Source organism: Xyrauchen texanus, chromosome 39 (assembly GCF_025860055.1).
Source record: "Xyrauchen texanus isolate HMW12.3.18 chromosome 39, RBS_HiC_50CHRs, whole genome shotgun sequence".
Taxonomy (NCBI): Eukaryota; Metazoa; Chordata; class Actinopteri; order Cypriniformes; family Catostomidae; genus Xyrauchen; species Xyrauchen texanus.
Window position 1 is genome coordinate 13,104,928 of NC_068314.1, and position 72,089 is coordinate 13,177,016.

Genomic DNA, 72,089 nt, shown 5'->3' on the forward strand with positions numbered 1-72,089 from the left:
CACAAGCTCACAGATCTCTTTCAGTGTGTCTGATACCAACATCAGTAACACAGTTGAGAAGCACACACATCTGAAGTTCAGTTTATACCATTGCTCAGGGTTGGTTCTAAGGGCAAGAGTCATCTAGGGCTTTGCCCAGAGACATCCATATATGCATCATAATACATGAAATACACTTTAAAATATGTTTAAAAGTTAGATCGACAAAGAGTCCATTTTTAAATGAAGAAAATCTTTCAATGTTGTTTGTTAAAAAAAAAAAGGTAACACTTTCTATGTATTTATTATGTCCATTATAACACATTAAGATTCGACTTTATTGTCATTGTGCAGAGTACAGGTACAGAGCCAATGAAATGCAGTTGTTTTTGCATATCCCAACTAAGCTGGGGTCAGCCATGGAGCAGATAGGGTCAAGGGCCTTGCTCAGGGGCCCAACAGTGGTATCTTGGCGGTATCTTGGGGCTTGAACCCCTGACCTTTTGGTCAGTAACCCAGAGCCTTAACCGCTGAGCCACCACTGGCTCCATCATTATAATATATGCATAATGCTTTATAATAAACCATATAATATGTTGTATTATCTCATAAATAATTGTAACAGCAGTTATAATATGATATAATACTTACATATTTATGGTTATAACTTTTAAGAGTATAATGCATTATAATCAATCAATACCATGTTTTATCCACATTCATTTTAAGTTATAATATATTATATGTCTCATAGTTATAATGTATTATCATTTTCATATTTTGACATTGTTCATTTAAGATCAAAACCTGGACAATATCTTCCTACAACTTATGAGTGGTCTTTTACCACTTTAAGTCAAATGACAAATGCAGTTTCTTCTTGTAAACATCCAAAAGGCTTTATGATGTGGTCATAATCATTTATAAGTGGTCTTTAACTGCTTTAAATAAAGTAATAAATGCTACAGTAGGTATTTTTTTAAACAGCCATAAGATATTATGAAGTGGCTATAAGACACATTTACTTAAAATGTTTTTATTGTGATACTTAGAAAATAAAATATGTAATAAAATCAACAAAACCCCATAACTTTCTTTCAAGTCAAGTCAAGTAAATTTTATTTGTATAGCGCCTTTCACAACACACATCGTTTCTAAGCAGCTTTACAGAATATTAGCATTAACAGACGATAAGAACTGTAATGTCTATAAAGTCGATTAATCATCATTGTGTAATTTAGATAAAATACACTTTAATAGTGTTTATAAATAATTAAATGATAATTGTATTAATAACCCCAGTGAGCAAGCTGTAGGCGACTGTGGCAAGGAACACAAAACTCCATAAGATGTAGATTAATGGAGAAAAATAACCTTGGGAGAAACCAGACTCACTGTGGGGGCCAGTTCCCCTCTGGCTAACATTATGAATGTAATGTAAATATTATTTATGTATAGGTAAAATCATGGTTTAAAATTATTAAACTAAGTGATAAGGGTCATTGATTAAACATAGATTGTGTTTGAACTGTAAGATTAATGACCAAAGTCTTCAGATGTAATAGACTTATCAGCTTAAACTTGCTTACGTAAAAATGAACAAAGTAACAACTACAGGCTAGGTACTGGCACTGTAAATCTTAGATTTTTACTCATTTGCGCTTTGAGAATGTACAAAGTCACAAGAATGTTTATTATAAGGCATTAGGCATACATTATAATTGTCTCAAACGCCTACGAAGGCGCCTCCCCGATCGGCCACCGGAGATCCGACTCACCCGAATTCTAATCACCTCCGCACTCACATACCTGGCTTAATTAATCCACAGCTGATTCCCATTTCGGCTCCCTCTACTTAAACCACTCGCAGTGACACACTCACTGCAAAGTTTTGTTTGTTCCGACTACACTACTGAGCGTTCTAGTTACTATCCCATTTTGATTATCTGCTTACCGACCTTGCTTTCCCTTCTGACTACGATTGACTGCTGCCTACATACCTGAACTCTCACCTGCCTCTTCGTCTTGCCACTCGCTGCCTGCCCTGACATTCTGCCTGAATCACTACGCTCTTAGCCTGCCTGCGATTGCCCTGCTTCCCCACTGCTTGACCATTGCCTGTTTATCTCTGTGAGTTCAATAAAGAAACTGCTTATGGATCCCAACTTACCTGAGTCTGTGTTACAGAAGACTTCGCCAAACATCGATCCAGCGGTAATATCACGCATGGCCGAAGAACTCACCGCCCAAGCGAGTCAGCTGTCAGCACAACATCACCAACTCGGGCGCCTCACGTCAGCCATGGAAGAAATGATGCGGTCTGTACAAGCGCTACACCAGCCCGCACCGGCGCTCCACGTGCCCCAAGCCAGCCAAGCGGCCGCCGGCGTCCCTCACTACCAGTCGATCGCCAGTCCACGACTCGCACACCCCTCGAAGTTTGACGATACGCCCTCGAAGTGCAAAGGCTTCTTCATGCAGTGCTCGGTCTTCCTCTCTCAACAGCTGGCGCTGTATCCCACCGACGAGAGCAAGATCCTCTTCGTGTGTTCAGTGCTCACGGGCAGAGCTCTTGATTGGGCTAACGTGATCTGGACCAACCAGGGTTTCGCCCAAACGAACTTTGAATCCTTCATGGGCAGCCTGAACACCGTCTTTGACCACCCCGACAGCGGCAAGAGCCCGGGCGAACAGCTGCTAGCCCTTCGTCAGGGAAATCGCATGGCCGCGGACTACGCACTTTCCTTCCGCACCCTCGCCACACAGACCGGCTGGCCAGAAAGCCCCCTCAAGCTTCACTTCCGACAGGGTCTGAATGCTGATTTGCAGTCCGAACTGGCCTGCCGCGACGAAGGAATCTCCCTCGATCAATTCGTCACTCTGGCGATCCGCATCGACAATCTCATCCGCTCCAGACGCCCAAACTGGTGGTCAGCACCGGCACCTCTGACTCGTCCGTTCCACGAAGAATCCGAACCCATGCAGGTCGGCCGGACTCATCTCTCTCAGGAGGAAAAAGAACGCTGTCTCTCACACAACCTCTGCCTCTACTGCGGTCTAGCGGGGCATCAATGCGTTAACTGTCCACGACGCCCATCACAATCCGGGGTGAGTCAACTAACTACCTCAACTCTCACTGTTTCTTGTCTTGAAGTACCCATCAAGCTCACTCACGTCACTGTTAATCTCACCACCCATGCTGTGATTGATTCGGGAGCGGCGGGCAACTTTATTGATGAGTCACTGTGCAAACGTACTAACATTCCCTTGATATCTTGTGCTCCTCCCTTGGCAGTGGCGGCGTTAGACGGGCGCCCCCTGGGGACCGGTCGCGTGTGCCACACCACCACTGACGTGATCCTGCAGGTGGGGGCGCTGCACACCGAGACCACACGCTTCTTTATCATTCATTCACCACACAACCCAGTTATTCTCGGCCATCCCTGGTTACGCAAACATAACCCACAAATCTCCTGGCAGGATCATCAAATCACACAGTGGGGCGCTGACTGCATGACGAGATGTCTAAAGTCCATCACGCCTACCACGGTAGGTTCCGCCAGAATTTCGGCAGTACCCCACGCTTCATCCCTGGTGCCCTCTGAATACGCTGATCTAAGCGTAGCCTTCAGCAAGACCAAGGCAGCGCAGCTCCCACCTCATCGCGCGCACGACTGCGCCATTGAGCTCATTCCTGGCATGTCACCGCCCAAAGGCCGCATCTTTCCCCTGTCGGAACCTGAATCCCAAGCCATGAAATCATACATAGAGGAGGAATTTGCGAAGGGGTTCATTCGGCCGTCCACTTCTCCAGCCGCGGCCGGTTTCTTCTTTGTGGGTAAGAAAGATGGATCTCTGCTCCCCTGTATCGATTACTGCGGACTCAACGATGTCACCGTGAAGTTATGCTACCCGCTTCCTTTAATCACAGCGGCCCTCGAACAACTACGGTCCGCCAAGATCTATACCAAGCTGGATTTACGCTGCGCCTACAACCTCATCCGCATCCGAGAGGGAGACGAGTGGAAGACTGCCTTCTCCACCACAAACGGCCACTATGAGTACTTGGTGATGCCTTTCGGCCTGTCCAATAGCCCCTCCGTCTTTCAGTCGTACATCAATGACATCTTCCGAGACATGCTCAACCAGTGTGTGATCGTCTACATCGACGACATACTGATCTACTCCAACTCCCTGGAAGAGCACATCATGCAGGTCAGAGCCGTGTTAAGACTCCTGGCAGAACATCAACTTTACGCCAAGGCAGAGAAGTGCGAGTTCCACCTGACCACCGTGGCATTTCTTGGGTACATCATCAGCCCAGAGGGGGTGGCCATGGACGAGAACAAGGTGCGTGCTGTCCAAAACTGGCCACAACCCAACACTGTGAAGGAGCTGCAAAGATTTCTAGGATTTTCTAATTTCTACCGTCGCTTTATCAGGAACATCAGCACTGTCGCCTCGCCTCTCACCGCCATGGTAAAGGGGGGACACATCAAGCTTCACTGGTCCGACGATGCACTCCGGGCATTCAACCAGCTCAAAGAACGCTTCACCTCGGCTCCCATCCTGCACCATCCCAATCCAGACCTCCCGTTCGTAGTGGAAGTGGATGCATCCAGCTCTGGTATTGGTGCCATCCTCTCTCAACGCCAGGGCAATCCACCCAAGCTGTTCCCCTGCGCGTTCTACTCCCGCAAGCTCTCCCCCGCAGAACAGAACTACGATGTAGGTAACCGCGAACTCTTGGCGATGAAAGCCGCACTGGAGGAATGGCGACATTGGTTGGAGGGGGCTCGACACCCTTTCCAAGTTTTTACTGACCACCACAACTTGGAATACTTGCGCTCTGCCAAGAGGCTCAACCCTCGACAGGCTCGCTGGGCGCTGTTCTTCACACGCTTCCTCTTCTCCATCTCCTACCTGCCGGGATCAAAGAACATCAAGGCAGACTCACTTTCCCGTCAACACGATGCCATGCCCCCGAGCTCCAGTATTGAACCCATCATTCTGTCCACCTTGATTCTGGCCCCAATCCAATGGGACATCATGGCCGATATCGCCCAGGCCCAGACGACCGATCCACCTCCGCCCGACTGTCCGCCCAACCGGACATTCGTGCCACACAGCCTCCGAGAAAGGGTAATTCGCTGGGTCCATGACGCCACGAACTCTGGGCACCCCGGCATCTTTACCACCATACGCCTGCTTCAAAACCGTTTCTGGTGGGAAACTCTACAAGAGGACACCGCCGACTTCGTGCGCAGGTGTCCCGCCTGCAACGCGGCCAAAACCCCGAAGCAACCACCCGCAGGGCTCCTTCAACCACTCCCCATACCTCAACGTCCCTGGTCACACATCGCCGTGGATTTCATGTGGTCTCCCGAGGTCACACCACCATATTGACCGTCATAGACAGCTTCTCTAAAGCATGTCGCTTAATCCCAATCTCCAAGCTCCCCACAGCCCTCGAAACCGCTGAACTCCTTCTCCACTGGGTGTTCCGCTACTATGGCCTACCCGAGGATATTGTATCGGACCGTGGACCCCAGTTTACCTCCAGGGTATGGCGAGCGTTCTTCCGACTACTTAATATCAATGTCAGCCTCACCTCGGTGTACCACCCTCAGTCTAACGGTCAGACGGAACGCCTGAACCAGGAGATCACCAAGTTTCTCCGCACCTACTGCCACCACAACCAAGCTGATTGGAGCCGCTTACTCCCTTGGGCCGAGTACGCCCAGAACTCTCTTTTGAAACCCTCAACTAACCTCACCCTTTTCCAGTGTATCCTGGGGTACCAACCTCCTCTGTTCCCCTGGTCCGGCGAGCCATCGGAGGTCCCAGCGGTCAACGACTGGCTCCATCGCAGCGAAGCAGTGTGGGACCAAGCTCACGTCCATCTTCAACGGGCCGTGAACCGAACTAAGAAGCAGGCGGATCGTCGCCGCCGTCCAGGCCCTGCCTACTTTCCGGGTCAGTGGGTTTGGCTCTCCACCAGGGACCTACGCCTACACCTCCCCTGCAAAAAGCTCAGTCCCAGGTATGTGGGTCCCTTCAAAATCATCAAACAAATCAATGCTGTGTCATTCCATCTTCAACTGCCCGCTAACTACCGCATCTCTCCCACCTTCCATGTCTCCCTACTCAAACCCGCCGGTGGTCCGAGGTCGGAGGAGGAGGAGACGAACCCCGGCCCCCCTCCCATCACCGTGGGTGGCGAGGAGGCATTCCTGGTGCGAACCCTGCTGGACTCCAGACGTCTGCGGGGTCGGGTCCAATACCTAGTGGACTGGGAGGGGTACGGTCCGGAGGAGAGGTCCTGGGTCGGAGCCGATGACATCCTCGACCCCAACCTCATCTCAGAATTCCACCGAATCCATCCAGAGAAACCGGCCCTCCGCCCTCGAGGTCGACCCCGACATCGATCGGGTCCTCGCTTCAGGAGCCGCTCACGGGGGGGGCTCTGTCACAAATGCCTACGAAGGCGCCTCCCCGATCGGCCACCGGAGATCCGACTCACCCGAATTCTAATCACCTCCGCACTCACATACCTGGCTTAATTAATCCACAGCTGATTCCCATTTCGGCTCCCTCTACTTAAACCACTCGCAGTGACACACTCACTGCGAAGTCTTGTTTGTTCCGACTACACTACTGGGCGTTCTAGCTACTATCCCATTTTGATTATCTGCTTACCGACCTTGCTTTCCCTTCTGACTATGATTGACTGCTGCCTACCTACCTGAACTTTCGCCTGCCTCTTCGTCTTGCCACTCGCTGCCTGCCCTGACATTCTGCCTGAATCACTGCGCTCTTAGCCTGCCTGCGATTGCCCTGCTTCCCCACTGCTTGACCATTGCCTGTTTATCTCTGTGAGTTCAATAAAGAAACTGCTTATGGATCCCAACTTACCTGAGTCTGTGTTACAATAATGTATTAAGAATACCCTTAAAATGCATTATGAAAACAGGTTTCATCTTGTGTTATAATGCATTGTGATCTTAAAAGTTATAACCAAATATAGGTATTATATTATATTATAACTTGTTACAATTATTTATAAGACAATACAACACGTATAAGGTTTATTATAAGGCATTATGCATACATTATAATGCGTTAAGAACACCCTTAAAATGCATTATATATACAAGCTTCATAGAAAGTTACCAAAAAAAAACAGAATTAAACAAATGAAATTTATGCCTGAGCATTGTTACGATCACACTAGGCTCTCCCTCACACACTCATTCAGCCTTCAAACTCACTAGAATACTAATCATGCCCATCTGACACTCCGACTACTTAACCTGCTACATGCTTCTATTGTATCCTACCAGCATTGTTACCTCGATCCAGTCATTATAGTAATCATCCAGTCATCCCTGTTGTCAACCAGACCATATCCGGCAGGAACTAATCCTAATGATCCTTTTAAAGAGTTTGTTGATGTTTTACTCCAAACTCTCACCTCTTCTGTTTTGTTTTGTTTTGTTTTGTTTTGTTTTGTTTCGGTCAATCCAGCACCCTACTCTGGCTAGACGGAGGACTGCAATGTCTTTCTGCTTCAATGTTTGCGTGCCCTGAAAATGCAGCCACAGTGCTTCGCTACTGATAGAGCCAAAATTGCCTTCATCCTGTCATTACTTACTCACAGAGCTCTACAATGGGCAGAATCCTTATGGATTCAATCTAGTCCCGTCATTCAGTCGCTAGATTCATTCATCGCTCACTTCCATTACATTTTTGGACAACCCACTGTTGACACCACATTGAGTGAAACATTTATTAAAATCTGTCAAGGAAAGGATAATATTCTTGATTACTTCCTCAAGTTCAGAATCCTTGCAGCAGCTAGCAGATGGAATGAACTAGAATTACTAACCACCTACCGTCAAGGGCTGAATCCAGCGATGTGGCTGCAGCTTGCTGCCTACGATAACACCATAGGGCTTGAGCGTTTCATTCACTTATCCATCTGTGTGGCTCATCAAATGAGGGAATGTCTAAAAGACCAGTCAACCTGGCAGTCACTCCCCACTACCTGCCAGCCAGTTCCTTCAGCTCCTCCAGAACCAGTCTCAGGACCTATTTAAATGGAAGCATTTCACCTCTCCCCTGCAGAAAGACCCACAGTCACCACCCTCCTCAACTCTGGGTCAGCCAGTAATTTCATCTTGTGAGCGTTCTGCCAAAGGCTCCAGATCAAACAGGAACCCTGCTCGTCTGAATAATTCATCCAATCCATAATCAAAAAACCCTTGGGGCGAGGCATCATCAAGCATTGTGCCGGTTGGCAGCCAACATGTGGAAACCATCACCCAACTGGTTCTGGAGCACTCAACAGCTGACTTGATCCTAGGGCATCCATGGCTCATCCGGCACAATACACAAATATCTTGGAGTACGTGTGACATCCTGAAGTGGGTCTCCACCTGTCATGCTACCTGCTTTCCATGCCTGCCTGTGACCAAAAGTCTATGTTCACCTGTGTTGCAGATATACTAAACCTCCATTGAGAGCCCTCCAGATCAACTATCTGTGGATATTCCTGAATGTTATGCCCACTTCCAGGATGTCTTCTGCCTGAGACGATCCTCTCAGTTACCTCCACACCGACCATGGGACTGTACTATTGACCTGATTCCTGGTGAACTAGTGCCAAGAGGCTTTCAAGCCGTGCTACATCAGACATTTCACATCCCCTGCTGCTTCCAGCTTCTTCTTTGTGACCAAGAAGGATGGAGGTTTGTGACCAGGCATCGACTATAGATCTCTAAAAAAAATCACAGTCAAGTTCTGATACCCATTTCCCCTCATTCCTGCTGCACTGGAACAGTTGTGTGGAGCTACACTTTTCAGCAAGCTTGACCTGCGCAGTGCCTACAAACTGATCCGGATCTGGAGTGGGAACGAATGGAAGACTTTGTGACCCTCTTCTGGCCACTATGAATACCAGTTCATGCCGTACAACCTGGTCAACGCCATGGGTGCCGTATTCTCACAGCAGCATGGGAATCCAGCCCATCTCCATTCTTGTGCATACTTCTCCAAAAAAAATTAATTATCGGCAACAGAGAACTCCTAGCCATCAAATTAGCTCTGGAAGAGTGGCGGCAATGGTTGGAGGGGACCCATCATCCTTTCCTGGTCCTAACTGATCATCAGAATCTGGAATATCTGAGAGATGACAAGAGACTGAATCCCCAGCAAGCTCGATTGGCCCTCTTCTTCACCCAGATTAACTTCTCTATCACCTATCGTCCAGGGTCAATCTGAATCCATTCTGCCTCCAAGTCTGGTGGTCAGCCCCATCCAATGGACCCTGGATGATAGGGCTGAGCCAGCTCTGAGCCAGCTCTGCTGGGCTGCCCACCCTACAAGACATAAGTTCCGTAATAACAATGTATTCCTCTCATTGAATCCATCCACTCCTCTGTTGGCACTGGTCACCCTGGGGCCAAGCGTACCCTCTCACTCGTCCAGGAATGGTTTTGGTGGCCCAGAATGGCCATGGACATCAGAAGGTTTGTCCAGGATTGTGAAGAATGCACCATAGCAAGAACACCTTGTCACCTTCCGGCTTGAAAACTCCTCCTATTGCCTATTCCAAAAAGACAGTGGTCACACCTAGGAGTGGATTTTATGACAGATTTAGTTGGATCTAATGAGTTTACCTGTATTCTTGTCATTGTAGATCGGTTTTCCAAAGCCTGCTGCCTGATCCCTCTGAAAGGTCAGCCCACAGCTATAGAAACCACAGAATGGCTCTTCAAACATGTATTCAGGTACTTCAGTTTTTCCTGAGGATATCTTTTCTGATAGAGGACCGCAATTTATCTCCAGAGAATGGAAAGCTTTCTTCTCACTTTTGGGTGTGACCATTAGACAGTCTATTGCAGCCCACCACCACGCAGTAGATACCAAGTCCCTAGGTAAGCACGACTTGATTATCAGGTTCCTGAAAGGCACCCGGAGACTGAACCCTCCCCGGCCTAGCCTGTTCCCCTTCTGGGATCTCTCTGTGGTCCTCTCAGACCTTCAGAGACCCCCCTTCGAGCCGCTTTATTCAGTTGAGCTCAAGGCCCTCTCCCTGAAGACGGCCCCCCTGATCGCATTAGCCTCCATCAAGAGGGTTGGGAACCTGCAAGCATTCTCTGTCAGCGACACCTGGAGTTCGGTCCGGCACATTCTCACGTTATCCTGAGGCCGCGACCGGGCTACGTGCCCAAGGTTCCTACGACCCCCTTCAGGTACCAGGTCATGAACCTGCAAGCAAGCTGCCCAGCCTTCTCGTTGCTGTGTCCCTGTTTTAATTCCCTGCCATTACTCGACTGAAATAACTGACCATTTTGCTCAGTTAATGTTTGCGTTGAAATGCAAGTATAATTGGTAGAAATTATGTGCCGCTTTTTCACGCCTTTTTTTGTTCTTATACATTTTTGGTGCTTTGTTATTATGCAGTAACACACTGACATAATGATCGACATATGTAGTCATGAAATCAGAGACCCTCTGAACACAAGTGGTCAAAAGAGATACATATTACCAAAAGTAGGCTAAATGGCTATGGCACCTGTCCACTTATGATCAAATGGGTCAAAGCATACCTTTAATTCCAGGTAGTAAACAGGGCACACATACACAGCGGGAGAGTGTGAGAGAGAGTGAACCTATGCACAAGGTTAAAATGGTTTTCTTGCTTCTTTTTTTATCTGTCAGACAGAAGGACAGTATTTCAAATTATCCATCAATATTTCAAAAAATCTGTAAATGATGGAGAATTTTTGGTTAACAAAACCTCTGGTGGAGACAATTTACAGCAATAGCTAATAATGAAGGATATCTTAAATATTTTGTTTACTTGCTAATTTGTGCATTGAACAAAACTCTGAATATCTTTAAAATAATTGAATGTCAAAAAAATTAAAAATGTATTATTATTTCATCATCTAATTTCATCCAGCTCATAGTATTAACCCAATACCCTGAAATAAGACTTTCATTCCAGGCTCACACATACAAAATTCCTATGTCCCCTTACTCACTGAAGTTATATTATATCAGCCAATAAGATTAGCGCTCACTAGATCTAGAAACTGTTTCCCAGTTCTGAGTGCAAAATGCAACAGATGGTTAGTGAACAGACATTGGGCGGTTCGTTGATGTAGTTTATATCAAAGAAGGTGGATGTAGTATGTCCAGAAATGTATTTATACTACACACTTGCATACCTAAAGAACATATTTCATCAATGCTCAAGAGAATAGTTCAGTATTGAATTCAGTACGTACTCTGAAAGTATGGGAATTCGGATGCAACCTCTAATTAAATCGTTACAGCTATCAGCTGTAGCTGTGTTATGCTATGCAGCTAAAATGTGCTAATGCTATCTTGTAGTATTCAGAGACAAAAGTAACTTCCAAGTCAGCCTAAAGGAACACATAAAGCATTTACCTGTTACAAAAATGTATTTGAATACTGCTGAACTCCAGTAAAATTATGGTGCATTCTATGGAGATTGTCTGAGGTCACATCTCAGAATGATCTGAATAGAGATGACTACCATGGCTGCAGAAATGCTGAATATTGGCCCTCAAAGCATTATGTTATTGTGTTTGTGTTGTTTGGCAACTCAATGCCATTAAGATGAACTGGAGTTGAAATGAACAACACTCTCTATGTATTTTAGACTTCCTTAAACTGACTACTAAAACAAAAAACAGATAATATTTCCAGAGTTGTGTGTACAATCCTCAGATGCTTTCCCTTTATATACAATTACACATTCTTCTTATATTGCAGATAAAGAAATATTGTTTAATTAGTTCAAGGGAGCTTCTTACTATGAAGAGAGCTTGGCAAATCTATTAATTCTCTGAAATTGCATATCTACAGCATGACATCATATCCTGGGTCAGAAGTCATTTCACATTCTGATGCTTAATCATGGGCAGCAGAATTAGCTGTAATAATTAATTGCTGAAGCAATGTTGAGAACTAAAAGCAATTTTCATATTTTTGATGTTCACATAAATTGATGCTTTTATCAAAAGTCTATTATTTTTAACTCAACATATAACCATTCACAGTTAAGAACTAGGATGCACCTGTTTTTGACATGTTTTTGCTTGTCTATTTCATAATGCACCATTTGAATCAACCTCTTATTTCAAAGCTATAAGAGTGTATCGAGGGTACATTCCAAGACAAACAATTTTTTTACTTAGCAGAAAAATCAGACTGGCCCCCTTGTAGAAGGATAGGATGTATGTTTACAAAGTAATTAATTAATGTAATCTGGCCCCAGGCTGGAAGGCATTAATTCTACATTTGAGCAACACATTTCAAATGATCTCTTAAATATTAGATTAATCTCAGCATTCTTTAGTTTATTATTTGTTGAGCTCCAGGGACAAATAACTAGACAACTCAAGACCACAGTGGATATTAAAACAGAAAATAGTTTAATTAAATATTGAATAAAGAATCTGTACAGGAATTTTTGTACATTTGAATGACCTGTATGTTAGGCATGAAAAGAACAGGTAGCAGTGCAGTTCAGCAGTTCACACAATCAGTTTTAGTTAATTGTAGTGTTTATAACTGGAATAACTGGCTTATTTTTGTGAAATAGATACAAATTATACCACATTCTGCTTTAAATAATTTTTGATTAAATATGTAGACTGTATTGTGCAGAATAAATATATACTTTACATATACTCTGAGTCATGATTCATATGTTGTGTAATATGGTGGCACTTAATAGTATATATTATGGTTAGTCATGACAATAATGACTTCTATGCCTGGAAAATGGTTTTCCTTTTGTCTTAAAGTTAATTATCCTTACTGTGGAGAAAACCTGATATGCATGTATCAAATTAGGAAAGACCAGTTTTCAAAATGTTAATTATGAACACATTTCTTTTGAATAATCCAATGTTACAATGTAAAATTAAACTAATGTACAGTTTACTGTATAGCAGTGGTTCTCAACTGGTTTTGCTTCAGGGCCCAGATTTTACATTTTATATTTGGGCATCAAGTGACAAAAGCAACATAGTACTGAAATAATTTGTTAATACAATTTTAAACAAAAATGTCTTTAAAACCAAATATTGGAATGTTTTAATATAACCATGAACTGCATAGGTCCAACAATGAGCAAAATGATTAAATGCATAGGCTAAATAGTACCATTGACAATGTTGGTTTCTAAATGTCTTTTGAATTTCAATAGTTTCAAAGCAGCCAACAATTCACAGCACAAATCATACAGTATATAACACATTGTGGTCGACACCAAATTTGTTTGTTTTGTTTGTGTAGTATTATTTACTTTGTGTAGTTTTGTTCATGGTTTTCAATGATACATTAAACGTAAGCCTGTTTTAAGTTACAGCCAATTTTACAACTTCGTTGCCATGACGATCAGGGCCACCGCTGGCCAAATTGATGTCTTACACAGAGCTCTGTGATCGGGGGTCTGCAACTACTACCAGGTACTTGAATAACATATTAAGCTGGCTCTACACTAGCAGACTCAGAAAAACTCAAATTGGGTTGAGGTGATTGTCTGTTTTTTCTAATCTTGCCCTCCTAGTCAGTGAGCCTGTCACATTTACCGATTAAAACGTCGGGAAGGTGTCACACTTAATGACTGCCTTTGACTTTGTTCTGTGCCTTATCACTACAGCAGTAGTATAAATCTTAATTACAACCTGGCTACTCATAATCATTATTGTACATTTAAAAGGTTCCTTATCATGTACATTGAGTTCGGCAGCGATCGCCAACAATTTTTTTTCTTTTAATAGTCTATCATGATATGGCATACAGTACGTGCTGTCTCCAAAGAGCTTTGTCTGCAGAAAAAATTGCTTCTGCCCTCCAGCAAAAAACACTTTATACATGAACTGCACTGCCTGATGTGTATTTTCAGCATTTCAAGGCATTAACTCATTTGGGAGTATGTCTCCCACTGTCTGGCCAGTGATTATGTTAATGAAACTAACACCTGAAATCATTGGAAAAATCAGCTTGTGCAGAGCCAGCTTTACGTGCAGGTAAGGGCAGCCGGTGGATTTTCTGATGCCTCCCTAGGGTAAGATAGTGCCCCACTAAGGAGTTGGTGCCCTACGCAGACTGCATAATATGCATATGGGGAGTGGCAATACTGATGAAGATGCAATGTCAACAAAGCCTAAAATCCTAAAATTACTGTAAAAATTACAATTTAAACAACTTTTCCACTCAAATACTACATGAGTTTTAACAGAAGAATTAATGTAAGTGTGTGGCAGGGCGGTGGGCGGGGCCGGGTCGTGATCATACACACCCGGTCCCGTATTGGGCTAATCAAGCCGCTGAGGTTTAAAGGTCAACTGCAGAATATCGTGCGGGAGAGTGAGATCGTTAGCCCAATATGGGACCGGGTCCCTGCCACAAAGTGCTTTAATAAAATTATAAGCTTCACATTTATGCCTTTAAATCCTCCAAAAATTGGCCCTATTCACTTCCATTGTAAGTGCCTCACTGTAACCTCGATTTCTGCTTTTTTTTTAAAGAAGAAAAGGAGAGATAAGTCAAATTTTTGTGGTAAATCAGCATTATGCCACAAATGCTGTCGACTGAGCTTAACTTGTATTGAACCCTAAATATTCCTTTAAATAATCACACTACCCATAATTACCTCACAGACTTGCAGAGACAAGGTAATGAAAACATTGATCTCTGGATACGGTAAGTAAAAACTTCACTTAATGGCTCAGTGACCATCAATCAAACCTGACAAGCATGTTTGCATTGGAAGTCAGATTTTAGCGGCCAGTGGCAATAACATTCCCTAATTCAGACCGACACACACATCTCAGATAAGCGTGACTGAGCAAAAATATTCTCTTGAAGATGGCAATCAATGGATTGCTAATCAGTAGAGTTTGGAAAATGTCCCTTATTATAAGCCACATTGAGATTAGTTTGCTTGGATGCTGTTATGTAATACTTTCACGATGTCAGCATAAGTACTCCCCCAAATATGCATTGATCCTCCCTGCTGCTCTCAGTAATGGAATTCCAATGGTCTTCCCTTTGGACAGACATTAACCTTTTCTCTAAGGTGATTATCCAGGTGTTGGGACAGAGGAATAGACAGGCAGTCCAACATATAAGTAAAAAAATGCTGCTGCTGCGGCAGATGGTCATGTTGACTTCTCCCTGCTGAAGGACAACAAAGAAAAACAGACTATTAATGGGAGAAAATACCTAAAAAAAAAAATTTAACTATTGGAGAAATAGTATAATATTGTATTCATGTTGCATCCTGTACTTAAATGTACAGTAATAATTACTGTATTTACAAGATGACAACTCTGAGATTCTACTCAGAGCTGTTCATGTCCTCTGACTCAGAAACTATTAGGTTCTATAGCAACACTTATAACGCTAAAACAGATCCATGTGCAGCTTTGTTGTTGATGACAGTAACATATTAATTAATACAGTAATTAGTTAATTCACTCCTACATGTTCCTGAAAATGTTTAAGAACAAAGAACCACATATAACATTAGCTATAATTAAATTGTTCAAATAGAAATATGTGTGAACCAAAAAAACTGTCAAGGCTGCTGCCTTTGTGGTTCTTTTTGCATGGCATTCACAACTGTCAAGATGAAGTATTAATATTTGTAACTAATTCTAAATACAACAATTACACTGTGGGTGTGGAACTTAATAAGATAAATGTATGCTTGAAAGTTAAAGTGATACATATTGGGTGAAGTTAATATGATTAAGACTAAAAAATGTATGGTAAAAAGTGGCAAATGTGTCTGAACTTTATTTAAAAATATATATAGTACAGTTACTGCATATGCCATTAAATGATATAGGGCTCTATTTATAGGGCATAGTCAGAGGGCATGGCTATGAAGTTTTGGTATGTTTGTGCAAGCATACAGTAAGTCTAGGCGTGACTGGGTTGGCAAAATTGTGCGTGCAAAGCGCAGGCGATAAATGAAGGCAGCCCATAATAAAGTTGGTAGCTAGTGTAAATGGGTTGTATGCATAGGTGTCTATTTATATCATTGAAGCTGTGTGCCCTAAACACTCAAAACCAAGATTTGATACATAGTGACTACTGAAGGATATGGCAACATGGCGAAGTTTAAAGTTCATATTTATGACTGGTAAGAGGAGGATTCATACTGAAATAACAGTGCTTAGATTAGTTTAATTAGAAAAATATGAAGAAAACAGAATGAGTAAAGATGCAGTATGACATCGAGATGCAGCATTTCAGTGTCACTGGAAATGAACATCGACCAATAAAATACAAAATATAGACTTTGGACTATTGAAAAGCTGACTGACTGTCATGCTGTAATAAATGAAAAAATAAATAAAAAAAACATAGTAACCATGTCCTTCTTGAATGTCAATTAAACCTCTATGACACACTCTTCATACACATGGAAAAATGTGGTGCTTGTCAGGACTCATTGGATGTAAGCTCCGTAAAATAAAGAATCTAAGTACACACGAAGGCAAATCAATGCCAATAATCCACCCGCGTTATTGAAGCTCGTACACACGATAGATTAAAGCCACGCGAGGAAAAAGGAAGAACTCCCGCTCGTTTTAAACCCTCGTGTGCATTATTGACGCTCGTGAACGGTAGTTTATTACAGCTTGAGGAAACGGGAAGAACCCACATGCTCGTTTTAAACACTTGCACATGAAATGTCATGCGTAATGCAGTACAAGCTCTTGTGCAAGAAGAAAACGCTACCACACCTTTTAATTTTGTCTCTTGATATTTTGTGTGTAACCTCAAATATAATAGGTTATTCCCTTTGCCAGGAAATCAGTTGTGATTGGCTCCCTTTTATTATGAAGAACCATAACAAACTCACCTGTTATAGACCCTTTTCACACTTACGCTGTGTCTCGTTTCAAAGGCTGCATGTTAGTGTCCCTTGAAGGCTGCAGCATACCGAGTGTCATCCTTTAAATTAGACGGCCTTCGTAGAACAAACGGAAACAGAACGTAACATGGTTGCTATGACAGCATGCCACTCTTTAACAAGCGAGAGCACTTTGAGTGAGAAGGGAACAAAGTCCCTTTGGAAGGGAATGCATGAGGTCCATTTTAGGAGAGTTATAATGATGTAAAGGTAAAATAAAATCGATTTTACAGGTGTACTTTTAGTCTAATACTTTATTTTAATTATATATTAATATAATAATACATATACTCTGCATCTACTGAGGTACTTCAACTTGGGAATTACCATTACTTGCATTTGAACATCATATTTACAGGCAAATTGGCAATTTTTTCTTAACATTTCTGTTGAAGCAAAGAATTGTGGGTTATGATTGCCCACGAAGGATACACCTCATGCATCCACCGAATTCCCGTGAAAGTGTAATGAAGACTCAGGTTGGTTTGGATCCATATGCGGTTTTATTAGGCAGTAAACTCAGGTCGTACAGGCAATGGTCTAGGACAGGCAAACAGAGTGAGGCAGAGAGGCTGAGGCGTAAACAAGAACAGGCTAGAGATCGGGGCAGGCGGATATCAATCGTGGTATGTAAACAGGCTAGAGTAACTGGGCAGGGAGCAAACAAACTGGAACGGGGAACAGCTAGGTCGGTACACAGGGAAACTAGAGAGGTATCTAAGTTGCTTGGAAATGTCACCGGGGCTAAACAAGACTTCGCAAAGGGGGAACAAACAGACGTGGTTAAATAGAGTGGGGTAATAAGCAACAGCTGACCGTGTAATCAGTACTCGGGTGAATGCGATCTCCGGAGGCTCGAGGAGGAGGCGCCTTCACCCGTGTTCGTGACAGAAAGAAGGTCACATTTGAAGGCTGCATTCAAAGTGCACTACTTTCTTTTCTGAAACGAGACAGCCTCGATGATGTATGCGGCCAACAAATCCTTCCAAACGAGACACAGCCTTAGGGTTTTGGAATGCGGAAGTAAATGATTGCAGGGTAAACTTTGACAACGGTGAATAAGAGACCACAACAACTATTATATAAATGATATTAAAACAGAACAAAAACTCTAATGATGGAGAAAAAAAACAGGAACATACAACAACAATACAAACACTGGCTTAGGCAGAACAGGACTATAAAACATGATTGAAAAGGGTTACTAACAAAACGATCCAACACAAGACAGAGAACACGAGGGAACTATAATGAGGAAGAAATCAGTAGGTAACTGAGGAAGGCAGGTGAAACACATTAACAAATAACCAGATGGATAACAAGGCAATGAGTGGGCGGGGTTATCACTGAAGACCACTGAAGGGTCTGGAGGCCTGGCAGGAGGGTCCAGGTTGGGACTGAGTCTGGCGGCTTCGGAGCGGGATAAGGTCAGGAAGCCTCGGAACTGGGATGAGATCAAGCAGGGCAGCGGCAGTTACAGGGAGCTGGACAGGTTTGTCAATGACCACCAGAGACTGGACAGACTGGACGGCTACTGCAGGGAACTGGCTGGTGAATAGCTGGCTGGTGAATAGACTGGCCTGTCAATGGCCACAGGGGACTGTACAGCACTGTTAACAGCAACAGGGGACTGGAAACGCTTGCCAAAGGTCACTGAGGGCTGGACAGAATCGTCGGCGACCACTGGGAACTGGACAGACTTGTCGATAGCCACTGGGAACTGGACAGGTTCGTCGACAGCCTTAGGGAACTGGACAGACTTGTTGACCACAGGGAACAGAACAGGCTCATTGATAGCCACAGGGAACAGGACAGGCTCGTTGATGGCCACAGGGAACAGGACAGGTTCGTCTACAGCCACAGGGAACAGGATAGGTTCATCGATGGCCACATTGATCTGGACAAGCTCGTTGACGGCCACAGGGAACAGGATGGGCTTTTCAACGGCCTCAGGGAAACTCTACAGACTCTATGACCACAGGAAACTGGACAGGCAAGTTGACAGCCTTGGGCCCCACCACATGTTGCCATTCATAAGCCAGCTCCTCCACCTCCTGGCGGTCAACAGCGGGCTCCTCTGCCTCCTGGCGGTCAGCAACAGGCTCCACCTCCTCCTGGCGGTAAGCAGTGGGTCCCTCTGCCTCCTGGCGGTAATCAGCGGGTCCCTCTGCTTCCTGACAGTCAGCAGTGGGCTCCTCTGCATCCTGGCAGTCAGCAGCCAGCTTCGTCTAGTCCTCCTCCTCTTCTAAGTGGCGGGAAGGTCAACCGCGGCTTCCAATGCCGGTGAGAGGGTATTGTTGCCCTCGGGCTGGGGTGAGAAGAGGAGGTCCCCAGAGGTCTATTCTGAGATGGTACCATCCCACTCAATAGCCAAATTGATGACCTCTGACAGACTCTCCCCCTCCTTCCCATTTGGAAAAAATATATTATTTCAGGAGTGCAGGAAGGAGGACCCAAATGCAGGCATGAAATATTGAGTCTTATTTAAATGGAAAATGATAAACAAAAACTCTCATGATGGAGAAAAAATAGGAACATAAACAAAAATACAAACACTGACTGAAGCAGAACTGGACCAGAAAACATGAGTGAACAAGGTTACAAAATGATCCAACATAAGACAGAGTACATGAGGGAATTAAAAAAGGGAGAAATCAAGAGGTAAAGGAAGAAGGCAGGTGAAACACATTAACAATTAACCAGACAGATAACAAGGCAAATGAGCGGGCAGGGTTATCACTGAAGATAGACACGAATGCACAAGGGAATGAGAAAAATACAAACCCAAGTGCATTCACACAGCACGAGACAAAACACAAGTGCCTAGACTTAGCCACTGAGTGAACTGAACCAACCAAAGTGGCAGAATCCAAACACAATACACAAAACAGACAAAGAACACGTACATGTCAGGGCTCTGACACAAAGGGAATAAAAAAACAAACTAAGGGCAGAATTCTGACAGACGTATGCCAAAAAAGAACAAGTACATGTCAGGGCTCTGCCACAAAAGGATAAAAAAAAAACTACGGGCAGATGTAACAGGAGCCAGCTGGTAGATAGCTGTTCAGTGTGTAAACCTCAAGAGGTGCACTAGCGACTGACGCTAGAGGCTGTAGCCTTTAGCCTCCTTGTTAGCACACCCGCCTCCCACGCCGGAGATGCCGGTTCGAGTCCCGTTCGGAATGGGGCAAGCAGGGCCGGTTTCAATGTTGCCGGGGCAAGCAGGGCCGGTTACAATGTTGCCGTGACCCGGATGGTAGTGAGATTTAGGGGGGTGAGTGTAACGGGAGCCAGCTGGTAGATAGCTGTGCAGTGTGTAAACCTCACTCTCCTGACCTCAAGAGGTGTACTAGCAACTGACACTAGAGGCTGTAGCCTTTGGCCTCCTTGTTAGAGCACCCGCCTCCCACGCTGGAGACGTCGGTTCGAATCTCGTTCGGAGCGGGTCGATTAGGACCGGTTACACAGAATCCTGACAGACCTATGCCAAAAAAGACTTGTGAGGGTGCGTCACGCACAGTTGTAAGAGCCAGGCAGCACCGTTTTTTCCAGCTGCGCAAACTGCAAGCATGATAGGAAATAACTTGCTGACGACACAACGCGCTGACAACATGAGCTTAAATGATCAATGGATTAAACGATCGTGATGTTTCATTCTCTTCAAATCAAATTTAAGATTTTTTAATACCTTTTTCAAGACCCGAACAAATAAAATTAATACTGCATCCCCATACCAAAACAAACAAACACAATCTCACAATTAAAGTTGAAAGCAGCGATGAACGGGCCCTCGCACCCTGGTGCATGTTGGCGCTGCTGTGCCAGGGGAATGTCACTCAAATTTTTTAGCATTTTTTAGCAATTAAATGTTGCTGAGAGTGTCACAGTGTAAAACATATAATTTCCTGTTGCCAGTAAGTGGCACTATGACTATAACTGAATATTGGCATATAGAAGTGTTCAGGCCGGGACTCTTATAAAACATGTGAAGTTTGGAGCAGATTGGACATTGTATGTTTGAGTTACAACAACTTCCATTGTTTCATGGTGAAACATCAAACTATGCCAGGCCGCCACAGACATGCCATTCAAAGAAAACTCAAAAGCTTTGCAATTTAGCATCACAAAGGCCTTTAGACTGACTGAATGTGATGTCGATCTGATTTAATCTCTAGGAGGAGTTTGTTAAAGTATGAGGCCTGGAAATGGCAAAAATTTTGCACAAATTTAAGAGAAAAATAAGAATGGCTGACTTCCTGTTGGGTTTAGGATATGGCTCTAAGAGACTTTCTTGTACGTGTTGACACGGTAGCCTACATATGCCTATCAATTTTCTTACATATAGGTGAAAAGTGGCACGAGGGCTGCTTTGTTTAAATTTTGTAGGTGGGCTATTGGGCCATTTTATAACACCTAATTCTAAAACCTGTATCAGATGAACATTTTTGCCACTTTTGAGGTGTGTGCAAAGTTTCATGATCTTTCGAGCATGTCTAGGCCTCAAAAATTGTATTAGTTTCACATCGAACTTTGTCAGGCCGCCATGGACACGCCCTTCAACAAATTTAACATCACCAAGGCCATTGGATTAGACTGACCGTATATGATGTTGATTTTAATAAATCTCTGAGAGGAGTTTGTTACAGTACAAGACCTAGAATTAGCTGTTGTCAGTAGGTGGTGCTATGACTATAACTGAATATTGGCACGTAGATGTGTTCAGGCCAGGACTATTATCAAACGTCTGATGTATCGTGCAGATTGGACATTGTATGTATTAGTTAAAACAACTTCCTATTTCATGGCGAAACATCGAACATATTCAGACGAGCCACAGTCAAAATCAAAATGGCTGACTTCCTACTGAGTTTAGGGCATTTGGTGAAACTTAGTGCGAGGCGCACAATGTTGAAATTTTGTTGGTGCGCTATCGAGCCATTTTGCCACACCTCATTCTGAAACCCATATCAGATGTACATTTTCGGCACTTCTGATCCAAAGTTTTGTGAGTTTTCGAGTATGTTTAGGCCCTCAAAAATGCGATTTACTTTGGAAAAGAATACAGAATAATAATAACAATAAATATAGCTGTCGATGATGGGCCCAAGCACCATGGGTCAATTTCCACTTGGTGGCTTTCTGAAAACAAAGCATGATGGACAGCAACAACTCAAGATTAATGTATATTAACGAATACAGGAATTTACTTTTCCGGCTGTCACAACGTAATCAGTTTATCAAATTATGGTGTAGTTAGGAAGTAGCCATGTAATTTGGCTTGCTGGGATAACAAAATGGTGGAATTTGCTGCTGTTTTCTCAATTTGGTTGTTTTACAGTGAAAACTCACAAATCATCATTATATACCTCTGTAATTGTGCTAATTACATTTTAAATGCAATTACATGTAAATATATTCATAATGACTAAATATGCTGTTAGCAACCAAAAAAGACAAAAACAAAATGCTCACAAAAATAGCATACTTTTAAGTGAAAGCTGTGGGCATTGAAAGATCCTTAATTATTATCTGCCATAGAGAATGCAATAAAGCTTATTTAAGTTTAAAGAATATGTACAATAAATCTAAGTTAAAAACACAAATGAGGATTTGATTATTAGGCCTGTTGCCATTATTACATTATCTTTAGGGTTGGGGGTCATTAGGCATGTTATGCCAGCAGAGAAGGCTTTGCTGGCCCTGAGAAATCACTACGGCAAACAATTACAATTAGAGTTCATATATTTGAGCATTTATGTACATATTTAAATTCCACAATGTTTTAAAAAAACATGATACATATATGAAAAGTGTAATTTGTCATATTGTCATATTCTGTATATTACATATATCTACTCTATATAATTTATATTTTTATATCAGTAAAAACATTTATTAACACTTATTTCAGCATACAACTGTTCAGCATATATTGCCATTTTCAGATTTGTAGCCTAGGGGTTAGTTGTCACATATGTGGTTTAAACATTTCCACACATACTTGTGAGACGAAAATACATTTGTTTACTTGTTGCCATATCAAATCCGCTTCGAAAATGTGCGCGAGAGCACTGGTGACCAAGCTCACAAACACCAATCGCACAACCCAGCCATGAATCACTTGATTTATATAGGAAGAAAACACACTGCTCTCACGTTGCACATTAAAAATCAGATCACCTGAGAGTGATTAAGAGAAAGAGAGAGGAGAGAGAGAGAGAGAGAGAGAGAGAGAGAGAGAGAGAGAGAGAGAGAGAGAGAGAGAGAGAGAGAGAGAGAGAAAGACAAAACACATGCTCTACATACACAAACAATACAGCCGAGAAGTCAATCAAAATTGGGGACATATTTCTCTTTTCTATTTCCTGGAAAAGACGAGAGCTGCAGAAAAAACTGCTGACACTTAACAACATTGATAACTGCCAAAAATAAATTAATTCAAAATAACACATTCCAGTGCCAGATCAGTAATCAAAACATACACAGATCAGAAACTCCAACTCAAGAACTGGAGATGTTTAACACATGAAATTAGAAATATAGTTAACTGAAGAATGCGGTAACACACACTTCATATACATACCGTACAAAACACTTCATATACATACCGTACAAAACTGGGATCCATTCTAGACACGACAACAAAAATCTTCTGTTATTTTGGGAATCATTCATGGAGCTATTGAACATTTCTTGAAATTGCCATTCATTACATATACACATTATGAAATTATTTTCTATTATATAAGATCAAGAATCCCTTCAGAATTTTAAATCTGCATTGTCTTGACATTATTCCAAAATGTTTTAAGCAATTCAGGCTAACATAACAGGGATATTTCAAAGTCTGTTAAAAGTGACACACTTCATTCAGCCAGTTGGTGGCTCTACGACCGTGACCCACAATAGTCATAATAGCCTGCACGGAAAAACATTTGGCTCCATTTTGATGTTTAACATTTTCTGCACGCAGAAGATATGAGACATTTCCTTATTCCATTTTTTTTACGTTAATTTACCACTTCACGATGGCAACACCGGGCGATATATAAAAAATCCCTTTGCAATTTAGCATCGCCAATGTCTTAGCATGATGTTGCCCACATTTGGTACCTGTACCATAAAATCCCTGGGAGGAGTATATCAAATTCCTCAGCATGCATTTTTCAAACAATCCAAAATGGCCAACTTCCTTTGGGCAGAGTTTATGACTGTCAGTGCGAAAGTTGTCCGGCTTGATTAGATCTATATGTGTACAAAGATTGGTGACTGTACCTCAAAAGGGATGTGCTAGATAGCCCCCCGAACATGCCCATATTCTAGGTGGCGCCGAAGAGCCTCTACTGCACCCCCCACCTGTAACTCTGTTGCACCCTAATGGCATGATTCACTCATGTTATGTACCCCAAAAGTACCGAAAACCTTGAAAGTGTAATAATAATACAAATAAATTATTATCCTTAGAAGAACAATTTTCAGTGCTTGGGCCCAAAAATAATAATCCTTAGAAGAAAAATAGGGCCTCTGCACTTTCAGTGCTTGGGCCCTAATAAACAGAGTACATACAAATCATGTATCACAGACTCTTACTTAAACTGGCAGGGGCACACATTCAACATGACATTAACATTACTTATCAGTAAAAGAGGGTAGGCTTTATGCAAGTTTCAAATAATCAAGACACGTTTTCCACATAAATATCACACTAAAATTGGTTTATGTGCCATTATATAAATAGATAGATAAAATTAGAGGTCGGCCGATATTGGATTGTGCTGATTCGATAAAGTGTTGAAATTATAATCTGCCAATAGTTTTTCAAATTTGGTAGCCTATATTAAATGTCCTTAGTCTTTTTTTCCTATGGTGGGGAGGGCCAGACTGAGGCTACAAGAGTCCAAATTTAATTAAATTCCAGATGCAGATTGCAGAGCGGTTGCAGATTTGATTCATAGCATGGAACTTTTAACTTGAAAAGTTCCATGCTATGAATGGAGAAAATACAACAGTACCACATTTTCACTCTGAGGGACACAGTGCATGCATTTATTTAAATCTTATTCTTTTGAAGTTTGATAATCAAATTAGGTCATATCACGAGTCCTGTCTTTACACTCCTAAGAACTCTTTAAATAAAAATTAAGAATTTTGTTGTATAATTTAAGATATTTCAGACATTTTAAGGATCCACGGGAATCCTGATCATGTTTTATGTGTATAAATGATATGTGAATATTCCCCACACTGACAGTTCGATCTCTTTATGGGATAAGTGATTTTTATCATATTTCTGAAATATCTAAAATATGTGTCTTTATTAAACTAAAAATGGATGAAAAGACATGCCTAGTTGGCAATATTAAATAATAGGTAAATTGAATGTCATTTTCATCATATTTATTTAATTTAAAAGCAATTTTAATTATATCCACTTCATCAGCAACAGCACATGAACGTGAATCCTGAAATATCTGACTTTGATCTCTTCTTACAAAACGCAGACAGCTTTGTTATGTCAAAGAGGATGCTTACAGAATATTCTTCTGAATATTTACGATTAATAAATGTTATACCATATACTGTAAATGCTGTGAACTTACCACTTAGTTCCCTGTGGATTGAGTTCACTCGACATTGCTGTAAGCAATATGGGGAAGTTCTTCCTGATGACCTTGATGACTTTATACAATCACACCAATCCTCTGACTGGCAATGGTGTCTGAGCCCCGCTCCTTCAGGCACACAGTTGGCCTATATAAGCAGCGCTCAGTCACCATTTCTTCCGAATTTTCTTCCTTCAAGACTGTGAACTTCATCTTGGAACCCTCTCTGCTTCGCCATTGATATATACTTAAAGCGGATGGAAATTCTCAGCGAGACAGGGACAGGATGACTCATCGCCTGTGCTCAGCACCTGCACCAAGAGGCTTTCCGCTCCACATCACCATCGAAGACGCTCTCGATGAACAGACTCTTCACTACAGACGCACTTCAATGCAGAGCTTCAGTGAAGACACTGCATCCCACAGTGCTCCGGCTGGGGTTACTGTATACTTTTTATATATACAATACTAACTAAATGAGCCACTTGCATGATACACATCTTTTTAAAGATGTCATTCCGCAAGTGTTTCCTATAAGAACTGCACATACTGCCGCCTGATGAGCACGAGAGCTATGTTCACTGCCTGGGCCATGCCCATGCACAAGTAGCTCTCATGGAGACAGACTGCCCTCACTGCAAGGGCATGTATCTCCGGCATAATATTGCCATGGGATGGAAATCCCACCCAACCTTCCAAGCCTTGTCGACTGACATCCACACTGGCTGGAAGAGCTTTTCATTCCGACATCGTGAATCACCACATTCTGATTCGTTCGCACACAGTACGAGTAGTGGCAAACATGAATCACCAGGGTGGACTCTGATTGTCACAATTAATGAACATGACACAACGCCTCCTACAATGGAGCGGATGTCATCTCCTCTCATTGTGTGCGACGCACGTCCCGGGCCGTCTTAATTTCGGAGCGGATCTGCTGTCATGCCAGGGACCATTATCAGGGGAATTCATTTTCAGACAGTGACAAGGATTCGGGAAATATTTGGCAAAGCAGAAGTCAACCTATTTCCCTCCATGGAGAACACCCACTGTCCCCTTTGGTACTCCATGTTCCAAGCCCCACTGGGTGTGGACGTGCTGGCTCACAAAAGGCCGCCAAAATGCACGTATGCATTTCCCCCGGTGCATCTCCTTCTTTCTGACATCAGCAAAGTCTTAGTGGACATGGAAACAGTTCTGTTAATTGTGCCAAAATGACCCAATCAGTCCTGGTTTCCAGAGATAATAGAAATACTGAACGACCCTCCATGGAAAATACCTCTGAGGAGAGACCTCTTAAGCACAAGGTACAGTTTGGCATCCACAGCCAGAGCTGTGCAGCCTACACGTGTGGCCTCTGAACAGAGCACAGCGGACGAGCCAGAATTGTCTCAGTTGGTGATGAACACCATTTTACAGGCTAGAGCACAGTCCACCAGACGCCTTTTGCACTTAAATGGCGCATGTTTGCAAATCGGTGCTCTTCACGTGGTAAAGAACCGGTGAATTGCCCCATAGATTAGATTTTGACAATCCTTTTATGAGCGGCTGGACGCTGGTCATACCTCATCATTACTCAATGTTTATGTAGCGACTATCTCTGCATACCATGCCCTGGAGGCTGGCTCATCGATAGCCAAACATAATCTGTCATAAAGTTTTTTAGGGGAGCGAGGCATTTGAACCCCACTTGCCATGGCATTGTTCAAGCCATTGGAATCTATTGAGCTGCGGGTGCTTTCCTTAAAAACTGCACTTCTATTGGCTTTGGCCTCATTTGGTGGGTGGGTGACTTGTAGGCACTGTCGACTGACAGCTGATGCCTGGAGTTTGGTCCAGATCTGTAAAAAGCCACTATTAAACCTAGAAAAGACTACGTGCCTAAAGTTTTAACAACCCCCTTCAGGGCTCAGGTGGTTTGTTTGCAAGCCTTCTTTCCCCCACCATTTAATTCAGATGAAGAGCAATCTATGCATATGTTATGCCTGGTGAGGGCATTACATACATATGTTGAGGACACCCGTCAGTTTAGGTTGTTGGATCAGCTCTTTATTTGTTATGGAGGACACAGAACAGGAATGTCCGTCACCAAACATATTCTGTGGTCTGTCACCACAGAACAGGAATGTCAGATCACCCTTGCTTATGTATCACAGGGCACAAATTGCCCTATTGGAGTCAAAGCGCATTTAACCAGAGGCATGGCAACTTCATGGGTGTGGACAAACGGTGTGCCCTTGAACATATGTTTGGCAGCAGGATAGTCCTCACGAAACATGTTTGTTTTATTTTATAACCTGATCATGGCATCCATCTCCTCACAAGTCCTCTCTGTATAGAGTCCGTCTTATATTCAAGCGGGTGAACCCAAGCCCTTATTACAGGTGGGCTATGTTGCACCTAATAATGGTTTCTCTATTCATGCATGTTAGGCCAAGTTGCAGGATCCTGCTAGGTATGTTGTTTCCCTTTTACACAGTGCTTTAGCTAATGACTCTTTAATATCTCAGATTGTTGACTTAATCATGTTAAGTGGCATGTCACTGAATTAAATATTACACTTGTGTATCACATTGGAATGTCATAATTATTATTGACCAAAATAATATTGATTTATAAGTAGTATAAGGCCACACAGGCTTCAGATTTTTAAACAGTTTTGAGTTGTATATACAGATGAAGGGCAGGTTCAGTGAGAGCCGGTCAAGAGATATAGCTACTGGCAACACACAAGCTCCACGTAATCCACTCAAAAGTGCTCGCTCACAGAGAAGTTGCTCCAAGAGATGATGCTTCAGAATGTGCTGCAGAATAAAGAACAAAATATAACTGAAACAAGAAACAACCATTACACAGTAATAAGTGATCAACTAGTGATATTAACCCTTTTTTAACTTTTTTTTTTTTTTTTCCTATAGGGGCAACAGATATTTGAGAGGCTGGGGTGAGGGCCTGTAAGTGGGCCAAATATCTTACACAAATATTTAAAAGAGATTTGCAATTACTGCAATTAAAAGATCTGGCATTACTCCACCATCTTCATCTAGCATCATGGCATACTGTTAACTTATATTTTTTACAATTCATTTTCATGGGAGATACAGTACGATTAAAAATAAAAACTATATTTAAAATAATGTGACATTTTTTGAGTCTTAGAAAATGTGTTAAAAAGCAAAAAATCATTTTCTGAGGTGGTTAATGTTCCCTAACATTTAGAGTTAAATCATCTATCTACTTTTGTATGACAGCAATGATCTTAAAAGAGTCATCTCTGAAAAGTATAATTTTAAGAAGGCTAATATGCTCCTGGTGCAGTAACCTACAGCTATTAATTACAATTTAGGCACAATTTTATCCTAAAATCATAGCTGTGGGTGACTTGTATGTAGGAACCCTTGTGCAAGGGATGGAAAGCATAATAAAACACAATCAACCACTCATATTGACAAGACCGCAATATCTAGGCTGATAACATAAAATGCTTTCTCCAATTTTTTTATATTGCATGCTTATTTATATGTACAAGTAATTAACGTTTTTATCTAAATACATTATGCAAACTAAAGGTAGTCCCCTTATAGTAACTTTGAAATCAGTGGTTTAAAGTCACTAATGTAGACGCAGACCCGTTGCAACCTCCTGTTACTAAGGCTATGATTTATTTCCCTGGGCTCACAACCTTTCAATTAATTATAAAGTGTCTTACAACTGCATGACATGAGAGATTGTATTGCATGCTCAGGAGATTTACCTACTGCCCGTGAGTGTCAACAGGTGTGTTCGAGTTCAACTGCACCTTGCCTTACTGATCATTGAGATTTACCGGTTGCAGTCGGGGGAGGAGTTGAAAAGAGAGCTGTCAAGCTGGACACTTTGCACATCCAGTCGCATGCTGAACCCATGCCAGTCATGGAAGATTGCGCAATGTTTGCTTTCTTTATAGCAGACGTGGAATGCAGATAGACAGATGTTTGAATTTTAAATAAAATAATCAGACAATAACAAACATTGTTCATTTGAAAAGTTTATGTGCAGCTTAATACAATACTTGTTGTGTGTACAAGAACAAAGTCCAATAAAGGCCTGTATTATTTTAATACCAATAAAGAAGTCAGTATTTATAATCATTTTGTAAACATGATATTACTATGACAAACATAATATAGCATGATATAAACCTGATGTACTGTTATAAAAACACAGAGTTTAAAGTAAAGTTGTCAAAATAAACTCCATAGTAATGAATTACTACCACACTGCTCTTATTTCTGCCATAGAATGACATAACAGAAGTAGTAAGAGTACAAAGTATGAAGTCTGAAATTGCGAAAGCAGCCCATATATACTTAAAGCGATGGAACTTCTCAGCGAGACAGGGACAGGATGACTCATTCAGGATGAATGAGGCTTTCCGCATGTAACCAGTCCGCATGTAACACATGTAACCATTGTCACGTTGTGAGTCTGGCCAATTGTGAATAAGCTGTGACGTCATCAGAGCTTGTGCAGCTTCTCAGGAGCAACTACAGCGTCTGTGCCAGCCGGCTGCTCTCGAATCGTTCTCGTGGTACTTTGATAGCATACGTAATGGTGGCACGGCGCTGGTTCAAGTCGGACAAAATTTCAAACTGACATGCATTGCTTCAAGTCCAGCACTGATCGGTCTGCGCAGCGCTGCATGAAGTCGAACACACCTAATAATGCCTCAATAATGTGCACAGATTATTGTCGTTGATTTGCCTATATAAATATACTCATACACTGTAAGTATATTTATTCATTTATTTAGTCATCTTGATCAACTGACACACAACATCATGTAATAACTGTTTTTGCCATGGACATACTTTTATGTTCCACTGTTATTCCAGACACATACACTTTGACCCGTTTTAGATCTTGTGCTGAGAATAGACATGAAAGCGCAATCATTTATTTCTCACAAATGTAGCAAATAAGGCAAGAACACCATCTACGCTCAGTTGGCGTTGCCCACACAGAAAACGGCACTTAGATCAGTGAAAATGTATCAATCTCATGAAAACATCTCATAAAAATCATAAGACGTAGCACATATTCATAGCGCATAGTGCTGCGCCTAATGCAGATGCTGAAATAGAGCCCTATAATGTTAACATAACAACCAATATAGGCTACTGAATTTTTTACATTTTAAAGTAAAAATGTACTGATAATAAAACAGGTGGTATAATTGAAGCCATATGATAAAGTTGTCTTCTCAGTGTGACCAATAATAACATACAGTATAGTGCAGTCACGCACAAAAAGATAAAAGACCATAAAGGTAATACAAAAGTAACAGAACAAAGTGGTCTGATGTTTCTATTACCTTTGACTGCAGAAAGCCATACATTCTCGGTTGCTTTGTGAAGCACAGGCACAGCGCTGACCTCCTCTGTTGCCTTCGGCAGAACGCCGCGCCCTATGGGATCCTCTATAACTTGACATGCCATATGGGACAGTGCGCCTGCCGAAACAGAAATGAGGAAGGGTTGTGACCTTGGAATTACAGAAAACACTACCACAGGGTGGCTTGAAGGCAAACAGTGAAAGCAAGAAAGGCTTTAAACATTTTGATTTACTTCAAAGACTTCTTCAAACTAAAAAAACTTGCTGTTTTAAAGGAATGCGTAATCCTGATTCTAATCCTCCTTCGACATAATATATCACTCTTTTATTCAGCTTAATTTGTCAAAAGTTGGAATATACAGTATGCTGAGAATCTTTGGCCATTGTTTCACTGCTCTGTTTAGATTGATCTTGCTACTCCCCCGAAACGTGACACTGATCCATGCATAATGTGGAAGTCATAAATTGGCTAGCATGGATGTGTTTGGATCCCTGAGCAAGCAGCTCAAGAGTGGGCCCAGACAAAATGGGGGGCTAATTATTTGTGGAATTCATTGATTGCATAACCTGGAAATTATTCCTATAATCTCACTTCAGCTCACCATAGGAAGGAATGGCCAGCTTGTTTTGTTCATTTTACTTGTGGTTGAAAGTTAACACCTTAATAGATTACCCTTATTTATACTGTATGGAAGGTAAATCCAACTTTTCCAACTTTTGCACATGTCCAGATTTGCACTTAATTCATCGTCACTTTATACCTGGCTGCTACCTCAACGACTGAACACTACTACATAGTATGTTATGTTTACATTCGGCATTTTTAGAAAATGTCATCTTTTTGCGCTACTCAGATTAGAAATGTGTATTGGTCTCTCACTGTCTCCTACTGTGCCTATTGTCCTGTTCCTTTTTTAGTAATTATTGTACTGTCCTGTATTTTTTGCACACATTTGCACGTGCACTTTATGTAGGTATGTGTAGGTCTTATTTAGTCTGTGTAGCCTCATGTGGCTCTGTGTTTGTCCTATGTTGTTTTATTGTCCTATGTTGTTTTATGTAGCACCATGGTCATTTCACTATGTACTGTACTAACTGTATATGGTTGAACGACAATAAAAACCACTTGACTTGACTTGACTTGAAATTAAGTGGTCTCAGAGGCTCAGTAAATCTGGACAGCTGTACCCAGGAAGCTCTAGGCTTCATCTGCTAAGAGTTACTCCGGCAAACAGCCTGCCATGTAACCTCCTCTTTTATCTTTGTCCATTCTCTTAAACCAGTATTATGTGCTGAAGTGCCTAGACAAGCGGACGGTAATAGTAATTGCTCTCCGTGCAAACAAATACTGTAGGATAAAATGTTCCAGAAGAAAGAGAATGTCTGCCATTGTTTGCAAATTGGTTCAAGATTTTGAAAATGTTGACCTACATTTCAAGATTTCTGATTAATAAACAGTTTTTCATTTAGTATGTGAAATATGACAAATTCTCTTTGGCAAATTAATACTTTTCTCCAAATTGCAATATCAGCATTAGTGGGTTACGTCAAACAATTTACACACATCCAGAAAAAGTTGTACTTTAAGTTTGGTTGCGTTGTTCTGACTTGCTTTTTTCTTCTATCCCATGTGGGATAAGGCAAGGTAGATAATCTAAAGCATTTCACAAAACCATCATGTGACTTAATATAGTTCAGTTATTGTTAAGTTTTTATTTTCTTCTTGTATCCCATGTTGCATTAAGCAAATTAGTCCGAAAAACAACAGCATTTCACAAAACCATGTTGTCATTTTTGTTAAGTTAAATTATTGTGAGTAATTCATCATCAAAAGGTTCAATAAATTGTTTTCAGGAAAATTCTAGATGATCTTGATGCATCTAAACTGTTAAACTACAAGTAGCAGACAAGTTCTAATTCTGTTCTGACTGAAGTAAGTGGAATGTTTAGCCATGTGTTTCTGTTGAAGATTGATTCATTGCCAACTGCAATAGCTTGACTTTCATTTATAACACAATGGCTCTTTATTAAGCAGTTTTAATATAAAACAGCAACTAAATTTCCTTCCAGTATAATGTCAAAGTCAGTGGTTTTATTATTTCATTATATATTTTAAAAGATGTTGGTGTTTAATGCATGCTTAATTATTTGTACAATAGCAAGGGTTTGTAGTTGAAGATATTTTTTTTTATAAAATTTGTATTCTACTTGTGTGGTCATGTTATGTTTATGTGGTAATGTAATGTTTATTGATCCTGAAGAGCATAAGGCAAAACCCTCACAACAATAAGCTTTTTTTAAATAATAATAATAATGGTTTTGGTTTCTTGTTGCTGGCATGCTGTTTTACATTAATAGTCTTCACATTTATTTACTATTATTTATGTTATGCTGTTTATCAATAAATGGCACTTAAAAACTGTTTTAAATCAGAGTTACATTAATCGGAAATCCATCCGATTCACACCCTCACACACTTGTAAGAAAATAATTTGTCTTGTGAAAGCACATGTTCATCTAGGATGACTTTACTTTCAAATTTCAATTCTCCGAAAATCATCGGTAGGAACTTACTCTGGTGTATTGATCCAGATGATGTCCAGGTGACAGTAGTAAACGCACTCCTTGTCTTTGTACGTGTAACATGTGCATCTCTTGGCTCTTCTCCGCGGTTTCGGGAGCTGGCAACACGGCGCTGCAACTTTATTAGCAGATTCAAAATCAGGTTGAGTCGCAGTTGATGTTTTGGAAAATAAATCGTGCGTGAGGTTTTTCACAAGCGCAACTTGATGAGAGGGGGGAAATCCTGAAGATGAAAATAATAAAAAACAATATAATAAAAATAAAATAAGTAAAAGTTATCTTCATTAAAATAACATGATATTGCAGTATATAAACTCCTTTCTGCTGTTTTATATATATATATATATATATATATATATATATATATATATATATATATATATATATATATATATATATATATATATATATAGGGCCTATATATAATATTATTTTTTATATCACCGTAAGCGTCCATACATTTTACAATAATAATAATATTTCATGTGGTAACATCGAAATTATCTGGTTTTATTAAGGTTAAAAAAAAAAAAATGATGTGACTGCATACGCCTGACTACACCAAAATCTTTATAAAGGGTCATATAAGGTAGAAATTGCAACTTAACACTTTAACTTTACATTTTCCCCGTTGAAAACTACCCATTGGCTCACCTCGACGTTAAAGTAACTCATAAATCACTCCTCCAATGCCTCAATACTGCCCATTTAAACACTTAAAATAGTTTGTAAGATAAAATGAGATTAAGCTATGTAAATATATGTTGTTTTTAAGTATATAGAGATTGATGTCGACTTCCTTTCACCGCACAATTTTAGATTAAAAAGTTTTCTGCATGTAATTAATGCAATCCAAACCCACCGTTGGCCATTGCGGTTGTTAGTCCAATGAGAAGCAAAACTGCCAAATGTATTAATGACACCTTGGCCATCCCAGTTATTCCAGAGAGTGTCCGTAAAACGATAATCAGTTTTAAATCCAGGATTGACCAGTATAGATTGATCCAATAACTGCAGTCAAAAGTAACATGTTTGGTCTTTACTGGTTTATTACCGCATGAATGCACGTCTGATTATGTTTTTCAGACTTGAGGAGAGACGGAAGAGTGGAGCTCGACAAAAAAGCATCCTCATGTTGCTGCAGGCAGCTAGTGTTAGTTGCGCGCAATTTCCCACTGTGAGTTTTTATAGAGTGCACCTATCAGCCTGTGAGACACCGCCCGCTGGACCTCAGTTATACAGCTAAATCACTTTTCAAACGTACAGTATGTCTTTCAATCACGCAAACACACACACCTTAACAACCTCAACAGGAAGATATTGTAATGTCAGCTTAGTACCATCAAAAAATCCAAAGTTAATCAGGAAAACCCCTAAAGAGTATCAAGTATGTGACAAATATTAATTGAAAAGATCATTGTTGCCCTCTGCTTTTTATTCTTCACATTTTACTGTTCTTTTTGTTCAACCAGCATTTGAGACATAATTTACACACTTTATCTGACTGCAGACCCATTTATCAAAGAACCACAGCCAATGAATTATGAATACACAGCATGTTGAAAACAGGGGGCTAAAGTGGGGCAAATTTGTTTGGTATAAATCCAACTAATTTATATTAATAACACAAATAACATTTGTAAGCAAGCCCAACACAACTGTACCAGTCAAAAGTTTGCACACTTGTCTGAATATATATTTTTCATAATTTATTTTAGTCACTGCATGATTCATAATTTCATAATTATGTTTCATAATGTTAACATTAATTAATGCAATATGCTAACATGCACTAACAATGAACAAATTTATTTTTCACTAACATTAACAAAGATTAATAAATACTGTAAAATATATATATATATTTTTTCATTGTGAGTTTACCTAATGCATTTAATAATAATAAAAAAATAAAACCTAATAAAGTGCTACTACTTCTTTACTGAAATTTCTGAAATATGCTCTAAAGCTGTTGGTTATTTTGGCTGGCCAAATCTCATAACGTGGGATATTTCCCTCCAAAGTCTTTCAGAAGTATTTTGATTTAGCACAAACACAAAATGTCTATTTGGTTTTTAGGAGGACTTCTGCAGTGTATATACATGGTACCACAACCACAAGAAAATGAATTTTAAAAAGCCATACATACATACATTTGCTACGCTGCCTAAGCTTCAATTTGTATTCCACCATAGACTTAAAGGTGCGCTCAGTAAGTTTTTGCTAGTTTCCCAGTAAACTCCCATGAGATGAAAAGTCATTTCAGTAACCTAATAAAAGCAGTTTAATTTTACATGGAGCGGGTCGCCCCCTCGTGGGACCAGCCATGTTGACAGCATATGACACGGTGTCATGCAACTGACTAAGTTACTACCACTAATAATGACAATAATAATACATTTACTTTATATAGTGCTTTCAGACAATTCTCAAACATGAAAGTATATGTTAACAAAACAAGCAAATCAAACAATAAAACAACAAACACAATATACTTACTACAAACAACATCAGAGCCCAAATCAACAGTATAGTCCAAAGTGATGGCATGGCAATGATAAACCGGAGTGTGATTCACCAGACAGTCTGAACAGTCTGAGTGCAAGTGGAAAGATAAAATGTCCATATAAGAGGTCCCTGCTGGATTCACGAAACAAAATGCTACTACCAACAGCTCTCATGGCACAGATCACAAATAAATGGCACAACGTCAAACACCAAACGTGAGCACACAGCTGTGTTCAGCAGGCAGAGAGCTCACGAGTCACAGTCCAGTGCGCAACAATGTGCTAACATTTGTTTGGATTAAATCCAGGAATGCCCATAATAGGGATGTGTGTAGTATGAGAGTAACAAAAGTAACTACTAAAAGTAACAAAACAGAAGAAAAAATCTTCGGTGTGAAGCAGCAGTACTTATTAAACAAACTTTCAGTATCCAGGACGACAGGAGTCCAAAAGTACAACTGGGACCAATGGGACGAGTAAAGAGCAAGCTAAAAACTTAGATAAACGTCTTCTGAAGCTATGTGTTAGGTGTGGGTAAGAAACAGATCAATATTTAAGTCCTGTTTTACTATAATTCTTCTCCCTGCTCAGTCAATCTCCACTTCAGTTTCAGTTTCACATTCGTCTTCATCTGTCTTTCATTTTTTGCATTCTTTGTGCATATTGCCCCTTATTGGGCAGAGAGGAGCTGAAATTTTCTTTTAAAAACCTTAATTTGTGTTCTGCAGTAAAAAGATATTCATTCACAACTGAGATGCCAGGAGGGTGAGTAAATCATGAGAGAATTTTCATTTTCAAATACGTTTTTGTCATAAATTCTCCGCCCACACCTATCAAATCACTTCAGAACATATGGATTTAACCACCAGAGTAATCTGGAGAACATTTATTTTGCCCTTATGTGGATTTCGGAACTTCAAAATGTTGGCACCCATTCACTTGCATTATATGGAACCAAAGAGCTAAGACATACTTCTAAAAATCTTTGTTTGTGTTCAGCAGAAGAAAGAAAGTCATACACATCTTTGATGCCATGAGTGTGAGTAAATGATAAGAGAATCTTGATTTTTGGGTGAACTAAACCTGTAAGCTTTCAATATGTTATCAGTTCCACTTTAAAAAAATAAAATTTCAATCATGGTGAGCTGCGTTGTGAGTTATGGCTATTAAAACCATTTTGTATTACATAATGCTTGTACTGAAAATGGTCAAACCAAAAACTGCAATGGAATTTGACAAATGGATCCTCAACTCATCTCTGACAGGTCTGTTTTCCATTTATATTTTGTTTATTATCAACAAAGATTTTGTTTATTATTAGATTGCTGTCCAATAGCACAGATGATGTAAGGTCTTTTTAAATTAATCCACACAGACTTCTTATTTGAACTTGACATTTTTTGAGATTCGCTGTCCATCCTTAACATGTGGTACTAATCAGATTATTGTCATCTGCCCCTAAGATATTTATGATAAAAAAAAATACAAAAATGTATTAACATGTGCATTCCATACCACTTTGAATGTATGCTGAAGCAAAAGAAGGACAGATAAAATACTAAGTGATTTTCAAATTCATGTACATTTTTCTGTTCAACTCAAATTGTATACTGATAATGTAATTTGTAATGAAAAACATTTTTATTAAAGGAAGAGTAAAGAAAAAAAAAACTAAAAATAAATTTGCAATAACAATAGTTATAATTTCAACCACAAAATTAAATACATTATTTTCTTCCTCTCTGCTTCCCTATGTGTGAACATCAAACATGAACATAAATTCAAATTAATATTATTGAGGGAATTGAAGAGGTTCAGTTTAAAGGGATAGGTCACCCCAAAATGAAAATGTACTTACCCTTATGATATTCCAAGTGTGTATGACTTTCTTTCTTCACCATAACAAATTTGAAGAAAAAAATAAAAATATCTTAGCTCAGTAGGTCCTTTAAATTCAAGTGAATGGTGAATTCTCTTTTGAAGGTCCAAAAATCACAAACAGTCAGCATAAACATCATCCATACAACACCAGCTCTTAAATGAATGTCTTCTAAAGCGACACGATTGATTTTGGTGTGAAAAAGATAAATATTTAAGTACATATTTAAACTCTAAATCATGCAGCGGTACGCGCGTGTGACGTAATTGCACTGGCATTTGAAACATGTGAGAACTGACGCTGTGCATCATAACCGGAAAAGAAGGGCTATTTACAAGTGAGAAGGAGGAATGCTTGTCACGAACCCCGCTCCTCTGCCCCATCCCCGCTTCGTCGCACACACACTCACTCCCTCGACCTCACTCCCTCGCTCTGCCCCCTCGAGCTTTTCACGCTCTTTTTGCTCGCTCGAGCCCTCACGACCACTTTGCTCCTACTCGCTCACATACTCGTAGGTTATCTCCCTTCCTCGAGTTTCTCACGCGCTTCCAATCCTCCTGCACATTAGTTTCACCTGCACTCGTCTCATCACCTTTCATTGTTTACACCTGCACCTTCCCCTATAAATACCACAGCACATCCGTTTCACGGGTGTTGGTTATTGTGTTTAGTTTCCCGTATCTTTGCCCCCCGCTAGTCTCGTCTAGTTCTGCCCTCCTCTTGTTTACCCCTTAGCTTGCCAGCTCCCCTTGTTCCCCTGTCTTTGATCCCGCTAGTCCCGTCTAGTTCTTCGCCCTAATTGTTAACTGTTTTCCTGGCTTCGACCTCCCGCTCTCGTTTACCACTCTCCCGGATTTGCCCCTTACGATACTTTGATTCCCCGGCTTTTGACCCTACGCTTCCCTCGACGATTCTCCCTCTGGATTTACCCTGTTATGTACTTTTGCCTGCTTTCTATTAATAAAGCAGTTTCATCCGACATTGTGACTGTCTCATCTTGTGTGTGTGTGTTTGCTACAATACTGTACAGTAGCTCGGATGATTTTGGTTTAGATCTGTTATTATCTGGGTATTTTTACTCAAAATTGTGCATTTGTGCGCTTATCTTGGATGTCTCAACAGAGTGGAGTATGTGAGATTATATCTGTATCCATGACATAACGAATATGTCACATGAGAGACTGCTTGGAATCCACACTCTCCTGAAGCGTTGGATTATAGTTAAAAAGTACCTTTTTCGCACCAAAATCAATCATACCACTTTACAAGACATTCATTTAACAGCTGGAGTTGCATTGATATGACATTTATGCTGACTGTCTGTCATTTTTGTACCTTCAAAAGAGAAATCACCATTCACTTGCATTTTAAGGACCTACTGAGATAAGAAATATTTCAAATTTTCTTTAAATGTGTTCTGGTGCAGAAAGAAAGTCATATACACCTGTGATATCATGAGGGTAAGTAAATAATGAGAGTATTTTATTTTTGGGTGAACTATCCCTTTAAGGTGGAGGTGCATCAGAAGTTACCTTGCATATTATGGGAATGCAGAGCATGGGATTAAAATCCTCATTGCACATAAATCCCACAGGGAAATTAATCTTGAAAAAACAGTAACTGTGGGGCCCTACTGCCTGCCAGTACAAGGCATAACCTGGAAAAAAGTGTACAGTGTAATCAGACCTTTACAGATAAAGGGAGAAGTGAGCGTTGAGAATGTACTGTATATACAGATGGTAAACATCAAGTCATTCAAGTTTAATTGTCATTTTTGTTCATATGGTTAAGATGTTTGTTCAAAATGCTCCATTTGCAGTTTACCTCTTGTTTTAAGTGTATTCGAAGCAAACTTTATTTATGTTTTATTTTATATATGCATTTTTTTCAACCCCTGGTCAACTTTTCAACCTATACACAATTTGAACATTGTTGCTGGTCCCTTTTAAGAGTAAAAACAAGTGTATTTTCAGATCATTGGCATTTATTTCAAGCTGTTTGGGAGCTAAGTTTATAGCCGATTTACAGTTTGTGGAGGCCAAAAGGGACATTTTCCAGGTTCTGTAACATCAGAAGGGTTTTAAGGTGCTAAGATAAGCTCCTCAAAGAATTTTCTGACATGAAGTGTGTTGAACTGGCCAACTTCTGTGAACTCCATTTGTAGGCTGTGTTTCCTTCCCAAATGTGATGCCTTCTTAAAGCTGTTTTTGCTTTCTGGAAAAGGCACATCAGAATGCATAAAAATAATCATATATTTGCATCTATGATGGCAGACAGAGTTAAGAGAAATATCACTTTTAAATATACAGTGTTATCAATTTTAAAACTATACTTTATTCAGTAAAAGTATTGATAGAAAAAAATCTTGGTTAACAGCATGAATATAATGCCAATATTAGTTGTACAGCCGTGGCCAAAAGTATTGGCAGTGACATCAATTTTGTGTTTTGCAAAGTTTGCTGCTTCACTATTTGGAAATTATTTTTTCACACGTTTCTATGGTATACTGGAAAACAATGATAAGCATTTCATAAGTTTGAAAGGGTTTATTGGCAAAAACATTCAATATATCCAAAGAGTCAATATTTACAATGTTGACCCTTGTTCTTCATAACCTCTGCAATTCGCTCTCGCATGCTGGATATCAGCTTCTGGGCCAAATCCTGACTGATGGTCATTCTTGCCTTATTAGTGCTCAGAGTTGATCACAATTTGTGGGCTTCTGCTTGTCCACTCGCCTTTTGAGGACTGACCACATGTTCTCTATGGGATTAAGATCTGGGGAGATGCCTGGCCATGGATCCAAGCCACTTCAATATCACTCTTGCCTTGTGACATAGTGCTCCATCATGCTGGAAAATGCACAGATCATCACCAAATTGCTCTTGAATCCTTGGGAGATGTTGATCTTGAAGGACGTTTTGATACCATTCTTAATTCATGGCAGTATTTTTGGGCAGACTTGTGAGAGAACCCACTCCCTTGGATGAAAACAACCCCACACATGGATGGTCTTAGGATGCTTCACTGTTGGTACGACACAGGACCAGCGTTCACCTTTTCTTCTCCGGACTATCGATTTTCCAGATGTCCCAAACAGTCGGAAGAGGCTTCATCAGATAAAATATATTTGCACCAGTCTTCTGCTGTCCAATCCTTGTACTTTCTGCATAATTTCTCTGAGATTTTTTCTCTGAGAGAAGTGGTTTCTTTGCTGCCCTTCTTGACACCAGGCCATTGTCCAAAAGTCTTCACCTCACTGTGAGTGCAGATGCACTCACACCAACCTGCTGCCATTATTGAGCAAGCTCTGTACTGGTGGTGACATGAGTCCGTAGCTGACTCCTCAGGATGGTCCTGGTGCTTGCTGGCACTCTGGGACATCCTGAAGCCTTCTTCAATGCAGTTGAAGCTCTCACCTTGAAGTTCTTGATTATCTGGTAAATGGTTCTTTCAGGTTCTAATATTCTTTGCAGCAATTTCCTTGCATGTGAGGCCATTTTGATACAAAGCGATGATGGCTGCACGTCTTTCTTTAGAGGTAACCATTGCTAACAAGAACACAATGATTTGGAGCACATCTTCCCTCCTTTTATAGCAATCAGTCTGCTCTTATAATCCAATCAGAATGATAGAGTGATTTCACATGACTAGTACTCGTTCACACTTTCCCAGGTGCTGTTGATATGAATAGTGAAATTATGTTAGCCGGTCATTTTGTGCCAGGGCCAAAAAGAAGTGAAAAATTTTAGTTTTTGTGATTAAGTTGTTTTTTTTGGCCAAAGAAGCTTTTTGCAATTATTTAAAATGCATCTGATCACTCTGCACAATAATCTAGAAACGATGTGAATCAATACCACAATAACTGAAGCAGAACATTTTGCAAAACACAAAATTTGTCACTGCCAATACTTTTGGCCATGGCTGTATATGTCTAGCACTGTTCATGGACACCACAAGCAATTTATCATTGAAAGGACAACAATATCCAGCAGCAATGACAATTTTCAAAAGTAAGCTAGAGAACTACAGAAGCTAAACAGAAGTGAAAATGCAGAAAATTATCATGATCACACAGGAGATTGGCATATTGTTTCCGATTGACCAGGTACCCTAGGATCAGCACATTATGCAGACTCACTGATAAGCGGCATCTCCTATAAGAGATGCTGTATCGGCTCCAACATGTTTACCTTCCCCTTGGCATGACAATAAGTGTGTTGCATGGGAGTCCAGAGTTTCGTATACAATATTGAAACCAGGAAGTAATGACGTTTGCATAATCAGTGACAAGCGCAAATCAGAAGTTGCATTTTTCCCTGTAATATTATATTTTTTCTCCACAGATGGTTAGGTTTATGTTTGGGATTTGGATTAGGGGTTGAGGTTGATTACAGTTAAAGGGCACCTATTATGGAATTTTGAAAATTACCTTTCATGTAGTGTGTAACATAGATTTAAGTGAACAAAAACATCCTGCAAAGTTATGAAAGTTCACCGTAAAAGAAGTTATTGTCTCGCAAAAGTAGGAGTCGACTCTGAGTCAATGTAATGAATCGTTTTTCCAATGAGTCATTTTCCTTTTCGTTGTGACGTCAAGACGAAAAATTATCAAATTGTCCGCGCCCACTCATTGCGCGTGCAGACACCAGGGAAAACTTGAAAACATCATATCGACAACAAGACGCTGTGTTCTGAAGTGCATATCAAAAGCGACCTTTTTTTCACTGCCCAGGGACGAGCATGTGAAGAATCAGTGGCTAGAGTTTATATTTACAACTATACCACACAAGTATAGCCCGAACCTTGTGCTGTAGTCGCGTCATTTTAATGACGATTGCTTTACGAACATGAATGCTTTCAAGTGTGGATTCGCGAGCCGGTTGATACTGAAGGAAGGTTCAGTACCAAGTTTATTTGGATCAGCTTCCTCCTCCGAATCACAACCTGTAAGTATTATTAATAATTGTTGCTTTTATGTGTTTTTTATCATGCTTAATAAGTATTTGTGTGTGTTGTGTAAGTTGCGCTCAGCGCAGCTTCTAGGTCTCCAATGTCAATTATTTTGAAATATGTGAAATGTTTGTCGATGTTATTGGAGTTGTCATAAAGAATAGAGCAATAACTTGTAGTATTGCAGTGCTTTATCAATATGTTTATGCGTTGGGCTAACGCAAACAATAACTGATTGGGTGTTTACCACCGAACTTTGGGCTATGATTGCTAACATAAATCAACTCAAATTCCTTCTCTGATATTGATTTTTTTACTACAAAGCGGTGATGGGCGTTCCGTTTCCGACAATCTCTGCACAGAGTATACCAATCACAACTGACTGGGTCATCTGACCAATCACCGCAGATTAGCTTCACGCAAAGGAGGGGTTTGGAAAAATGAGTCATTGAAAGAATCATTTGGGAGTCGGTGAGCAAATCGGGTAAACATAAATGCATATTAGAAGACAACAAAAGTGTTTTTTGTCATTGCATGCATGTAAAACTGTTGTTGGGGACTCCCAAAACAATATTAGGAACATTTTAAATGCCATAATAGGTGCCCTTTAAGCATTTTTCTTCACTGTATAACGTTGGTTCCCTTAGATGAAGGGAACGAGACATTGCGTAAACGCTATCGGGATTCCTTTCTGATGACCTAGTTGAAGCCCTTGTACAATAATGCAAATCCTGTGATTGACAATGGTGTTTGAGCCCCGCCCCTTTAGGCACACAGTGGCAAGACTGAGGGACAAGAGTACGTCTCTTGTACCTCGAAACTCTGAAGTAGTAGTGCGGCCAGCTTACGCAATGTCTCGTTCCTTTCATCTCAGGTAACCGAGGTAACATGTGTAACTGAAGATGTACCCTTTCGATTCAATTCACTCAACATTTCGTAAACACTATGGGGAACAGACTCCCATCACACCACACTACATGACGTCATACCCCAGAGATATACAGTAAATGCTTGAAAAATCACACACCACAGGACGGTGACTTATTAAAGACATGTCTTCAAGTTTAATGAATATTTCCACATGGTGCACACCAGATGGAAAGTTAATCTAGCCCGGGAATCTATATGAACCATATAAATACACAGTATAAATTGAACCCATTCACAACCAGAGGTTGGGGAAGTAAGTTTTATTTCTATTGGAAATAAAAATGCATCGACTGCTCCTCATCTGAATTAACGGTGGAGGAAAGAAGGCTTGTAGGCGGACCACCTAAGCCCTGATGGGCATTGATAAAACCTTAGACACGTAGCCTTTTCTGGGTTTAAGGGTGTTTTTTGAAAGACCCGGCCCGAATTTCAGGCATGAGCTGTCGAACGACAGCACCCGCATATCACCCTCCCATTTAACTGAGGCCAAAGTGCGGTCTGCAGAGAAAGTACATGCAATTGGGATCTCAGTGGTTGGAACGGGGGGCTCGTTAACACCTTCAGCAAGTCTGTAGCAGGGCGAGGGGGGTATAAGCTTTGCTCCCTTAAGGAACTTTAAGATTAGATCATGTCTGCCTAAAGAGGAGCCAGCCTCCAGGGGCATGATATGCCTGAGATAGTTGCTACATAGACCTTAAGTGATGAGCATCCAGCTGCTCTTGAAGGAATGTATGGATCTCAGCTATGGAGAAATTCACTGGGTCCTTGCCACATGAAGAGCACCAATTTGCAAACATGCCATTTCAGTGCATAGAGGCGTCTCATATATGGTGCTCTGTCCTGCAAGATGGTGTTCATTACTGACTGAGCCAATTCTGACTCCGTTCAGGAGCCACACATGCAGGTTTCACAGCTTCAGCTATGGATGCCAGATTGTGCTTACTGCTTGAGAGAGGACGTCGCTCCTCAGCGGTATTTCCCATGGAGGGCCATCCAGTATCACTATCATATCCGGAAACCAAGACTGATTGGGCCATTTCGGCGCAACCAACAGAACCGATTCCTTGTCCTCTCAGACTTTGCTGATGACAGAATGGCGGAGGTGTACCAGGGGAAATGTATACTTGCATAATGCAGTCCATTTGTGGGCCAAAGTCTCCACCCCCAGCGGGGCTTGGGATATGGAGTACAAGAGGGGACAGTGGGCATTCTCGGTGGAGGTGAATAGGTTGACTTATTCTTTTCTGAATACTTCCCAAATCCTCAAAACCATCTGAAGATTAAGTCTCCATTCCCCCAATGCAACAGCAAATACGCTAAGCTCCTCCACAGGAAAAAAACCTGAAAACCTGACCCAGCATGGTGCTAGAGAGGGTTACACCAATGCGCATCCAGTGTGTTGTGGTACATGATGAGACTGGAGAGGTCACATGTGTAAAAGACCTAATGGTATACTAATGGTATACCTAATGGATACTGCCGCCATTAAACCCAGCATTCTTTTAAATGGCTTCAGTGGAAATGTTTTTCCCAGTTTAAACTGAGACAGATACTGAAGAATGGTCTAAATGTGCTCATTCGTGAAGTGTGAGCATTCGCATGCATGCTCTCTGAGTCGAGCCCCCCAAAAAGGAGATCTGTTAGCTAGAAGAAAGCGTGCTATTCAGCCAATTGACATTAAGACCTAGGCAGTTCAAGTGTCAAAGCAGCAAGTCTCTGTGTTTGCACAGCAGAGCCTCTGATTGGGCTGGTAATAGCCAATCGTTGAGGTATTTCAAAATGCACATACCATTCATTTTCAATGGTGCGAGCGTCACATCGATACATTTTGTGAACGTGCAGGGAGCCAGACACAGACCAAAGTGATGGACTTTTAATTGACACACAGTTCCCTCGAACACAAATCTCAAAAACTGCCTGTGATGTGGTGAAATTTGTACATTAGAACGAGTGCTTCAGATACACAAACCAGTCCTGAGGATTGATGTGCGATAAGATCAGTTATAATTTTGAATGGACGCTTTGCAAGCACGCATTTTGCCAAAGCCCACCATCTTTTGTGGCCATCGCAGTTCGGAACAATCTCTATTGCGTTCTTTGTGAGAAGATTGTGAATTTTTGCTCACAACACTGACGCATCCTGTTATGGGACCGTAGATGGCAGAACACCATTGACGCGAGGTGGCCAGCATGCAAACTGGATCGTGTAGCCATGCTAGATCATTTTTAGCACCAAATTGAACATGACTTGAGGGTCAACGGGCTTGTTGATTTGCTCGCTATAAGAGATAGAGTGGCACTAACCAGGGTAATGTGTGGAGTATGAGAAACGTGAAGAGGAAAGAACCCTTTTATTGAGAATGTTTGAGCATCCCATTCATGTGAAACAAGTGCAGTCTTGCAGGAAGAAAACACTGAAGAAATTGTGATTTTGCACCCGCTTGCTGCACACCTAAAGGGGCAGTGATCAAAACACAATTGCCAGTCACAGGATTGGCTTTATAGTACAAGGGCTTCAACTTTTTTATACTATAGATTTAAGCTATAGAAAAGTTAACCTACTGTTTCTGATTTCACTGTGAGATTAGTCTAGTAAAGTAGAAAAATACAAATTAAGAAGTTTGTTTGATTGTTTTTTATATAAAGTGTATTTATAGGAAGTGCCTTTGTTTTTTATTGATTGCTGGCCTTTTCTGCATATTGCAGCGCCGTTTTGTGGTCCGTTCTGCATACAGCAGCTCATTTTAGCCTATCGTGGCCCATTCGGCCCGCTCGGTTCTCCCGATGGCCAGTCCGCCCCTGATCAGCCACAAAGTGCGTCGGCCCACCAGGAAAATGCCCGGTATGCCAGATTACCAGTCCAGCCCTGACTCTCTACCACACACAAATACTATTGTATGCCATCAGAGCACTTGGGATGCAGCACATGAGTTACAATATCAATATCAACAATATCTATAAAATAGAACAAAGGGTACATTAACGCACAGGCTTATACAGGCTGAAGCCCAGTGGCCTAGAACTTTCATGGGGCCCAGCTCGTGGCCATGGGGCCCATTTTCCCCAACCCACGTTCGCAGTAGGAGTGTGTTTAATTGCAGGATACACAGTTGTTGACATGGTGACTGCGCAACCATTAAAGGCATCCATGCAGTGCTTGTCTTTTGGAGGGGTACCTTTGTGGAACTTCAGCTAGTGTTGTGTCATGTGAACAAGGGTCTGTTCAAACCAAACATCATTTTGCATCTGCTCATGCTGTTTTTCAGTTGTTTTCTATGTAAACATTCACTATATTGATGTCTCTCAAGACAACTGCGCCACGTTTAACTGTGTTTTTAGCATTTCTCTTGGAGTGCAGCATTTTTAGATGCCATGTCAAGTCAAAAAGAAGTTCTTCAACTAAAAAAAATGCATCTCGAAACACCCTCATTCTGCTCTATTTGTTGTGGTTTGTTCTGAAAGGTTAGAAGAAGAAATGATTTAGCCAATAGTTACATGAACGCTAATCATACTCGAGAAAATTTGAATAATAATAATATTAAAAAAAGGAAACGCTTCTCTCAAAGTCACCAGAATTTAATGCTTTGGTGTTGTTTTTGAAAAATAAAAAATATCTGGGGAGCATGCACCTGGACCTCTCTCTATATAAGGTTGTATTAGGCAGATTTTTGTGCATACCAAGAAATCCTGCAGGCACCTATGCAGTTTATTACCCTGCATAACTATTGGCTGTTTGTGGTTGCTATGCAATGTAACAACTTGTTACATTATTTAATGTGTTGTCTCAGATGTTTATGTTTATAGTCATTTTACAAAAGCTCATCCAATTGGAGTTGGAACTATCCATTTTATTTGGAACTATTTATCATTATTATTACTATTCCAGCAGCTAATATATGATGAATTCAGTTAAGAAAATAACAATACAGGTCAATGCACAATATTTGGCCAGACTTGAATGGTTAGAGTACAGCGTTTCTGCTATATTTCAGTGGATCAAACTAATTTTCTCATATTTACTAATGAGATTGATTATGTACTTATTTAAAGTGTGCAAAGTAAAGCCTCCTGCAGGCATGCATGCATTCAAAAGTGATTCCACATCGCTCAGTCTCTCATCATCTTTTCATTGAGTTGCTTGTATTCATAGGCTTGCACAGCTACACATTTTTACTAGTTTTTACTAGATTAACCACCCAAAAACCGACAATTCCAAATTCTGAATGAAAGAATGAAAACCATTTAAATCATTGTGCATTCATTTTTATTTTCACCAACTTACTGTACGTGCTGCTGTACTCTCTTTCTCAATGTGCACGTTTATGTGTCTGAATGTGTGTGTGAGAGAGAAAGAGAGAAAGAGAGAGAGTGAGAGTGAGAGCTATAGAGAAAGAGAAGAGAATGTACATACAACTGAGATGTTGTGGGTGATAAATGATCATCATTGACAACAGATTTATGCTACTTGTATTGTCATAAATGGTGCAAAAACACTCATGTCCCTAGATTGGTTTTAGGGCATGTCACAATAGTTTAGACTTAATTTTGGCTTTATGTGAAAAGGAACACTTTAAATGTCCAAAGCACTTTGCATCATGGTTCCTTCATTTGTAAATGCAAAACTCTCCAGGTTCACGTTATTTGAAATCTGAAACCATGTGATCCGAGTAGCTGGCACAGACTCAACGCTTTGACTAGAAGCAAAACTGACAAAGTAGTCGACTAGATGGTGCAACACCTATTGAATACGTTTGAAAACGGCAGAGCCGAGGAGCCTACACCCAAAAAAAGAGAAAGTAGTATACTACCCCCAAAAGAGATGATCCAGTTTGGTACGAACCAGGTCTTGTGTTGGGCATTCATTCTGGAGGAGTAATTAAGAGATGCGAGGGTCAGAATTTGACGTGAAATTTGCAATACCTCTGGCGTGGTTGTGTGAAGCCTTTGCGATGGGAAAGCAGTCCCCCCCCCCGAGTTTGATTTTGAAGGGTGAAGGTCAAAATCCCTTGTCTCTTCAGTTATATCAATACATACATATATATATATATATATCCTTTTATATCAATATCTATCTGTATTCTGTTGCTTAACTTCTTTAATAAAGTTCATATAAGATATATGCATGATCACATAATCAATTCTATTTTCTTATGCATAACTGAAATATACTTTGAATCATATGTGTGTTGAATGCTAACTAGTCTCTTTTAGGAACATTCCAGAGACTTTCTCTCTGTCCTGCATGTAGGCTGAAGGTCTTTTGGGGATAAGCTTATCTGTGATGCTCTGGGAGAATGCGTTAAACATAGGTTCCAGATGTATTCTGTGTTTGATTGTTACCTTTCCATGACTAATTATATGATTTAAAGTCCTATGTAATAATACCTGAATAGTAGAAGTGTGATTTTCTCTTATTATTTCTTTAGGGAAGAAATGTATGTTATTTCTACCCCTCTCCTCTGCCCGAGGAGTGAATATTTTATCTCTCTGTTTTGGTTTAAATGGCCTGATAACGTGGTGCTCTGGCTCTCTTGTGCCCAGAGAAGAACTGTCGTTCGTCAGTGTTTTGTGTGTGCGTTTGACTTTCTACCCAGGTTTTGAACCCAGGGATGCACACCAGGCCGACTCGAACTGCGAGGTCACTTCAGATGTAAATCTCGGGCTCCGACGACAAGTGCGCTGATTAATGTTGATAGGCCGCATAGCTGTCTATATGTTGTGACTTTATGGTCTTTTAGCCAATCAGGAGTAAAATAATGGAATGTATGTCCTTGCAAATGGTATAATTGGTGTAAGATTTTGTGTAAGGTACGAGTTGCAGACTATACTTCAGTAAATTTTTGATTCTTTAATTGAACTTCTCCACTCCTGGTCTTCTTTCTCCATATCTGGTCCTGGTAACAACTGTTATACCCCTAACAATTTCATCCCTGTGCATTTCCTCTTTGTCCTCGAGTGTGATTTTGGGCACTCTGTCGAGAGCCCCTGGTTGAGCAGAATCTTTGCTTTAGGCTGGCATTGCTGTGCAGTGTCGGCATTTGATATTTGTTTGAGTTGTTTGAGGTATCTTTGCCGAAGGGGACATTGTGTGCAGTCCCTTCGTTGAAAGACATTTGGTATGAAAACCCTCAGGCGAGGGAAAAGTTGTTTGAGGTATCTTTGCCGAAGGGGACAACGTGTGTAGAGCCATACGATAATGGCAACGTTGCGTGCGGTCCCTTCGTTGAAAGAAAACAACATTGATATGAAAACCCTCCGAGGAGGGAAACGTTGTTTGAGGTATCTTTGCCGAAAGGTGAGCAACATGCGTAAAGCCATACGATTATGGCGACGTTGCGTGCGGCCCCTTTGTTGAAAGAAAACATTTGATATGAAAACCCTCCGGCGAGGGAAAGTAGTTTGAGACATCTTTGCCGAAGGGGACAACGTGTGTAGAGCCATACGATAATGGCGACGTTGCGTGCAGTCCCTTCGTTGAAAGACATTTGGTATTAAAACCCTCCGGCGAGGGAAAGTTGTTTGAGGTATCTTTGCAGAAGGGGACAACGTGTGTAGAGCCATACGATAATGGCGACGTTGCGTGCAATCCCTTTGTTGAAAGAAAACATTTGATACGAAAACCCTCCGACGAGGGAAAGTTGTTTGATGGTTATCTTTGCCAGAGTGAACAGCATACATAACGCCATACGATAATGGCGATGTTGTCGTGCCATACCTTGTTGAAAGCCATCTCGTTATGGTGCGAGCTTCCGGCGAGGGTGGCTGGTTTGAGGAATACCTATGCGAAGGAACTGTGCTAGAGATTATGGAAGCCCGGCGAGGGGGGGGGGCATAGTTATGTGCTGTCCTTGCGAACGGTGAGCTTGCTTGAATTGAATCATTGTGTAGGTAAGTATGAGCTGGGGAAGAGCCACCAACCACCACCAGATATGCATGAGAACTTATGGCTGATGGGGAGTTGAGCTTGTTTGATGATTTGGGTCAAGTTGACTATTTCAGGTACGATTGGGGAGAGCAGCGGCCGAGCATCTTTATTGTAGATTCCAGTATACCTTGAAGGGTGCCCGTCGAGCTGGTCTGTGGAACTCCTGCGAAGCGAGGGAGGGGGTCAGAGACTACGTTGAAAAACCCGGGAATGTGTCTGGCTGGGATGATGAAGTTACAGGAAATGCTCTGCCATGTCAGACGTCTCATAGGGGACATGATGGTTCGAGGAGGGCCAGACTTTATTGATTGTAGTAACAACTGCGGAATTGTCGCATGACTACGATGCGTTTGAGTTTCTGGAGGGAACCCATATGACACTGGCCGTGATGATGGGTGTGGAATAAGAAAGGACTATTTTAAACTTCTTTTGTAGATGTAGCTTGCTGTGTCATCGAGGAACAAGGCTGCAGTGGTTCTGGGAATGTATTTCTTATTTCTGAACTCAAACATATATTTTACACCATATAGGGTAAAGAACCATTTCATTGGAGGGTAGAGGGGAAGGTTGTTTGCTGGACCGTATTATGAAGTGCTGTATGAATGGCGAGGAAGGATTTGAAGCTTGTGTCTCTGTGTCATTTCTTTCTTCACTCCGCTAAGCCGCATCGAGACTGGGATTGTAGATCGAGAACATTTGTTAAATACATTTAATTATGAAATATCTAGCAATGGGATTACGTCTGGAGCGTAGGCCATTCCCCTGTGAACCATGGTCCTAGACAGCAACCCCTGAATCCTATGGAGGGAGCCATGTCCAAGAAATAGGGGCATGTCATCCAGAGATTCTCGCCAGCCATCATCGATTGGTGGGTAGGAGAGGCTGTCTATGGAATGAGCTAGTGTGAGGAGGCGGAAAAATGGCGGAGTGGCCTTGAGGAATGATAAGCATGGCAAAATTGAGGTGGACTGATGGGGCTGGAGATTGCGTTAGGAGACCCAAACTAACCAGGGAACGATGTGAAAATAGACCTGATCCTGTCATGTTTCTTTAGGGGGGAAGCTTGCATGGTTAGAGAATGTGTGTAATGTCTTGAATTCTAGAGACGTGGCTCGTTGTGTTTTTTGTTTTTTTTTTGTACTCCCGGCATAGAGCCCTGAAGATGCAGTGGACAGTTTAGTTTTTGAAGGAGGTGTACCCCAAAACATACAAAAATGTGTGCATTTTTGTGCAAATCATCTTGCACGAGACTGCTTTGTGAATGTGTGTTGATAAGAATCGGGATCTTCAAGAATGTGATTCTCGAGCATGGATCAGTTCCGGCTGTTCATGTCCCACCTTTACGACCTGAAGATGCAGTATCGCACTTTATATTTTGTGAATATTTGCAAATCTCCTTCCGAATGTGCTTGATAGCTGATTCGACGGCTGATGTGCCAAGTTATCATTGTCTCTGACATATTCCGGAGACCAGATACAGGCACGCATAAACATGTATGGCTGAATTCCGGCATTTAAGCTGTCGATCATATTGGTTCAGATTAGTTGTTGCTGTAGTGGTCTGACCACGATGAGTGAATGATTTGTGAAGACATGCCAATGAATTTCTTCTCTTTGATGATGCCTGAATGATAATAAAATTGAAGTATGCCATGAGATGGGAATTACTCGCTGTATGACCTGATCATAGCGAAATGCCTTACGCTGGTGGTAGATAATCTGATGAATAGGGAAAGTGGTGCGGAGCCTACCGCTAGGTGTCAGAGGTGCGCCGCAACAGTGGTGCTAGCGATGAGAACATTGAAGTACGTCTGGAGTAAAAAAGTGCTGCGTTTTATGGATCGCGTAAATGCGCCCTTGGAGGCACTCTGGGAACCTCATCGAATGTTGTACCGAAGGAAGTAAATTCTTTCACAAGGCTTGGTGAAGGCTATATTAACCCGTTGATACGTATTTGTTTGCACTTGGGAGTGACGTCACTCTGCTTACGTTTAATGTATTTGCATTCTGATATATGCATGCATGGATATGCGATTAATGTTAACAGATTATACGTCTTCTCAAAGGTCTAAGTGTTCGACGTTAATATCTGATCTCTGTTGCATGATAGCAGTCCTCCAGAAACAGCAATTTGTTTATTTGTGCCGGAAGTGCGGATGACAGCATGCAATATCAAAAACGGGACTTCATTCCTTATTATGAAATAGCGATCGCCATATGAATCCAGTTCAGCCTGCTTGGGTCAATTGTCTGTGACAGAGTTCATTCTATAACGTCCAGTAGCACTTTTGTACGTAATTATAAATCTTCATATGTTCTCCATGTTTATATGAGATCTCGCCTGGAAGAATTACACTTCATCATCGTTCTTCGACAGACTATGCAATCTGAGCAGCATTCCTGTTGTAAAACTGTATATTATCTTATATATGAAGTCTTCTAAACAGAATGAGCCCATCTCAAAGTCCAAAACTTTTTTCTTTTGTTTTTTGAGATTGTAGTTTTTTGCTTTAAAATAACAACATATATTAATTCTGAAACTTGAGAAGTGAAGCCCAACGTGTCTTCTTTCAAAAGATACTACAACTGTGTCCATACTCCAGGAGAGCCAGTAGATACAGCTATTTAAGTTGGGTATGTAATTTGCATGGTTTGTGCACGGGAAGGGGGGGCGCACATCCACAGGTGAAACTGTGATGCCATGCTCCCTCGGAATGCTCACATCATGGGCTCGGTCTTCCGAGCCCATGATGTAGGTAGGGCATAGGGATGATGAATTGGATTGGAACGCATCCGTTACGTGATTTGGGTGAAGGCGGCTGCAAAATGGGGGAATCTTACTGAATGAAGTAATGAGAGCCCGTAGGATAAGCGTTGACTGTACATGATGATATGCCTGAATAATTATCTTAATTCCCTGATGGGGAACGCTCGGGCATGCAGACTGTGAATGACAAGTGAATGAACCTTGACCGAGTGCGATTGGCTAGGAGTTACCCAGCTAATGATGTGATGATGTACACCTGCTTGTCTTCCCGCTAGAACTACGCTCCACTTCCATGGAACAACCACAAATTAAATCACATGTTCAGAGTAATCCAGCTCATTGACATGAAGTGGAAAAACTTACAGACTAATCAAGTAGTCGACTAGTTGGTGCAACCCTTAATTCATAGCGGTATTCTTTTAGCTTATTTTATTTAATTGGCTATAATTTAATTTAATTTAATTGTAATAATATACAAAAATAAATAAATAAATAAATTTACAGGCATGTCCGTCGTGTGTGTTTGTGTCTTTTGTTTAAGTTTCTCATTAAACTATTACTTATATTGTCAAGCCGGTTCTTATATTGTCCTCCTTTCCATTAATCCCTTTACAATATTTTATTTATGATTTACATTTTTTTCATATTTTTATATAAACTTATATACACACACATATATATATATATATATATATATATATATATATATATATATATATATATATATATATGTGGCAGGACGGGTTATCACCCCTCCCACTTGTCTGAGGTTTGGCCAATGGCCTGGCATCTGTTGCGTATAAGAGCACGGGCTACCAGTTCATTGTTGTGCATCATTTTCCGGGGCCGTGACATCATCCGTGCGCCCTGCTGCTTTCTTTGCTGAAGTGCAGTGTTGAATGTGTTGCTCGTAAAGACTGCTAAAGCTTCTTATCCACTGGCTGTGCTGTCTACTGAGTGTGTACTTCCTGGGAAGTTGAATGTGGACAATCGAGACAGGTAAGGGAAGGGTTGTGTGCGACGGTGCTTTTGTGGTGCTTTGAGTGGGTATCTGACTAATCTGTATGCTTCATGTAGCGTAAGATCTATCTGTTTCCTGCCAATGAGCTTTGTCGGAGACATTTGGCTCCATCCACCGCATAGTTTGGGATAGTGATCCTGGGACAGCATGCTTTGCTGTGAGTATATTGCTCGAGCGTGAAGCCAAGGGTGAATGAATTGCAGTATAACATCTTCTGTTTTGTTTTAGGCACGCGTTAAGGGCAATAACGGCGTTCCGAATGAGTATGTGCTCTATGCCTCATCATAATGTGCTGATTGCTCCAACGCCCTGCGCTTCAACATAAAGTGCTGTTTGCTTTGTGCTTCATCATAGACTGCTGTTTTGTTTCCACTGGTTATCCCGCGTCTAGCACGGGACTGATACGCTGCCCATGAGCTCTCATGTTGTCTTAAAGTGAATGTTCTGTGCTGGGCTCAGTGATTTAGTGCTTGGGGTTTCTTTTGTGCCTTTCTTGTTTATTTCTTTAATTGATTTCAATGGTCAAGCAAGTTTTGAATTTGTATCTTTGTTTTTAATTTAATTGTGATTAGAGAATTCATGTATTGCTTTCATCAAAACAGTATAAATTTGTAACTCAAATTTGGTTGAGTTACACTGCCGAATCCATTTGACCATTTGTTTAGTGACTCTTTATTTAATTTGAGTTTATACGGTGTCTTTTGCTATTTTTTAGGGTTTTGATTTGTGACGACTGAGTTGGGACCAAATGGTTGGTTCCTTCTTGGGATTGTATTAATTAATTAATTATATAGTTGTATTTTGTTTTCTTTGACATAAAAATGAAGGTACACAAAATTGCCATTTCCCTCCAAGCAAAGAAAACAAAACACGAGTTTGTTTTTCATGTCTATTTGAAAGACAAGAACACAGCATTCATGGGAGGATGAGTGACATATTCAACCCCCTTATTGCCCGAGGGCTAATCCAACACTGGCTGGTCTGATCCAATTAGAGAAGATGTGTTTAAAGAGTGGAATGAAATTTCTGTCTGCTCTCGTCATTGTAAAATAAGACCTTCCACACCTTGACTGAGACAATGTCTGCCTGGCCTCCGCAATACCTCAGATACAAGATTTCTTTGCCTCTCTCTGTGTGTTTTCTCCCTGTCTTTTCACAGTGGTTTACAACAAGCTCTCTGCAACTCCATCATGTCACTCTCTGAATGAGTGATTTATTTTTATCTTTCTTTTTAAGTTTTTTTGTTTGTTTTTGTTTTATGGAATAAAATTCCTTGACTTTGTTCAAATGTGGTATCTGAAAACACACAAAAAAATGACACTTTTCTTTACATTTTATTGGTTTTAATTCACTTTGTTACACTAGTTGTGTTCCTGGTCAAAAATGACCGGCCATTGGAAATTAGAAATTAATTAGACTGAGGAGTCACGTGACACCGTGCGAGGTTCGGACTTGTGAAAGGGAGCTCTAGTTTTGACACTAGTAATGACATAAACCGGTGAGATTCGATACATTCTGTTCCATAACTGTTCTAGGTGGACAATATGTCAAAGAATTCTAAATCCCTCTCTGGGCTCTGGAGACATTAAAAGACACTTACATGCTCAAGCTGACACCCCCGACAAGGCCAGACCATGGAGTCGATTTGGTTGGAGAAATGGCGGTAATTCGGCAAGAGATGTTCAACATGTCAGCAATGCTGATGAAGGTTGTTGCTGACTTGATGGATCTTGCTGTAATACATCGATCGATCACTGCCATGGAGACAAAGTGGGTTACAAAAGTGGGGATGTCAAGAAATCGATTATCTGGAGTCATCGCAGAGGGAATTATCTGCTAATCCGCTAGTGACCAAGGTAGATTTGGAGCATGACTGGGTGAAGTTGGAGGACATGGAGAACCATAGCTGGCAAAATAACTTCTGAATCGTCTGAATTCCTGAGGCCGAAGAGGGTCAGAATATGGTGAAATTCCTGGATGGACGCCAATTGGCGGTGTCGTGTGTGGGGTTAATACGCACATTTACATTTTTTCTGTTTGTTTGGTTTTGTCCGGGGTTTGATTGTTGCACTAATGTTGGAATGTGGTCTTTATAATTTCGTTTTTGACACATCTATATTATGTCAAAATGTCAAATGATAATATGAGTAGATTGTCTCTCTCTACGTGGAATGTGAATAGGTTGGGGTACCCCATAAAAAGAAGGAAGGTTATTTCTCTTCTTAAGCATAAGAAATATGATATAATGTTCCTTCAAGAAACCCATCTTTCCCCGTAGGGGAAAGATGGGAAGATATGGGGTTGACATGTTTTCTTTAGTGCTGGATCAATTAAGATCAATAGTCATTACACTGATAAGTAAGCATCTATAATTCAAATAGAGTAAATCTTATGGACTGGTGAAAAATATTTATAGTCCCTACCAGATGGGTTCAAAAGTCTCAGAATATCTGTAAGACCAAGATTTGTATACATCCTGTGAAGTGTCAATGTTGATCTACATGCTTGCACACATTTGCTTCACAATGATCAAGGACTGAGTCCATCCAACAGATTAAAGATAAATTAGGAAGAGTCATTATTGTTTTTGCAAAAATTCAGGGGCAAAGTCTTATTTTGGCTAATATTTACACTCCTAACGTTGATGATCAGGGCTTTTTTATAGATCTTGAAGGGAAGTTGCAAGCCGCTGGCACCCCTCATGATATAATATTGGGAGGAGACTTTAATCTTTTGATGGACTCAGTCCTTGATCATTGTGAAGCCAATGTGTGCAAGCATGTAGATCAACACTGACACTTCACAGGATGTATACAAATCTTGGTCTTACAGATATTCTGAGACTTTTGAACCCATCTGGTAAGGACTATAAATATTTTTCACCAGTCCATAAGATTTACTCTAGAATAGATTTTTTTTTAATTTGATCTAAATCCCTCATTTCATCTGTTGTTGATTGCTCAATTGGAAACATTTTAGTCTCCGATCATGCCCTGGTGTGTTTAGAGGTGTTACCACATATGGAGAAAAGGAAATCATATAGTTGGTGCTTTAATGTATCCCTTTTGCTAAATCTTGAATTCCAACAAATGTTAAAGGCTGAAATCAATGTTTATATGGAGACCAACTGGTCCTCAGTATCCTCTGCTGGCTTAGCTTGGGAGGCACTTAAGGTGGTTCTTAGGGGGCTGATCATACAGTATGCCTCATTCTCCAAATAATCCAAAGCACGAGAACTTTTGAAGTTGAAAGGGATTTTTTTTTGTCTCCCCAATTTGGAATGCCCATTTGCCAATGAGTTCTAAGTCCTCATAGTGATGAAGTGACTTGCCTCAATCCGGGTGTCAGAGGACAAATCTCAGTTGTCTCTGCGTCTGAGACAGTCAATCCGTGCATCTTATCATGTGGTTTGTTAAGCGCATTACCGTGGAGACATAGCATTGTTGTGGCAAAAACAATAATTAAACAAAGAGCATCACAGGATAAGAGACATCAGGATCCAAATTATATTTTAAAAGATAGTTTATTCTTTTTAAAGAGGTTTGTTCACAAAAAATATCGCGACAACTACCTCGCAACAGGAACAAAAACCCAACTCACACAGAAAACACATGGCCTATTTATACCCCCCGTCTTCAAAGTCCCCTCTTCTGTAATTTTCCACTCATCCCAGTAAAACCAGATTTAGCTGGTTTTAGAAATACAAATGGTTCTTCTAAGCCCCCTGGGTTTTACTGTCCTTACATCTGTGAGGTCATCAAAAGGCTATATAAACGCTATCTTTTCCTGAAGACAGTGACCCCCCCTGGGTTTTACTGAGTTTCACACCCGTGAAACTCAACAAAAAGCTTTTTTTCTGAACATCTGTTTTACTGTGTGTGTCTTTGTTCCTGCCAGGTGAATAGGAAAATACCAGAGGAGAGAAACACATGATTAAATCGAAAGAAAATACACATAATGTCTTAAGAAAGTGAATAAGAAAGAAAGTAAAATATTATTTTTTCCACAACAGCCTGCATGGAGGCTTCACGCTATTCTCTACAGCATCCATCCACAACTCACCACGTGCTCCACAGAGAGCGAGAACCACATTATGGGGACCATGAGGAGGTTACCCCACGTGACTCTACCCTCCCTAGCAACCAGGCCAATTTGGTAGCTTAGGAGACCTGGCTGGATTCACTCAGCACAACCTGGTTTCAAACTCGTGACTCCAGGGGTGTTGGAAGGGAATATTAAAAGTGCAGAGGCAGAGCTGAATGTCATCTGATGGCCTCATATAATTGACCTGATAGAAATACACATATAATACTATTTTGTCATGGAAGGTTGAGTTTTGGCTAATCAGGGCAAGACAGTCATACTTTGAGTCAGTGGACAAGGCAGGAAAACTTCTGGCTAGATATATAAAACAGAGTTTTTTTCTACCATTACCTCAATGAAATCTGCTGGTAATGAAATATTTACCTCAGCCATTGATATTAATAATGATTTTAAATAATTCAATCTTTATCTCTATAGATCCACGTCTTCGTCTACTGATGAGGATATTAGAACCTTTGTGGAACCATTATAACTTCCTAAACTGGCAAATAATTCTGAGATAACCATGGAGGAGCTTGGTGAGGTAATTAAGGCCTTGCCTACAGGAAAGGCTCTGGGGCCAGATGGCTTTGCCGCTGAGTTTTTTTTAGATCTTATGCTATAGAACTGGCTTCACTTTTGCTAGAAATTTATACGGAAACATTAAAGAATGGAAAGCTTCTTCCAACCATGACGCAAGCCCGGATCAGTATGATTCTTAAAAAGGACAAAAGACCAAGCAAGTGTAAGAGTTACCATCCAATTTCCCTGATCCAGCTAGACATTAAAATATTGTCAGGAATTTTGGCTAACCCATTAATCAAAGTTATAACATCTCTTATACATATAGATCAGGTGGGTTTTATTCGGGGCCATAGCTCTTCTGATAATATTAGACATTTCATCAATATCATGTGGTCAGTGGTGAATGACTCCAGTCGCTGCCATCTCACTTGACACCAAAAAGGCATTTGATATGGTAGAATGGGATTATCTTTTTAAGATTTTGGAAATGTATGGGTTTGGGGATACTTTTATTGGTTGGATTAAGTTACTTTATAGACACCCAGTAGCGGCGGTACAAACGAATGGATTAATTTCAGATTATTTTTACTCTGGAATCTTTCCACATTATTGTTCTGTCTTGCCCTGGAACCATTAGCAGCTGCGATAAGAAAGCAGAATGATTTTCCAGGCGTGGTGGCGGGAGGTGTGGTGCATAAGTTTTTGCTTTACGCAAATTATATTTGATTATTCATCTTCAAACCTCCTAGATCTATGCCTTGCCTCCACAGAATTATTAATTCCTTATCTAAGTTCTCACAATACAGAGTTATTTGGTCTAAATCTGAAGCTTTGGCTCTGACAGTTTACTGCCCGGTAATGGCCCAAACATGGCAATAGGCATTTGGGTTTTTACTTTTAGTTTTTCGAGCGATGTTGGTGTCATTACTTTTATCTATGACTGGGAAGGTTCATGTTATTAAAATTAATTGTATTCCAAAATTCAACTACTTACTACAGTCTCTCCCTATCGATGCCCCCCTCTCTTAAATCAAGCAATTTGATAGCATAGCAAAGTCCTTCATTTGGAATAATAAAGATTTTGTTTTATTATTATGCATTTGGTCTCAGACATTTGGCTCACTGGTCACTTCCACCTGAGAGAGCCCCTCCCTGTTTTTGTATTGAACAGGAAGTTCTTGCCCATATTTCCCCATTGCAAAGCCTTTCTATCAAATGCTGTTTCTGTGAATATAAGATTTTCTTTTCTTTGTTAATTATATGAATCAATAAAAACTGTTAATCATAAAAAATTATAAACTAATTTTACCAGCATATAAAATTAGAGAAAAGTTTAATAAAAATTGTGTTGCATTAAAAAAATATATAATAAAAATAATTTATTAGACTACAAAATATAGAAATTTTAAGTGTTCAGGATCATCCCAATACTTTAGATGAGCACATATGTGGATGTGTGTTTGAACAAACACAGTCTTCGGACATGTGCGCAGCACACCACATCTACTCCACACAAACACACACAAATCTTATGCATCGCCTTTCCTAACACGCTTTGAGGAATGTTTCAAAATCTACATCAAATTATGTTGTGTTTGGGCTTGTTTGAATCGGGTATAGTCTGCTGTAAGTTAAGATACATCATTGTCTATGTTATATGTATGTTTCGGGAAGTAAAAAGGAAAACATGAGAGAAAGACATTCCTGTTTATTATATTTATGTATGTATGTGGGAATTTAATTCTCTAATACTCACTGAGGTTTGTCCACTGAGTGAAACAAATTGACCTTTCCAAAGATATATAACACATGGCTATCTCATCTTTTTTTATGGTTTTACCAACTCTGAATATAATTTTTGTGATAACAAATTTGCAAATGATGAGAACAAAACCATTCAGATTTTTCAGCAAATTAAAAAGCATAGGTGGGGGACAAATCACCACAAATTATGTAGTTGTTGACTCCTTAAAGTACTCCAGAAAGGGGCCCCAGACTTTCAGAAATAATTTTGGCTTTTGTTTCATCGCGAACCGAATCTTTTCCATCCTAAGAGCATACAAAAGGTCAAAAACCCATTGGCGATAAGAAGGGGGAGCTGTTGCCTTCCAATTCATAAGAATAAGTCGCCTGGCCAGTAGAGTTCCAAAGGCTACACTGTCAGCCTGCAATGAGTTTAGATGAACAGGTTCTGGCAAGATACCAAATAGTACTGTTAACGGGTTGGGGTCTATTGTTAAAGAAAAAATAACAGAAAAGCATCCAAAGATTTTCCCCCAAAAATTAGACAATTTCAGACAAGATCAGAAAGAATGTGATAACGTAGCTGGTTCAGTTAAACAGCGGAGGCAGGTTGGGACAAGATCTGGGAATATTCTGCTTAGTTTAACTCTAGACCAATGGACCCTGTGCACTACCTTAAATTGAACGAGGGTGTGTCTAGCATTTATAGATGATGAATGTATTCGGGCAACAATCAGATCCCAAACATTTTCCTCCAGCGTCAAATTCAGTTTCTCCTCCCAGAGCGCCTTCAGCGGACGCATTGAGGGGGACTGTTTTGTATTGATTATAGTAAATATTTTAGCTATAACCCCCTTCAAAGTATGGAGATCTAATATGTTATCAAGTATATTTTTAGATGGCAGAGAGGGAAAGTCTGAAAACTGCTTACGAATAAAGTTCCGTATCTGAAAGTATCTAAATAGATGTGAATTGGGTAGGTCAAATCTTTCTTGGAGTTGCGTAAAGGATGCAAAATTGTTATCTATGTATAGTTGATCAATTGTAGATAGGCCATTTTCCCTCCAGATATTAAAAGCCCCATCCATCAGAGAGGGTGGTTAATAATATATTACAAAAAACAGGCGCTGTAGTACAAGGGTCCTTAAGGTCCAACGCCAAACGTAATTGAGACCAAATCCTTAATGAATGTTTAATGAATGTTTTTTTTTACTAAAGTAGTATGCTTATAGGGAATTGGTACACATAATAAAGATGTCAAAGTTGCTGGAGTACAAGAGGCAGATTCCAATAGTACCCACTGAGACTTCTTTAATTGCAAATCCTGCTGCACCCAACATAACAGATTCCTAATGTTTGCTGCCCAATAATATGTTTGAAAATTTGGCAGAGCCAGGCCACCCAAACACCTTGGTTTCATAAGATGACTTTGATAATTCGTTTTGACATCCCATATGAAAGAAGAAATATTCCGTTGCAGAACTGTGAAAAACGATTTTGGAATAAAAATAGGGAGGCATTGAAAAAGATATAAAAATTTAGGAAGTACATTCATTTTGATGATATTCACCCTTCCTATCAAAGAAAGAGGGAGACATTTCCAGGACATGAAGAGAGACTTCACATGATTATAAAGAGGACTAATATTGGCTTTGAATAGGTCAGAGTATTTACGAGTCACCTGAATCCCCAGGTATTTAAAACGATTTCTGACAACCTTAAATTGAAAATCTGAATATGAAATCTGAAGGGAAGATGAGTTCAATGGGAACAGTTCACTTTTACAGAAATTTAGTTTGTATCCAGAGAAACTACTAAAGACATTCAGAATGGAAAAAACTCGAGGAATTGAAATAAGAGGGTTAGACAGGAAAAGAAGAAGGTCGTCTGCATATAAAGAGACCTTGTGTACTATACCTGCACGGGTAATACCACAGACCTGTGCACTGGACCGCAGGGCAATTACAAGGGGTTCAATGGCTATGGCAAATAGCAATGGGGAAAGAGGACAACCCTGTCTTGTGCCCCGTTGTAATTCGAAATATTCTGAAAGAACATTATTAGTACGTACAGAAGCTTTAGGGGCCGCATATAAAATTTTGATCCAAGAGACAAATGTAGGGCCAAATCCGAATTTTCCTAAAATCTGAAAAAGATAATTCCATTCAACACGGTCAAACGCCTTTTCAGCGTCGAGTGACAGAACCACCTCTGGATTGTTTGATTGGGAAGAATACAATATATTAAAAAGGCGCCTAATATTAGAAAAAGAATGTCTATCCCGAATAAATCCAGTTTGGTCATGTGAAATTATTTGACCCATAGAGTTTTCCAGACGGATAGATAAGAGTTTTGCTAAGATCTTATAGTCACAATTTAACAAAGAGATGGGACGATATGAACCACATTCAAGTGGATTCTTGTCTTTCTTTAGAAGCAGAGAAATAGTCGCTTGGTAGAGACCCGCAGGCAAATAACCATTCTGAAGACTTTCTGAAAAAACCGAAAGTAAAATTGGGCTTAACAATTTAGAGAATACTTTATAAAATTCGGACGGAAATCCGTCAGGCCCTGGGGCCTTACCAGATTTCATGGATGCTATAGATTCTTCAATTTCCTCCACCTGAATGTCCTTCTCTAAGGAGTCATGGGACAATTTATTAATAGCGGTGAATTCAATTCCATTAAGGAAAGTGTTCATTGTGAAAGCATCTGGTGGGGGTTCTGAGGAGTATAAGTCAACATAAAACTTTTTGAATTCAGAATTTATTTCTTTATAGTTTGCTGTGATGGCTCCTGATTGTAATTTAAGTTGGGGAATCATACGGGATGCTTCAGCCTCACGAATCTGCCGAGCAAGCAACCCTCCTGTTCTATCACTTTGCTCATAAATCCTATGTTGAGCACGCAGAATCAGTTTTTCAGCCTCTTCGGTTGATAATATATCATATTCTGCCTGTAATAACTGACGCTCTTCAAAAAGCCCAGGGGAGGGATCAGAAGAATACTGGCTATCAATACGCGCTATAGAGTGGGATATTTCTATTAGTTTTTTTTTCCTTTCTTTATTTTTATGGGATGAATAAGAAATTATTAGACCACGCAAATAACATTTCAGGCTTTCCCAAATGGTTGAGTATGGCATGCCTGGTGTGGTATTGACATCCATAAAACTCGATATATTGGAAGAAACAAGTTCAATAAAATCCTTGTCAGATAGGAGACCCGGATTGCCACATGCCACACCAGGCATGCCATACTCAACCATTTGGGAAAGCCTGAAATGTTATTTGCGTGGTCTAATAATTAACAGTATTTAGGGGGCTGGTGTGGAATCTTAAGCTCTAATATAATAGGTGCATGATCAGAAATTACAATACTTTGGTAAGAACAGTCCTGTAAATATGGAAGAAGTTTATGGTCCAGAAAGAAATAATCAATACGAGAATACGTCTGGTGAACATGAGAAAAAAAATGAATACTTCCTATCAGAGGGATGCAAGTGACGGAATGCATCACATATACCGTACTTTTGCATAAAAGTGAGGATAACTGATGCACATTTTGATAGAGCTATGATTTTTTTGGAAGATCTGTCAAGACCTGGAGACATAACGCAATTAAAGTCCCCAGACAAAATAAGTGGGTGTGAGTGAATATTAGGAATACAAGACAGAAAAGAAGAAATAAACGTAGGATCATCATAATTGGGTGCATAAACATTTGCAAGAGTCAGGGGGGTTGAGAAAAGTGTTCCTGATACAATAATATATCAGAATCAGAATCAGAATCAGCTTTATTGCCAAGTATGCTTACACAAACAAGGAATTTGTCTAGGTGACAGGAGCTTCCAGTGTACAACAATACAAACAATACCAAAAACAGCAGCAAGACATAGGTAATTAAAAACAGAAAAGAACACAAAATAAATAATTATACATATACGTACATACACTCACCTTCATACATACCCACATACACACACGTAGTGCAAATCTAATACAATCTGTTATATAAAGAACAAAAAACTGTATATTATGTACAGAGCAATGTAAGTAATGGCAGAAGTGGATATGTTGGATAATATAAATTAAAATTAAACTGTGTATTGCACATAATTATTGCTCAATGGGGCAATTTAATTGTTCAATAGATGGATGGCCTGAGGGAAAAAACTGTTCCTGTGTCTGACGGTTCTGGTGTTCAGAGCTCTGAAGCGCCGGCCAGAAGGCAACAGTTCAAAAAGGTAGTGGGCTAGGTGATATATCTCCCTTTCTGATCTACAATAGTGTCAGAGACTATAAATGGGACAGATTTATGCACTAAAATTGCACAGCCTCTAGATTTAGAATGGAATATTGAATGGAAAACCTGCCCTACCCAATCCCTTTTTAACCTAAAGTGGTCAGCAGAACGGAGATGCGTTTCTTGCAAAAAAACAAAGTCCGCCTTTAAGCTCTTCAGATGGTTTAAGACTCGGTTGCGTTTAACAGGATTATTGACAGCCTTACAATTCCAGCTAACATATCTCAAAGAATTTGCCATGCTAAAGTGTTTAATGAAATTAAAATATTCCGGGAGAAAATGAAAACAAACGAAATCCAACTAACAAAATACGAAAAAACAAACAAAAAACACAGAGACCTAAAATAGACAGTAACACATCCGTGTATAAAAGACACCCAAAAATGAACACCATGAAGAATAAATTAACTTAAAGATGAGCTCAGCTTTGAAACTGCAATACCACCCCTCCCTCCACCCCCACTTCCCCCTCCCAACCTATGAACAAAGCTAACACTACCCTTAATGGAGTGTACGCCTCCCTGGGTTAACACCCAACAATACGCCCGAGTCACTTTAACACGAAACTCGAACATGACTCTGCAAACCACTAAATCATGTTACAACCACATTTATGGTTATGACAGAAACAAGAAACTGAAATTTTAAATATTATTATAATAGGCTAATGAGCGAAAAATAGCCTCAGCACCTATTTTTTTTTTAACTATGCGATAACTCTTCAGAAGCATAATTAACTTTAGCTCAAAATGACACAGCTGGTAATATAAAATTAACAGATATAGAGCAGGTAGAAAGAATAACCTGGTATTTGTTCAGCAAACATTAGTCCATAAGCTTTGAAAGTCAGGCAGCTACTTCAACCAGCTGACACTTCTATTACCTCAGTCAAACAGATCGTGTCCTCTTGTCTTATGGGGTCACAATGTGCCTTTTCACATAGTTCATCGCTTCAGCTGGGGTATCAAACTTGTGCTCAGTACCTTCATACGTGATTCGAAAGCCAGTTAGACCTCTCAGTCCATATTTCACATTCGATCTGGACTTCAGCACTCGTTTCACGTTGTAATACGCTGCCCTCTTTTTGGCGATCTCAGGGGGGAAATCAGTGAAAATATGGACAGATCTGTCTTTGAATTTGAGCTGTTTGGATTGAATGACCATCCGCAGAATGTCTTCCTTAACATCAAATCGGTGAAAGCATATGACAAACGCCCGCTGTCTCTGACCCTCCGCGGGTCACGCTCCCAACGTACGATGGGCTCGGGCAAGAAGCGGGGGTTCATGGAGGCTGAATATTTCTTGCAGTGCTTCTGAGATAAATTTTGTCGGCTGTGTACCTTCCATACCCTCGGGAATACCCACAAGACGCAAATTGCTTCGACGGGAGTGGCATTCCAAATCTGTGCACTTAGCCTGAAGAGCGGTAATCTCGTTCCGTAAGGAGATCACGGTGGGCTCAAGTACCTGCAGACTAGTCGTCCACTCTGACGTAGCATTTTCCAGACTAGTTAGACTATCCTCGTGCGCTTTCACTTCTGAAGTTACCGCCGTTAGTGAATTATGTACTTCTTCTCTCAGGGATGATATATCTTTCCGAAATTCCGCTGCATGTGCGTCAAACTTTTGGTAAATTCCAGCTTCCAAAGACTTAATCGCTGACATTATTGTAGCACCCTCTGTTATGCTAGTTTCATCTTCTGCCAACTCTGCAGCTCCTTTAGAGCTCGCCGAATCGGTCTTTTTCTGTCGCGGAGCTTTTGACATTGAGGCGCAAAGCTCAGAAATATCGCACAAAACAATTTAACAGCTATGATGAGTAAGTTAAGTGGGTTATAACTTATATAGAAAGTAAATATAACAATTAGTTTGCAGAGCTTCCGATCCTACGACCTCACATGTCAGACGTTAAACCGGAAGTCCTTCTTAAGGAGTTCTGACTGCTCTTTATGAATATCATTCTTCCCCACATGAATGATGAGTCGATTTGCAGGCTTATGTTTCATCAGAATGTTCTGAAGTTCCCTGTTTACATTCAAAGTTGTTGCTTGTGGAAGGCAGCATGTAGTTGTATCCCTGCTGCTAATGTTTCTGATTATGGAGTCGCCCACTATCAGAGTCCTGGGCACGGCTGCGCTCTGAGCTGAATTCCGCTGTCTGCTCGACCTTGAGCGCCAGTTGGCATCAGTGTTAGCTACTGGCTGATTCAGTCTGTGTTCGATCACATTCATCACATATGGGGATTCCTCATTCATTAATACTTCAAATCTGTTCTCAAGATGTATAGGCAGTGGTAGGAAACCAGTGTTTGCAATCCTTGTCAGAGCCGTATCTGGGGTAGAGGATGCTACATGTGATGCTCGTGACAATCTGATGTCACGAGTGCCTTTTGGTCTCGCTCCCTGTTTGTGCCATCGATTTGTAAGTCGATCGGCTTGTTTCTCTACACTCAGTATGGCCTGTCGAGGAGCACTAGATTCATGGGACTCACCGGCTGTATGCTGAGGGCTTCCATGACGAAGCTCTGTTGTGTGTTCCGTCTGGTTTGGTGGTCCCGTAAGTAACTTTGTTTAAAGAACTGCAATCCTTTGTAAAAGTCTGTGGCAGTTAGTGCAGCAAGTAGATTCCAGAAGAGGCATTTTCTCTTATCCTTTTGAATGTAGGAAGTTGTGTTTTCCCTTCCCTGGAATGAAAACTTTCAGTGGGAGGCTGGTCAGATAAAAGAATTCTGCTTTTTTTTGTAGTAGTCCAAGCTTTTGAGCACTGTGCTGATTTGCTTTAGTTAAAATTAGTTGATAAAAGGAGATAAAATATAAAAATATAAAAGTGATAGAGCAAAGCGCAGAGCAGTAAGCAAGAGCATCCGAACAGTATCTGAGCAGGAAGTCATACTAGGGATGGACAATAAACAAGCATGGCGACCTCTAGTGATAGCCAGAGAAAACCTTACATAGCTCCTCCTTAAGGAGCGGCTCCTGACTCTCCTAAATACATGTACCCTCCCAAAAATAAAAAAGATCATAAATGCAGCAGATAGCAGATGGCCAGGAGACCAGGGCGAACCAGGCGGATGGCTAGGAGACCAAAGCGGACCAGGTGCACAGCCAGGAGACCAGAGGTGACCATGTGGAACAGCCGATGACTACTGGGAACCTGCTGGATGGACGTTAGAAGCTGGTAGGTTCCAGGCAACAGAGGACTTGGATAGCTCAGAAGTGAGAGCAGCTGGGGACTTTAGAGGGCACAGAGGTGAAAGCAACATGGGACTCAAATGTTTCAGAGTTCAGGGTAGCTGGGGACTCAGAGGGGTCAGAGGTCAGGGCAGCAGGGGACTCAAAGAGTTCAGAGTAGTTTGAGACTCAGAGGATTCAGAGGTCAAGGCAACATCGGACTCAATGGGTTTAGAGTTCAGAGTAGTTTGGGGCTCAGATAGCTCGGGGTCAAGGCAACATGAGACTCCAAGTGCTCTGAGCTCAGGGCAGCTGGAGACTCAGAGGGCTCAGAGGTCAGAGCAGCAGGGGACTCAAAGGGTTCAGAGTAGCTTGAGACTCAGAGGGCTCGGGGGTCAAGGTAACATGAGACTCAAACAGTACAGAGTTCAGGGTAGCTGGGGACTCAGAGGTCGAGGCAGCTGGAGACTCAGAGGGCTCAGTGGTCAGAGCAGCTGGGGACTCAGAGGGCTCAGTGGTCAGAGCAGCTGGGGACTCAGAGGGCTCAGAGGTTATGGTATCTGGGAACTCAGTGGGCTCAGAGATCAGAGCAGCAAGGTGCAAGGGGACTCAGGGAGCAAGGCACTAGGTAACTCAGAAAACAAGGTGGAAGGTGGATTCAATCAGTGTTCTCATAATAATTCAGGCCAATCCAAAAAATGGGTGACAGATGGGAGAAGTGGCTCAAAAATTCCCCAAAAAGAAGACCTAACCAGCATATTACTCAAAAATCTGCTACTAGATCCATAAAAGCAGGTCAATTGTTCTGTAATGATGTGCAGAATGATTAATGATGAATATAGAGCACAGGATCTAAACAAAGCAGTTTTAAATAACAAATCCAAAACATCAGAAACAAGAACTGTGGGAAACAAGAAACTAAAGAAACAGAAACACAAACACTACAGCCTGAAAGATAATAACTTACAAACAGGGCTGGACTTGAGATTACCAGTCCAGGCCTGCCTACAAAGAAAACTGGGAAACCAAGGAATAAATATACAAGGGGCAAATAATAAAATGTGGAACACCTGGAACTAATAACCACTGAGACCTATGAAAACAGACCACAAAAATAACTACAAAACCCATAAAAAAAAACACAAGACGGACAATAAACATACATGGTGACCTCTAGTGGTCACCAGAGAAAACCTTACACATACAGTACATTAAGGGATCTATTACTTCATCCAATAAAAAGAGAAGGGGTTTAACGACATGTATTTCAAGTTATATATCGACCACAATGAGCAGCATCATGTCTGTTCCCTGAACTACCAACTACAAAACCCTCTCTAAATCATTTAGGATTTTTTTTCAAAGTTGAACAAAACAAACAAATTTAACATAAACATCATATAAAAATAGGGCTACTAAACATTAGACCTCTTTCTAACAAAGCACTAATTGTAAATTAAATTATTACAGATCATAAATTGTATGCGCTCTGTTTGACTGAAACCTGGCTTAAACCGGATGAATATATTAGTTTAATTGAGTCTACTCCCACAGGTTATTGTTATAAACATGAGCCTCGTCTGAAGGGTCGAGGAAGAGGTGTTACTACAATTTACAGTGAAGTTGTTGGTGCTACTCAGAGAACAGGATATAAATGTAAGTCTTTTAAACTAATAATGCTTAATGTGACACCGTCAGATATAAATAAAAAACTGTGTCGTCTTTTACCCTTCTACAGTGTATAGATCACCTGGGCCTTATTCTTATTTCCTTGGTGAATTTGCTAATTTTTTTTATCAGATCTTGTAGTTACTGTAGATAGAGCAGGGCTCTATCAATTGTTGGTGACTTCAATATTGTTACGATCCCTGGTTGTCTGCCCCGTGTTTCTCGTGTCGCCGTCACGGACTCCAATTCCCATGATTCCCGGCCCTCATCACTGCCATCCCCGTGTCATTGTTCTCAACTGATTGTCGTTTTGTCATCATCATGTCTCTGTATTTAAACCCTGGTTGTTTGTTCAGTCTCTGTCGTTCATTGTTTGCTCATGTTTGGAAGTAGATGTCTTGCCTGTCTTGCCTTGTTCACCCAGTTCGTGTACCCCTGATATTTTCGTGTTTTGGTTTCAGTTTTCCCATTGTGGATGTTTCCTTTGTTCCTGTCTGTCTTGTTTTCACTTTTGATTAATAAAACCTGTGTTTAGATCCTCACTCCTCGTCTGCCTCCTCCTGCTGAACGTTACAAATATTCACATAGATAATGAAAATGACACATTGGTATTAGCATTTATTGATACTCTCAAATCTCTTGGAGTCAGACAAAATGTAACAGGACCAACTCATCGCCACAATCATACGCTAGATTTAATTCTGTCAAATGGAGTTGATGTTGATAATATAGATATTCTGCATCAGAGCGTTGACATCTCGGATCATTACCTCGTCTCTTGTATGCTGCGATCAGCTAATGTTACTCAATCTCGATCGTTTAGGTAGAACTATTCTTTCGACCACTAAAGACAGCTTCACTAGTAAACTTTCAGATCTCTCATACACTCAATAAACCCCAAAGCCCAGAAGAACTTGATGAAATAACAATGCAATCCTCTCTAGCACTCTTGATAGTATCGCCCCACTTTGATTAAAGAAAATTAAAGAAATAAACCCTGCACCATGGTACAATGATCACACTCATGTTCTCAAGAGAGCAGCTCGGAAAATGGAGCGTTTGTGGAAGAATACAAAATTAGAAGTATTTCGTGGTGCATGGAAGGATAGGCACTAAATGCTGCCAGGTCAGCATATTTTAGTAAACTCATAGAAAATAACCACAACAATCCTAGGTGTTTATACAGTATTGTGGCTAAATTGGTTATGAATAAAGCCTCAAAAGAAACAGATATTATGTTGCAGCACAAGAGTAATAACTTCATGAATTTGTTTACAGATAAAATTGAAATAATCAGAAATATAATTGGAATTATGCAATCATCTGACATAGTACCTCAGAAAATGGTGTCTAATAATTTTCCTCATGTGCAACTTCAATCCTTCGCTGTCATAGGTCATGAAGAATTAACCAAACTTATCGAAACATCAAAAGCCACAACATGTTTGTTAGATACTGTCACGATTCACTGTTGTCTGCCCTGTGTTTTGCCTCTGTCATCTGTTCCCCATGGACTACACTTCCCATAATTCCCTGCCCTCATCACTGCCAGCTGTCTTCTATTGTCCTCACCTGTGTTTCATTTACTCATTAGCCTTTTTGCATATAATGCCCTGTTGTTTGCTTGTTCTTTGTCAGTTGTTGAATGTACCGGAATGTGTTTTGCCCTGTGCCCTTCGTGGATGGTTTCTCATGTTTATGTTTATGTTTATGTTTATGTTTATGTTTATGTTTATGTTTATGTTTATGTTTATGTTTATGTTTATGTTTATGTTTTTGTTTCCCGTCGTGGATGTTTTATTTGTTCCTGTGTTTACCTGTTATTTTGTACTTGTTTATTTCTGTTCATTAAACTCTTTTGCTGCACCTAGATCCAGCTCCTGAACTTCCTTCCTATTTGTTACAGATACCAATACCAACTAAGCTCTTAAAAGAGGTATCTCCTGTAATTTCAGAACCTCTTCTTAACATTTTTAACTCCTTGGTATCCTTAGGACATGTCCCAAGAAACTTTAAATTGATAGTTATCAAACTGTTTATTAAGAAGCCACAACTTGATCCTGGAGAACTGGCTAATTATAGACCGATTTCAAATCT

At 40.6% G+C, this 72,089-nt stretch overlaps 1 protein-coding gene across 4 annotated transcripts; it reads right to left on the reverse strand.

Annotated features, from left to right (window-relative positions):
* Positions 1–12,481: 12,481 nt before the first annotated feature.
* LOC127632418 (endothelin-3) lies at positions 12,482–36,154 on the reverse strand. 4 transcript variants are annotated; one of them, XM_052110994.1, is made up of 4 exons: positions 36,016–36,154; positions 33,508–33,739; positions 30,914–31,051; positions 12,482–15,204 (listed from the first exon to the last, which is right to left on the reverse strand). In XM_052110994.1, exons 1-4 carry the CDS (start codon positions 36,140–36,142, stop codon positions 15,189–15,191), a joined length of 513 nt encoding a protein of 170 aa, XP_051966954.1. In that variant the 5' UTR covers positions 36,143–36,154; the 3' UTR covers positions 12,482–15,188. The 4 variants fall into 4 exon arrangements, with proteins under 4 accessions (XP_051966954.1, XP_051966953.1, XP_051966956.1 ...); XM_052110993.1 differs by having other exon boundaries at positions 12,482–15,207; XM_052110996.1 differs by lacking the exon at positions 36,016–36,154 and adding an exon at positions 34,379–34,652 and having other exon boundaries at positions 12,482–15,207.
* Between the last annotated feature and the right edge of the window lie 35,935 nt (positions 36,155–72,089).

What these genes read in the sequence shown, in the direction of transcription:
- LOC127632418 (XM_052110993.1), bottom strand. Translation starts at nt 36,142, where the DNA reads ATGGACATTTTATCTTTCCACTTGCACTCAGACTGTTCAGACTGTCTG. An exon ending in GGGCTCTGATGTTGTTTGTA is followed by an intron (nt 33,740 to 36,015) that starts GTAAGTATATTG and finishes TTTCATCTTCAG; the next exon opens with GATTTCCCCCCTCTCATCAA. An exon ending in ATCTGGATCAATACACCAGA is followed by an intron (nt 31,052 to 33,507) that starts GTAAGTTCCTAC and finishes CTGTTTCGGCAG; the next exon opens with GCGCACTGTCCCATATGGCA.